Below are 72,089 nucleotides of genomic sequence, written 5' to 3'. Positions count from 1 at the left end.
ATTCAACTAACAGAGTTGAACCTTACTTTTGATTGAGCCGTTCTGAAACACTCTTTCTGTAGAAACTGCAATTGGACATTCTGAGCGCTAAGAGGCCTATATTGGGAAAAAGAATGTCTACAAATAAAAACTACACAGAAGAATTGTGTGAAACTTCTTTCTGTTCTGTTTGTTCAACTAAAAGAGTTGAACCTTAGTTTTGATTGAGCCGTTCTGAAACACACTTTCTGTAGAAAATGCAAGTGGAGATTCGGAGCGCTAAGAGGGTAATAGTGGAAAAAGTAATGTCTCCAAATATAAACTACACAGAATCATTCTGTGAAACTTCTTTCTGATCTGTGCATTCAGCTAACAGAGTTAAACCATACTTTTGATTGAGCAGATCTGAACACTCTTTCTGTAGAAAATGCAACTGGACATTTGGAGCGCTAAGAGAGTAGTAGTGGAAAAAGGAATATATTCAAATATAAACTACACAGAATCATTCTGTGAAACTTCTTTCTGATCTGAGCATTCAGCTAACAGAGTTAAACCATACTTTTGATTGAGCAGATCTGAACACTCTGTCTGTAGAAAATGCAACTGGACATTCGTAGCGCTAAGTGGGTAATAGTGGAAAAAAGAATATGTTCAAATATAAACTACACAGAAGCATTGTATGAAACTTCTTTCTGTTCTGTGCATTCAACTAACAGAGTTGAACCTTACTTTTGATTGAGCCTTTCTGAAACACTCTTTCTGTAGAAACTGCAATTGGACATTCTGAGCGCTAAGAGGCCTCTATTGGGAAAAATAATATCTTCAAATAAAAACTACACAGAAGCATTGTGTGAAACTTATTTCTGATATGTTCATTAAGCTAACAGAGTTAAACCATACTTTTGATTGCGCAGTTCTGAACACTCTTTCTGTAGGAAATGCAAGTGGACATTCAGAGCGCTAAGAGGGTAATAGTGGAAAAAGGAATATATTCAAATATAAACTACACAGTAGCATACTGTGAAAATTCTTTCTGTTCTGTGCATTCAACTAACAGATTTGAACCTTACTTTTGATTGAGCCGTTCTGAAACACTCTTTCTGTAGAAACTGCAATTGGACATGCTAAGCGCTAAGAGGCCTACATTGGGAAAAAGAATATCTTCAACTAAAAACTACACAGATTCACTCTGTGAAACTTATTTCTGATCTGTAAATTCAGTTAACAGAGATAAAACATATTTTTGATTGAGCAGTTATGAAACACTCTTTTTGTAGAAAATGCAAGTGGAGATTCGGAGCGCTAAGAGGGTAATAGTGGAAAAAGGAATGTCTTCAAATATAAACTACACAGAATAATTCGGTGAAACTTCTTTCTGATCTGTGCATTCAGCTAACAGAGTTAAACCATACTTTTGATTGAGCAGATCTGAACACTCTTTCTGTAGAAAATGCAACTGGACATTTGGAGCGCTAAGAGCGTAGTAGTGGAAAAAGGAATATATTCAAATATAAACTAAACAGAAGCATTCTGTGAAACTTTTTTCTGATCTGAGCATTCAGCTAACAGAGTTAAACCATACTTTTGATTGAGCAGTTTTCAAACACTCTGTCTGTAGAAAATGCAACTGGACATTCGTAGCGCTAAGTGGGTAATAGTGGAAAAAAGAATATGTTCAAATATAAACTACACAGAAGCATTGTATGAAACTTCTTTCTGTTCTGTGCATTCAACTAACAGAGTTGAACCTTACTTTTGATTGAGCCTTTCTGAAACACTCTTTCTGTAGAAACTTCAATTGGACATTCTGAGCGCTAAGAGGCCTCTATTGGGAAAAATAATATCTTCAAATAAAAACTACACAGAAGCATTGTGTGAAACTTATTTCTGATATGTTCATTAAGCTAACAGAGTTAAACCATACTTTTTATTGCGCATTTCTGAACACTCTTTCTGTAGAAAATGCAAGTGGACATTCGGAGCGCTAAGAGGGTAATAGTGGAAAAAGGAATATATTCAAATATAAACTACACAGTAGCATTCTGTGAAAATTCTTTCTGTTCTGTGCATTCAACTAACAGAGTTGAACCTTACTTTTGATTGAGCCGTTCTGAAACACTCTTTCTGTAGTAACTGCAATTGGACATGCTAAGCGCTAAGAGGCCTACAATGGGAAAAAGAATATCTTCAAATAAAAACTACACAGATGCATTCTGTGAAACTTATTTCTGATCTGTAAATTCAGTTAACAGATATAAAACATATTTTTGATTGAGCAGTTATGAAACACTCTTTTTGTAGAAAATGCAAGTGGAGATTACGAGCGCTAAGAGGGTAACAGTGGAAAAAGGAATGTCTTCAAATATAAACTACACAGAATCATTCGGTGAAACTTCTTTCTGATCTGTGCATTCAGCTAACAGAGTTAAACCATACTTTTGATTGAGCAGATCTGAACACTCTTTCTGTAGAAAATGCAACTGGACATTTGGAGCGCTAAGAGCGTAGTAGTGGAAAAAGGAATATATTCAAATATAAACTACACAGAAGCATTCTGTGAAACTTCTTTCTGATCTGAGCATTCAGCTAACAGAGTTAAACCATACTTTTGATTGAGCAGTTTTGAAACACTCTGTCTGTAGAAAATGCAACTGGACATTCGTAGCGCTAAGTGGGTAATAGTGGAAAAAAGAATATGTTCAAATATAAACTACACAGAAGCATTGTATGAAACTTCTTTCTGTTCTGTGCATTCAACTAACAGAGTTGAACCTTACTTTTGATTGAGCCGTTCTGAAACACTCTTTCTGTAGAAACTGCAATTGGACATTCTGAGCGCTAAGAGGCCTATATTGGGAAAAAGAATGTCTACAAATAAAAACTACACAGAAGAATTGTGTGAAACTTCTTTCTGTTCTGTTTGTTCAACTAAAAGAGTTGAACCTTAGTTTTGATTGAGCCGTTCTGAAACACTCTTTCTGTAGAAAATGCAAGTGGAGATTCGGAGCGCTAAGAGGGTAATAGTGGAAAAAGGAATGTCTCCAAATATAAACTACACAGAATCATTCTTTGAAACTTCTTTCTGATCTGTGCATTCAGCTAACAGAGTTAAACCATAATTTTGATTGAGCAGATCTGAACACTCTTTCTGTAAAAAATGCAACTGGACATTTGGAGCGCTAAGAGAGTAGTAGTGGAAAAAGGAATATATTCAAATACAAACTACACAGAAGCATTCTGTGAAACTTCTTTCTCATCTGAGCATTCAGCTAACAGAATTAAACCATACATTTGATTGAGCAGTTTTGAAACACTCTGTCTGTAGAAAATGCAACTGGACATTCGTAGCGCTAAGTGGGTAATAGTGGAAAAAAGAATATGTTCAAATATAAACTACACAGAAGCATTGTATGAAACTTCTTTCTGTTCTGTGCATTCAAATAACAGAGTTGAACCTTACTTTTGATTGAGCCTTTCTGAAACACTCTTTCTGTAGAAACTGCAATTGGACATTCTGAGCGCTAAGAGGCCTCTATTGGGAAAAATAATATCTTCAAATAAAAACTACACAGAAGCATTGTGTGAAACTTATTTCTGATATGTTCATTAAGCTAACAGAGTTAAACCATACTTTTGATTGCGCAGTTCTGAACACTCTTTCTGTAGAAAATGCAAGTGGACATTCGGAGCGCTAAGAGGGTAATAGTGGAGAAAGGAATATATTCAAATATAAACTACACAGTAGCATTCTGTGAAAATTCTTTCTGTTCTGTGCATTCAACTAACAGAGTTGAACATTACTTTTGATTGAGCCGTTCTGAAACACTCTTTCTTTAGTAACTGCAATTGGACATGCTAAGCGCTAAGAGGCCTACATTGGGAAAAAGAATATCTTCAAATAAAAACTACACAGATGCATTCTGTGAAACTTATTTCTGATCTGTAAATTCAGTTAACAGATATAAAACATATTTTTGATTGAGCAGTTATGAAACACTCTTTTTGTAGAAAATGCAAGTGGAGATTCGGAGCGCTAAGAGGGTAATAGTGGAAAAAGGAATATATTCAAATATAAACTACACAGTAGCATTCTGTGAAACTTCTTTCTGTTCTGTGCATTCAACTGAGTTGAACCTTACTTTTGATTGAGCCGTTCTGAAACACTCTTTCTGTAGAAACTGCAATTGGACATGCTAAGCGCTAAGAGGCCTACATTGGGAAAAAGAATATCTTCAAATAAAAACTACACAGATGCATTCTGTGAAACTTATTTCTGATCTGTAAATTCAGTTAACAGAGATAAAACATATTTTTGATTGAGCAGTTATGAAACACTCTTTTTGTAGAAAATGCAAGTGGAGATTTGGAGCGCTAAGAGGGTAATAGTGGAAAAAGGAATGTCTTCAAATATAAACTACACAGAATCATTCGGTGAAACTTCTTTCTGATCTGTGCATTCAGCTAACAGAGTTAAACCAACTTTTGATTGAGCAGATCTGAACACTCTTTCTGTTGAAAATGCAACTGGACATTTGGAGCGCTAAGAGCGTAGTAGTGGAAAAAGGAATATATTCAAATATAAACTACACAGAAGCATTCTGTGAAACTTCTTTCTGATCTTAGCATTCAGCTAACAGAGTTAAACCATACTTTTGATTGAGCAGTTTTGAAACACTCTGTCTGTAGAAAATGCAACTGGACATTCGTAGCGCTAAGTGGGTAATAGTGGAAAAAATATATGTTCAAATATAAACTACACAGAAGCATTGTATGAAACTTCTTTCTGTTCTGTGCATTCAACTAACAGAGTTGAACCTTACTTTTGATTGAGCCGTTCTGAAACACTCTTTCTGTAGAAACTGCAATTGGACATTCTGAGCGCTAAGAGGCCTATATTGGGAAAAAGAATGTCTACAAATAAAAACTACACAGAAGAATTGTGTGAAACTTCTTTCTGTTCTGTTTGTTCAACTAAAAGAGTTGAACCTTAGTTTTGATTGAGCCGTTCTGAAACACACTTTCTGTAGAAAATGCAAGTGGAGATTCGGAGCGCTAAGAGGGTAATAGTGGAAAAAGTAATGTCTCCAAATATAAACTACACAGAATCATTCTGTGAAACTTCTTTCTGATCTGTGCATTCAGCTAACAGAGTTAAACCATACTTTTGATTGAGCAGATCTGAACACTCTTTCTGTAGAAAATGCAACTGGACATTTGGAGCGCTAAGAGAGTAGTAGTGGAAAAAGGAATATATTCAAATATAAACTACACAGAATCATTCTGTGAAACTTCTTTCTGATCTGAGCATTCAGCTAACAGAGTTAAACCATACTTTTGATTGAGCAGATCTGAACACTCTGTCTGTAGAAAATGCAACTGGACATTCGTAGCGCTAAGTGGGTAATAGTGGAAAAAAGAATATGTTCAAATATAAACTACACAGAAGCATTGTATGAAACTTCTTTCTGTTCTGTGCATTCAACTAACAGAGTTGAACCTTACTTTTGATTGAGCCTTTCTGAAACACTCTTTCTGTAGAAACTGCAATTGGACATTCTGAGCGCTAAGAGGCCTCTATTGGGAAAAATAATATCTTCAAATAAAAACTACACAGAAGCATTGTGTGAAACTTATTTCTGATATGTTCATTAAGCTAACAGAGTTAAACCATACTTTTGATTGCGCAGTTCTGAACACTCTTTCTGTAGGAAATGCAAGTGGACATTCAGAGCGCTAAGAGGGTAATAGTGGAAAAAGGAATATATTCAAATATAAACTACACAGTAGCATACTGTGAAAATTCTTTCTGTTCTGTGCATTCAACTAACAGATTTGAACCTTACTTTTGATTGAGCCGTTCTGAAACACTCTTTCTGTAGAAACTGCAATTGGACATGCTAAGCGCTAAGAGGCCTACATTGGGAAAAAGAATATCTTCAACTAAAAACTACACAGATTCACTCTGTGAAACTTATTTCTGATCTGTAAATTCAGTTAACAGAGATAAAACATATTTTTGATTGAGCAGTTATGAAACACTCTTTTTGTAGAAAATGCAAGTGGAGATTCGGAGCGCTAAGAGGGTAATAGTGGAAAAAGGAATGTCTTCAAATATAAACTACACAGAATAATTCGGTGAAACTTCTTTCTGATCTGTGCATTCAGCTAACAGAGTTAAACCATACTTTTGATTGAGCAGATCTGAACACTCTTTCTGTAGAAAATGCAACTGGACATTTGGAGCGCTAAGAGCGTAGTAGTGGAAAAAGGAATATATTCAAATATAAACTAAACAGAAGCATTCTGTGAAACTTTTTTCTGATCTGAGCATTCAGCTAACAGAGTTAAACCATACTTTTGATTGAGCAGTTTTCAAACACTCTGTCTGTAGAAAATGCAACTGGACATTCGTAGCGCTAAGTGGGTAATAGTGGAAAAAAGAATATGTTCAAATATAAACTACACAGAAGCATTGTATGAAACTTCTTTCTGTTCTGTGCATTCAACTAACAGAGTTGAACCTTACTTTTGATTGAGCCTTTCTGAAACACTCTTTCTGTAGAAACTTCAATTGGACATTCTGAGCGCTAAGAGGCCTCTATTGGGAAAAATAATATCTTCAAATAAAAACTACACAGAAGCATTGTGTGAAACTTATTTCTGATATGTTCATTAAGCTAACAGAGTTAAACCATACTTTTTATTGCGCATTTCTGAACACTCTTTCTGTAGAAAATGCAAGTGGACATTCGGAGCGCTAAGAGGGTAATAGTGGAAAAAGGAATATATTCAAATATAAACTACACAGTAGCATTCTGTGAAAATTCTTTCTGTTCTGTGCATTCAACTAACAGAGTTGAACCTTACTTTTGATTGAGCCGTTCTGAAACACTCTTTCTGTAGTAACTGCAATTGGACATGCTAAGCGCTAAGAGGCCTACAATGGGAAAAAGAATATCTTCAAATAAAAACTACACAGATGCATTCTGTGAAACTTATTTCTGATCTGTAAATTCAGTTAACAGATATAAAACATATTTTTGATTGAGCAGTTATGAAACACTCTTTTTGTAGAAAATGCAAGTGGAGATTACGAGCGCTAAGAGGGTAACAGTGGAAAAAGGAATGTCTTCAAATATAAACTACACAGAATCATTCGGTGAAACTTCTTTCTGATCTGTGCATTCAGCTAACAGAGTTAAACCATACTTTTGATTGAGCAGATCTGAACACTCTTTCTGTAGAAAATGCAACTGGACATTTGGAGCGCTAAGAGCGTAGTAGTGGAAAAAGGAATATATTCAAATATAAACTACACAGAAGCATTCTGTGAAACTTCTTTCTGATCTGAGCATTCAGCTAACAGAGTTAAACCATACTTTTGATTGAGCAGTTTTGAAACACTCTGTCTGTAGAAAATGCAACTGGACATTCGTAGCGCTAAGTGGGTAATAGTGGAAAAAAGAATATGTTCAAATATAAACTACACAGAAGCATTGTATGAAACTTCTTTCTGTTCTGTGCATTCAACTAACAGAGTTGAACCTTACTTTTGATTGAGCCGTTCTGAAACACTCTTTCTGTAGAAACTGCAATTGGACATTCTGAGCGCTAAGAGGCCTATATTGGGAAAAAGAATGTCTACAAATAAAAACTACACAGAAGAATTGTGTGAAACTTCTTTCTGTTCTGTTTGTTCAACTAAAAGAGTTGAACCTTAGTTTTGATTGAGCCGTTCTGAAACACTCTTTCTGTAGAAAATGCAAGTGGAGATTCGGAGCGCTAAGAGGGTAATAGTGGAAAAAGGAATGTCTCCAAATATAAACTACACAGAATCATTCTTTGAAACTTCTTTCTGATCTGTGCATTCAGCTAACAGAGTTAAACCATAATTTTGATTGAGCAGATCTGAACACTCTTTCTGTAAAAAATGCAACTGGACATTTGGAGCGCTAAGAGAGTAGTAGTGGAAAAAGGAATATATTCAAATACAAACTACACAGAAGCATTCTGTGAAACTTCTTTCTCATCTGAGCATTCAGCTAACAGAATTAAACCATACATTTGATTGAGCAGTTTTGAAACACTCTGTCTGTAGAAAATGCAACTGGACATTCGTAGCGCTAAGTGGGTAATAGTGGAAAAAAGAATATGTTCAAATATAAACTACACAGAAGCATTGTATGAAACTTCTTTCTGTTCTGTGCATTCAAATAACAGAGTTGAACCTTAATTTTGATTGAGCCTTTCTGAAACACTCTTTCTGTAGAAACTGCAATTGGACATTCTGAGCGCTAAGAGGCCTCTATTGGGAAAAATAATATCTTCAAATAAAAACTACACAGAAGCATTGTGTGAAACTTATTTCTGATATGTTCATTAAGCTAACAGAGTTAAACCATACTTTTGATTGCGCAGTTCTGAACACTCTTTCTGTAGAAAATGCAAGTGGACATTCGGAGCGCTAAGAGGGTAATAGTGGAGAAAGGAATATATTCAAATATAAACTACACAGTAGCATTCTGTGAAAATTCTTTCTGTTCTGTGCATTCAACTAACAGAGTTGAACATTACTTTTGATTGAGCCGTTCTGAAACACTCTTTCTTTAGTAACTGCAATTGGACATGCTAAGCGCTAAGAGGCCTACATTGGGAAAAAGAATATCTTCAAATAAAAACTACACAGATGCATTCTGTGAAACTTATTTCTGATCTGTAAATTCAGTTAACAGATATAAAACATATTTTTGATTGAGCAGTTATGAAACACTCTTTTTGTAGAAAATGCAAGTGGAGATTCGGAGCGCTAAGAGGGTAATAGTGGAAAAAGGAATATATTCAAATATAAACTACACAGTAGCATTCTGTGAAACTTCTTTCTGTTCTGTGCATTCAACTGAGTTGAACCTTACTTTTGATTGAGCCGTTCTGAAACACTCTTTCTGTAGAAACTGCAATTGGACATGCTAAGCGCTAAGAGGCCTACATTGGGAAAAAGAATATCTTCAAATAAAAACTACACAGATGCATTCTGTGAAACTTATTTCTGATCTGTAAATTCAGTTAACAGAGATAAAACATATTTTTGATTGAGCAGTTATGAAACACTCTTTTTGTAGAAAATGCAAGTGGAGATTTGGAGCGCTAAGAGGGTAATAGTGGAAAAAGGAATGTCTTCAAATATAAACTACACAGAATCATTCGGTGAAACTTCTTTCTGATCTGTGCATTCAGCTAACAGAGTTAAACCAACTTTTGATTGAGCAGATCTGAACACTCTTTCTGTTGAAAATGCAACTGGACATTTGGAGCGCTAAGAGCGTAGTAGTGGAAAAAGGAATATATTCAAATATAAACTACACAGAAGCATTCTGTGAAACTTCTTTCTGATCTTAGCATTCAGCTAACAGAGTTAAACCATACTTTTGATTGAGCAGTTTTGAAACACTCTGTCTGTAGAAAATGCAACTGGACATTCGTAGCGCTAAGTGGGTAATAGTGGAAAAAATATATGTTCAAATATAAACTACACAGAAGCATTGTATGAAACTTCTTTCTGTTCTGTGCATTCAACTAACAGAGTTGAACCTTACTTTTGATTGAGCCGTTCTGAAACACTCTTTCTGTAGAAACTGCAATTGGACATTCTGAGCGCTAAGAGGCCTATATTGGGAAAAAGAATGTCTACAAATAAAAACTACACAGAAGAATTGTGTGAAACTTCTTTCTGTTCTGTTTGTTCAACTAAAAGAGTTGAACCTTAGTTTTGATTGAGCCGTTCTGAAACACACTTTCTGTAGAAAATGCAAGTGGAGATTCGGAGCGCTAAGAGGGTAATAGTGGAAAAAGTAATGTCTCCAAATATAAACTACACAGAATCATTCTGTGAAACTTCTTTCTGATCTGTGCATTCAGCTAACAGAGTTAAACCATACTTTTGATTGAGCAGATCTGAACACTCTTTCTGTAGAAAATGCAACTGGACATTTGGAGCGCTAAGAGAGTAGTAGTGGAAAAAGGAATATATTCAAATATAAACTACACAGAATCATTCTGTGAAACTTCTTTCTGATCTGAGCATTCAGCTAACAGAGTTAAACCATACTTTTGATTGAGCAGATCTGAACACTCTGTCTGTAGAAAATGCAACTGGACATTCGTAGCGCTAAGTGGGTAATAGTGGAAAAAAGAATATGTTCAAATATAAACTACACAGAAGCATTGTATGAAACTTCTTTCTGTTCTGTGCATTCAACTAACAGAGTTGAACCTTACTTTTGATTGAGCCTTTCTGAAACACTCTTTCTGTAGAAACTGCAATTGGACATTCTGAGCGCTAAGAGGCCTCTATTGGGAAAAATAATATCTTCAAATAAAAACTACACAGAAGCATTGTGTGAAACTTATTTCTGATATGTTCATTAAGCTAACAGAGTTAAACCATACTTTTGATTGCGCAGTTCTGAACACTCTTTCTGTAGGAAATGCAAGTGGACATTCAGAGCGCTAAGAGGGTAATAGTGGAAAAAGGAATATATTCAAATATAAACTACACAGTAGCATACTGTGAAAATTCTTTCTGTTCTGTGCATTCAACTAACAGATTTGAACCTTACTTTTGATTGAGCCGTTCTGAAACACTCTTTCTGTAGAAACTGCAATTGGACATGCTAAGCGCTAAGAGGCCTACATTGGGAAAAAGAATATCTTCAACTAAAAACTACACAGATTCACTCTGTGAAACTTATTTCTGATCTGTAAATTCAGTTAACAGAGATAAAACATATTTTTGATTGAGCAGTTATGAAACACTCTTTTTGTAGAAAATGCAAGTGGAGATTCGGAGCGCTAAGAGGGTAATAGTGGAAAAAGGAATGTCTTCAAATATAAACTACACAGAATCATTCGGTGAAACTTCTTTCTGATCTGTGCATTCAGCTAACAGAGTTAAACCATACTTTTGATTGAGCAGATCTGAACACTCTTTCTGTAGAAAATGCAACTGGACATTTGGAGCGCTAAGAGCGTAGTAGTGGAAAAAGGAATATATTCAAATATAAACTACACAGAAGCATTCTGTGAAACTTCTTTCTGATCTGAGCATTCAGCTAACAGAGTTAAACCATACTTTTGATTGAGCAGTTTTGAAACACTCTGTCTGTAGAAAATGCAACTGGACATTCGTAGCGCTAAGTGGGTAATAGTGGAAAAAAGAATATGTTCAAATATAAACTACACAGAAGCATTGTATGAAACTTCTTTCTGTTCTGTGCATTCAACTAACAGAGTTGAACCTTACTTTTGATTGAGCCGTTCTGAAACACTCTTTCTGTAGAAACTGCAATTGGACATTCTGAGCGCTAAGAGGCCTATATTGGGAAAAAGAATGTCTACAAATAAAAACTACACAGAAGAATTGTGTGAAACTTCTTTCTGTTCTGTTTGTTCAACTAAAAGAGTTGAACCTTAGTTTTGATTGAGCCGTTCTGAAACACTCTTTCTGTAGAAAATGCAAGTGGAGATTCGGAGCGCTAAGAGGGTAATAGTGGAAAAAGGAATGTCTCCAAATATAAACTACACAGAATCATTCTGTGAAACTTCTTTCTGATCTGTGCATTCAGCTAACAGAGTTAAACCATACTATTGATTGAGCAGATCTGAACACTCTTTCTGTAGAAAATGCAACTGGACATTTGGAACGCTAAGAGATTAGTAGTGGAAAAAGGAATATATTTAAATATAAACTACACAGAATCATTCTGTGAAACTTCTTTCTGATCTGAGCATTCAGCTAACAGAGTTAAACCATACTTTTGATTGAGCAGTTTTGAAACACTCTGTCTGTAGAAAATGCAACTGGACATTCGTAGCGCTAAGTGGGTAATAGTGGAAAAAAGAATAGGCTCAAATATAAACTACACAGAAGCATTGTATGAAACTTCTTTCTGTTCTGTGCATTCAACTAACAGAGTTGAACCTTACTTTTGATTGAGCCTTTCTGAAACACTCTTTCTGTAGAAACTGCAATTGGACATTCTGAGCGCTAAGAGGCCTCTATTGGGAAAAATAATATCTTCAAATAAAAACTACACAGAAGCATTGTGTGAAACTTATTTCTGATATGTTCATTAAGCTAACAGAGTTAAACCATACTTTTGATTGCGCAGTTCTGAACACTCTTTCTGTAGAAAATGCAAGTGGACATTCGGAGCCCTAAGAGGGTAATAGTGGAAAAAGGAATATATTCAAATATAAACTACACAGTAGCATTCTGTGAAAATTCTTTCTGTTCTGTGCATTCAACTAACAGAGTTGAACCTTACTTTTGATTGAGCCGTTCTGAAACACTCTTTCTGTAGAAACTGCAATTGGACATGCTAAGCGCTAAGAGGCCTACATTGGGAAAAAGAATATCTTCAAATAAAAACTACACAGATGCACTCTGTGAAACTTATTTCTGATCTGTAAATTCAGTTAACAGAGATAAAACATATTTTTGATTGAGCAGTTATGAAACACTCTTTTTGTAGAAAATGCAAGTGGAGATTCGGAGCGCTAAGAGGGTAATAGTGGAAAAAGGAATGTCTTCAAATATAAACTACACAGAATCATTCGGTGAAACTTCTTTCTGATCTGTGCATTCAGCTAACAGAGTTAAACCATACTTTTGATTGAGCAGATCTGAACACTCTTTCTGTTGAAAATGCAACTGGACATTTGGAGCGGTCAGAGCGTAGTAGTGGAAAAAGGAATATATTCAAATATAAACTACACAGAAGCATTCTGTGAAACTTATTTCTGGTCTGAGCATTCAGCTAACAGAGTTAAACCATACTTTTGATTGAGCAGTTTTGAAACACTCTGTCTGTAGAAAATGCAACTTTACATTCGTAGCGCTAAGTGGGTAATAGTGGAAAAAAGAATATGTTCAAATATAAACTACACAGAAGCATTGTATGAAACTTCTTTCTGTTCTGTGCATTCAACTAACAGAGTTGAATCTTACTTTTGATTGAGCCGTTCTGAAACACTCTTTCTGTAGAAACTGCAATTGGACATTCTGAGCGCTAAGAGGCCTATATTGGGAAAAGGTATGTCTACAAATAAAAACTACACAGAAGAATTGTGTGAAACTTCTTTCTGTTCTGTTTGTTCAACTAAAAGAGTTGAACCTTAGTTTTGATTGAGCCGTTCTGAAACACTCTTTCTGTAGAAAATGCAAGTGGAGATTCGGAGCGCTAAGAGGTTAATAGTGGAAAAAGGAATGTCTCCAAATATAAATACACAGAATCATTCTGTGAAACTTCTTTCTGATCTGTGCATTCAGCTAACAGAGTTATATCATACTTTTGATTGAGCAGATCTGAACACTCTTTCTGTAGAAAATGCAACCGGACATTTGGAGCGCTAAGAGAGTAGTAGTGGAAAAAGGAATATATTCAAATATAAACTACACAGAAGCATTCTGTGAAATTTCTTTCTGATCTGAGCATTCAGCTAACAGAGTTAAACCATACTATTGATTGAGCAGTTTTGAAACACTCTGTCTGTAGAAAATGCAACTGGACATTCGTAGCGCTAAGTGGGTAATAGTGGAAAAAAGAATATATTCAAATATATACTACACAGAAGCATTGTATGAAACTTCTTTCTGTTCTGTGCATTCAACTAACAGAGTTGAACCTTACTTTTGATTGAGCCTTTCTGAAACACTCTTTCTGTAGAAACTGCAATTGGACATTCTGAGCGCTAAGAGGCCTCTATTGGGAAAAATAATATCTTCAAATAAAAACTACACAGAAGCATTGTGTGAAACTTATATCTGATATGTTCATTAAGCTAACAGAGTTAAACCATACTTTTGATTGCGCAGTTCTGAACACTCTTTCTGTAGAAAATGCAAGTGGACATTCGGAGCGCTAAGAGGGTAATAGTGGAAAAAGGAATATATTCAAATATAAACTACACAGTAGCATTCTGTGAAAATTCTTTCTGTTCTGTGCATTCAACTAACAGAGTTGAACCTTACTTTTGATTGAGCCGTTCTGAAACACTCTTTCTGTAGAAACTGCAATTGGACATGCTAAGCGCTAAGAGGCCTACATTGGGAAAAAGAATATCTTCAAATAAAAACTACACAGATGCATTCTGTGAAACTTATTTCTGATCTGTAAATTCAGTTAACAGAGATAAAACATATTTTTGATTGAGCAGTTATGAAACACTCTTTTTGTAGAAAATGCAAGTGGAGATTCGGAGCGCTAAGAGGGTAATAGTGGAAAAAGGAATGTCTTCAAATATAAACTACACAGAATCATTCGGTGAAACTTCTTTCTGATCTGTGCATTCAGCTAACAGAGTTATACCATACTTTTGATTGAGCAGATCTGAACACTCTTTCTGTAGAAAATGCAACTGGACATTTGGAGCGCTAAGAGCATAGTAGTGGAAAAAGGAATATATTCAAATATAAACTACACAGAAGCATTCTGTGAAACTTCTTTCTGATCTGAGCATTCAGCTAACAGAGTTAAACCATACTTTTGATTGAGCAGTTTTGAAACACTCTGTCTGTAGAAAATGCAACTGGACATTCGTAGCGCTAAGTGGGTAATAGTGGAAAAAAAAATATGTTCAAATATAAACTACACAGAAGCATTGTATGAAACTTCTTTCTGTTCTGTGCATTCAACTAACAGAGTTGAACCTTACTTTTGATTGAGCCGTTCTGAAACACTCTTTCTGTAGAAACTGCAATTGGACATTCTGAGCGCTAAGAAGCCTCTATTGGGAAAAATAATATCTTCAAATAAAAACTACACAGAAGCATTGTGTGAAACTTATTTCTGATATGTTCATTAAGCTAACAGAGTTAAACCATACTTTTGATTGCGCAGTTCTGAACACTCTTTCTGTAGAAAATGCAAGTGGACATTCGGAGCGCTAAGAGGGTAATAGTGGAAAAAGGAATATATTCAAATATAAACTACACAGTAGCATTCTGTGAAAATTCTTTCTGTTCTGTGCATTCAACTAACAGAGTTGAACCTTACTTTTGATTGAGCCGTTCTGAAACACTCTTTCTGTAGAAACTGCAATTGGACATGCTAAGCGCTAAGAGGCCTACATTGGGAAAAAGAATATTTTCAAATAAAAACTACACAGATGCATTCTGTGAAACTTATTTCTGATCTGTAAATTCAGTTAACAGAGATAAAACATATTTTTGATTGAGCAGTTATGAAACACTCTTTTTGTAGAAAATGCATGTGGAGATTCGGAGCGCTAAGAGGGTAATAGTGGAAAAAGGAATGTCTTCAAATATAAACTACACAGAATCATTCGGTGAAACTTCTTTCTGATCTGTGCATTCAGCTAACAGAGTTAAACCATACTTTTGATTGAGCAGATCTGAACACTCTTTCTGTAGAAAATGCAACTGGACATTTGGAGCGCTAAGAGCGTAGTAGTGGAAAAAGGAATATATTCAAATATAAACTACACAGAAGCATTCTGTGAAACATCTTTCTGATCTGAGCATACAGCTAACAGAGTTAAACCATACATTTGATTGAGCAGTTTTGAAACACTCTGTCTGTAGAAACTGCAACTGGACATTCGTAGCGCTAAGTGGGTAATAGTGGAAAAGAGAATATGTTCAAATATAAACTACAGAGAAGCATTGTATGAAACTTCTTTCTGTTCTGTGCATTCAACTAACAGAGTTGAACCTTACTTTTGATTGAGCCGTTATGAAACACTCTTTCTGTAGAAACTGCAATTGGACATTCTGAGCGCTAAGAGGCCTATATTGGGAAAAAGAATGTCTACAAATAAAAACTACACAGAATAATTGTGTGAAACTTCTTTCTGTTCTGTTTGTTCAACTAAAAGAGTTGAACCTTAATTTTGATTGAGCCGTTCTGAAACACTCTTTCTGTAGAAAATGCAAGTGGAGATTCGGAGCGCTAAGAGGGTAATAGTGGAAAAAGGAATCTCTCCATATATAAACTACACAGAATCATTCTGTGAAACTTCTTTCTGATCTGTGCATTCAGCTAACAGAGTTAAACCATACTTTTGATTGAGCAGATCTGAACACTCTTTCTGTAGAAAATGCAAATGGACATTTGGAGCGCTAAGAGAGTAGTAGTGGAAAAAGGAATATATTCAAATATAAACTACACAGAATCATTCTGTGAAACTTCTTTCTGATCTGAGCATTCAGCTAACAGAGTTAAACCATACTTTTGATTGCGCAGTTCTGAACACTCTTTCTGTAGAAAATGCAAGTGGTCATTCGGAGCGCTAAGAGGGTAATAGTGGAAAAAGGAATATATTCAAATATAAACTACACAGTAGCATTCTGTGAAAATTCTTTCTGTTCTGTGCATTCAACTAACAGAGTTGAACCTTACTTTTGATTGAGCCGTTCTGAAACACTCTTTCTGTAGAAAATGCAATTGGACAGGCTAAGCGCTAAGAGGCCTACATTGGGAAAAAGAATATCTTCAAATAAAAACTACACAGATGCATTCTGTGAAACATATTTCTGATCTGTAAATTCAGTTAACAGAGATAAAACATATTTTTGATTGAGCAGTTATGAAACACTCTTTTTGTAGAAAATGCAAGTGGAGATTCGGAGCGCTAAGAGGGTAATAGTGGAAAAAGGAATGTCTTCAAATATAAACTACACAGAATCATTCGGTGAAACTTCTTTCTGATCTGTGCATTCAGCTAACAGAGTTAAACCATACTTTTGATTGAGCAGATCTGAACACTCTTTCTGTTGAAAATGCAACTGGACATTTGGAGCGCTAAGAGCGTAGTAGTGGAAAAAGGAATATATTCAAATATAAACTACACAGAAGCATTCTGTGAAACTTCTTTCTGATCTGAGCATACAGCTAACAGAGTTAAACCATACTTTTGATTGAGCAGTTTTGAAACACTCTGTCTGTAGAAAATGCAACTGGACATTCGTAGCGCTAAGTGGGTAATAGTGGAAAAGAGAATATGTTCAAATATAAACTACAGAGAAGCATTGTATGAAACTTCTTTCTGTTCTGTGCATTCAACTAACAGAGTTGAACCTTACTTTTGATTGAGCCGTTCTGAAACACTCTTTCTGTAGAAACTGCAATTGGACATTCTGAGCGCTAAGAGGCCTATATTGGGAAAAAGAATGTCTACAAATAAAAACTACACAGAATAATTGTGTGAAACTTCTTTCTGTTCTTGTTTGTTCAACTAAAAGAGTTGAACCTTAATTTTGATTGAGCCGTTCTGAAACACTCTTTCTGTAGAAAATGCAAGTGGAGATTCGGAGCGCTAAGAGGGTAATAGTGGAAAAAGGAATGTCTCCATATATAAACTACACAGAATCATTCTGTGAAACTTCTTTCTGATCTGTGCATTCAGCTAACAGAGTTAAACCATACTTTTGATTGAGCAGATCTGAACACTCTTTCTGTAGAAAATGCAAATGGACATTTGGAGCGCTAAGAGAGTAGTAGTGGAAAAAGGAATATATTCAAATATAAACTACACAGAATCATTCTGTGAAACTTCTTTCTGATCTGAGCATTCAGCTAACAGAGTTAAACCATACTTTTGATTGCGCAGTTCTGAACACTCTTTCTGTAGAAAATGCAAGTGGTCATTCGGAGCGCTAATAGGGTAATAGTGGAAAAAGGAATATATTCAAATATAAACTACACAGTAGCATTCTGTGAAAATTCTTTCTGTTCTGTGCATTCAACTAACAGAGTTGAACCTTACTTTTGATTGAGCCGTTCTGAAACACTTTTTCTGTAGAAACTGCAATTGGACAGGCTAAGCGCTAAGAGGCCTACATTGGGAAAAAGAATATCTTCAAATAAAAACTACACAGATGCATTCTGTGAAACTTATTTCTGATCTGTAAATTCAGTTAACAGAGATAAAACATATTTTTGATTGAGCAGTTATGAAACACTCTTTTTATAGAAAATGCAAGTGGAGATTCGGAGCGCTAAGAGGGTAATAGTGGAAAAAGGAATGTCTTCAAATATAAACTACACAGAATCATTCGGTGAAACTTCTTTCTGATCTGTGCATTCAGCTAACAGAGTTAAACCATACTTTTGATTGAGCAGATCTGAACACTCTTTCTGTTGAAAATGCAACTGGACATTTGGAGCGCTAAGAGCGTAGTAGTGGAAAAAGGATTATATTCAAATATAAACTACACAGAAGCATTCTGTGAAACTTCTTTCTGATCTGAGCATACAGCTAACAGAGTTAAACCATACTTTTGATTGAGCAGTTTTGAAACACTCTGTCTGTAGAAAATGCAACTGGACATTCGTAGCGCTAAGTGGGTAATAGTGGAAAAGAGAATATGTTCAAATATAAACTACAGAGAAGCATTGTATGAAACTTCTTTCTGTTCTGTGCATTCAACTAACAGAGTTGAACCTTACTTTTGATTGAGCCGTTCTGAAACACTCTTTCTGTAGAAACTGCAATTGGACATTCTGAGCGCTAAGAGGCCTATATTGGGAAAAAGAATGTCTACAAATAAAAACTACACAGAATAATTGTGTGAAACTACTTTCTGTTCTGTTTGTTCAACTAAAAGAGTTGAACCTTAATTTTGATTGAGCCGTTCTGAAACACTCTTTCTGTAGAAAATGCAAGTGGAGATTCGGAGCGCTAAGAGGGTAATAGTGGAAAAAGGAATGTCTCCATATATAAACTACACAGAATCATTCTGTGAAACTTCTTTCTGATCTGTGCATTCAGCTAACACAGTTAAAACATACTTTTGATTGAGCAGATCTGAACACTCTTTCTGTAGAGAATGCAAATGGACATTTGGAGCGCTAAGAGAGTAGTAGTGGAAAAAGGAATATATTCAAATATAAACTACACAGAATCATTCTGTGAAACTTCTTTCTGATCTGAGCATTCAGCTAACAGAGTTAAACCATACTTTTGATTGCGCAGTTCTGAACACTCTTTCTGTAGAAAATGCAAGTGGTCATTCGGAGCGCTAAGAAGGTAATAGTGGAAAAAGGAATATATTCAAATATAAACTACACAGTAGCATTCTGTGAAAATACTTTCTGTTCTGTGCATTCAACTAACAGAGTTGAACCTTACTTTTGATTGAGCCGTTCTGAAACACTCTTTCTGTAGAAACTGCAATTGGACAGGCTAAGCGCTAAGAGGCCTACATTGGGAAAAAGAATATCTTCAAATAAAAACTACACAGATGCATTCTGTGAAACTTATTTCTGATCTGTAAATTCAGTTAACAGAGATAAAACATATTTTTGATTGAGCAGTTATGAAACACTCTTTTTGTAGAAAATGCAAGTGGAGATTCGGAGCGCTAAGTGGGTAATAGTGGAAAAAGGAATGTCTTCAAATATAAACTACACAGAATCATTCGGTGAAACTTCTTTCTGATCTGTGCATTCAGCTAACAGAGTTAAACCATACTTTTGATTGAGCAGATCTGAACACTCTTTCTGTTGAAAATGCAACTGGACATTTGGAGCGCTAAGAGCGTAGTAGTGGAAAAAGGAATATATTCAAATATAAACTACACAGAAGCATTCTGTGAAACTTCTTTCTGATCTGAGCATTCAGCTAACAGAGTTAAACCATACTTTTGATTGAGCAGTTTTGAAACACTCTGTCTGTAGAAAATGCAACTGGACATTCGTAGCGCTAAGTGGGTAATAGTGGAAAAAAGAATATGTTCAAATATAAACTACACAGAAGCATTGTATGAAACTTCTTTCTGTTCTGTGCATTCAACTAACAGAGTTGAACCTTACTTTTGATTGAGCCTTTCTGAAACACTCTTTCTGTAGAAACTGCAATTGGACATTCTGAGCGCTAAGAGGCCTATATTGGGAAAAATAATATCTTCAAATAAAAACTACACAGAAGCATTGTGTGAAACTTATTTCTGATATGTTCATTAAGCTAACAGAGTTAAACCATACTTTTGATTGCGCAGTTCTGAACACTCTTTCTGTAGAAAATGCAAGTGGACATTCGGAGCGCTAAGAGGGTAATAGTGGAAAAAGGAATATATTCAAATATAAACTACACAGTAGCATTCTGTGAAAATTCTTTCTGTTCTGTGCATTCAACTAACAGAGTTGAACCTTACTTTTGATTGAGCCGTTCTGAAACACTCTTTCTGTAGAAACTGCAATTGGACATGCTAAGCGCTAAGAGGCCTACATTGGGAAAAAGAATATCTTCAAATAAAAACTAAACAGATGCATTCTGTGAAACTTATTTCTGATCTGCAAATTCAGTTAACAGAGATAAAACATATTTTTGATTGAGCAGTTATGAAACACTCTTTTTTTTTTTTTTTTTTTTTTTTTTTTTTTTTTTTTTTTTTTTTTTTTTTTTTCATTCTCTTGCCCTTCTCTTTTATTTTTTTTTTTTTTTTTTTTTTTTTTTTTTTTTTTTTTTTTTTTTTTTTTTTTTTTTTTTTTATTATACTTTAGGGTTTTAGGGTACATGTGCACAATGTGCAGGTTTGTTACATATGTATCCATGTGCCATGTTGATTTCCTGCACCCATTAATTCGTCATTTAGCATTAGGTGTATCTCCTAATGCTGTCCCTCCCCCCTCCCCCCACCCCACAACAGTCCCCGGAGCGTGATGTTCCCCTTCCTGTGTCCATGAGTTCTCATTGTTCAATTCCCACCTATGAGTGAGAACATGCGGTGTTTGGTTTTTTGTCCTTGCGATAGTTTACTGAGAATGATGTTTTCCAGTTTCATCCATGTCCCTACAAAGGACACGAACTCATCATTTTTTATGGCTGCATAGTATTCCATGGTGTATATGTGCCACATTTTCTTAATCCAGTCTATCGTTGTTGGACATTTGGGTTGGTTCCAACTCTTTGCTATTGTGAATAGTGCCGCAATAAACATACGTGTGCATGTGTCTTTATAGCAGCATGATTTATAGTCCTTTGGGTATATACCCAGTAATGGGATGGCTGGGTCAAATGGTATTTCTAGTTCGAGATCCCTGAGGAATCGCCACACTGACTTCCACAATGGTTGAACTAGTTTACAGTCCCACCAACAGTGTAAAAGTGTTCCTATTTCTCCACATCCTCTCCAGCACCTGTTGTTTCCTGATTTTTTAATGATGGCCATTCTAACTGGTGTGAGATGGTATCTCACTGTGGTTTTGATTTGCATTTCTCTGATGGCCAGTGATGAGGAGCATTTCTTCATGTGTTTTTTGGCTGTATAAATGTCTTCTTTTGAGAAGTGTCTGTTCATGTCCTCTGCCCACTTTTTGATGGGGTTGTTTGTTTTTTTCTTGTAAATTTGTTTGAGTTCATTGTAGATTCTGGATATTAGCCCTTTGTCAGATGAGTAGGTTGCAAAAATTTTCTCCCATTGTGTAGGTTGCCTGTTCACTCTGATGATAGTTTCTTTTGCTGTGCAGAAGCTCTTTAGTTTAATGAGATCCCATTTGTCGATTTTGGCTTTTGTTGCCATTGCTTTTGGTGTTTTAGACATGAAGTCCTTGCCCACGCCTATGTCCTGAATGGTATTGCCTAGGTTTTCTTGTAGGATTTTAATGGTTTTAGGTCTAACATATAAGTCTTTAATCCATCTTGAATTAATTTTTGTATAAGGTGTAAGGAAGGGATCCAGTTGCAGCTTTCTACATATGGCTAGCCAGTTTTCCCAGCACCATTTATTAAATAGGGAATCCTTTCCCCATTTCTTGTTTTTGTCAGGTTTGTCAAAGATCAGATAGTTGTAGCTATGCGGCATCATTTCTGAGGGCTCTGTTCTGTTCCATTGATCTATGTCTCTGTTGTGGTACCAGTACCATGCTGTTTTGGTTACTGTAGCCTTGTAGTATAGTTTAAAGTCAGGTAGCGTGATGCCTCCAGCTTTGTTCTTTTGGCTTAGGATTGACTTGGCGATGCGGGCTCTTTTTTGGTTCCATATGAACTTTAAAGTAGTTTTTTCCAATTCTGTGAAGAACGTCATTGGTAGCTTGATGGGGATGGCATTGAATCTATAAATTACCTTGGGCAGTATGACCATTTTCACGATATTGATTCTTCCAACCCATGAGCATGGAATGTTCTTCCATTTGTTTGTATCCTCTTTTATTTCATTGAGCAGTGGTTTGTAGTTCTCCTTGAAGAGGTCCTTCACATCCCTTGTAAGTTGGATTCCTAGGTATTTTATTCTCTTTGAAGCAATTGTGAATGGGAGTTCACTCATGATTTGGCTCTCTGTTTGTCTGTGATTGGTGTACAAGAATGCTTGTGATTTTTGTACATTAATTTTGTATCCTGAGACTTTGCTGAAGTTGCTAATCAGCTTAAGGAGATTTTGGGCTGAGACAATGGGGTTTTCTAGATATACAATCATGTCATCTGCAAACAGGGACAATTTGACTTCCTCTTTTCCTAATTGAATACCCTTTATTTCCTTCTCCTGCCTGATTGCTCTCGCCAGAACTTCCAGCACTATGTTGAATAGGAGCGGTGAGAGAGGGCATCCCTGTCTTGTGCCAGTTTTCAGAGGGAATGCTTCCAGTTTTTGCCCATTCAGTACGATATTGGCTGTGGGTTTGTTGTAGATAGCTCTTATTATTTTGAGATACGTCCCATCAATACCTAATTTATTGAGAGTTTTTAGCATGAAGGGTTGTTGAATTTTGTCAAAGGCCTTTTCTGCATCTATTGAGATAATCATGTGGTTTTTGTCTTTGGTTCTGTTTATATGCTGGATTACATTTATTGATTTGCGTATGTTGAACCAGCCTTGCATCCCAGGGATGAAGCCCACTTGATCATGGTGGATAAGCTTTTTGATGTGCTGCTGGATTCGGTTTGCCAGTATTTTATTGAGGATTTTTGCATCAATGTTCATCAAGGATATTGGTCTGAAATTCTCTTTTTTGGTTATGTCTCTGCCAGGTTTTGGTATTAGGATGATGCTGGCTTCGTAAAATGTGTTAGGGAGGATTCCCTCTTTTTCTATCGATTGGAATAGTTTCAGAAGGAATGGTACCAGTTCCTCCTTGTACCTCTGGTAGAATTCAGCTGTGAATCCATCAGGTCCTGGACTCTTTTTGGTTGGTAAGCTATTGATTATTGCCACAATTTCAGAACCTGTTATTGGTCTATTCAGAGATTCAACTTCTTCCTGGTTTAGTCTTGGGAGGGTGTATTTGTCGAGGAATTTATCCATTTCTTCCAGATTTTCTAGTTTATTTGCATAGAGGTGTTTGTAGTATTCTCTGATGGTAGATTGTATTTCTGTGGGATCGGTGGTGATATCCCCTTTTTCGTTTTTTATTGCATCTATTTGATTCTTCTCTCTTTTCTTCTTTATTAGTCTTGCTAGCGGTCCATCAATTTTGTTGATCTTTTCAAAAAACCAGCTCCTGGATTCATTAATTTTTTGAAGGGTTTTTTGTGTCTCTATTTCCTTCAGTTCTGCTCTGATTTTAGTTATTTCTAGCCTTCTGCTAGCTTTTGAATGTGTTTGCTCTTGCTTTTCTAGTTCTTTTAATTGTGATGTTAGGGTGTCAATTTTGGATCTTTCCTGCTTTCTCTTGTGGGCATTTAGTGCTATAAATTTTCCTCTACACACTGCTTTGAATGTGTCCCAGAGATTCTGGTATGTTGTGTCTTTGTTCTCGTTGGTTTCAAAGAACATCTTTATTTCTGCCTTCATTTCATTATGTACCCAATAGTCATTCAGGAGCAGGTTGTTCAGTTTCCATGTAGTTGAGCGGTTTTGACTGAGTTTCTTAATCCTGAGTTCTAGTTTGATTGCACTGTGGTCTGAGAGACAGTTTGTTATAATCTCTGTTCTTTTACATTTGCTGAGAAGAGCTTTACTTCCAACTATGTGGTCAATTTTGGAATAGGTGTGGTGTGGTGCTGAAAAAAATGTATATTCTCTTGATTTGGGGTGGAGAGTTCTGTAGATGTCTATTAGGTCCACTTTGTGTAGAGCTGAGTTCAATTCCTGGATATCCTTGTTAACTTTCTGTCTCGTTGATCTGTCTAATGCTGACAGTGGGGTGTTAAAATCTCCCATTATTATTGTGTGGGAGTTTAAGTCCCTTTGTAGGTCACTGAGGACTTGCTTTATGAATCTGGGTGCTCCTGTGTTGGGTGCATATATATTTAGGATAGTTAGCTCTTCTTGTTGAATTGATCCCTTTACCATTATGTAATGGCCTTCTTTGTCTCTTTTGATCTTTGTTGGTTTAAAGTCTATTTTATCAGAGACTAGGATTGCAACCCCTGCCTTTTTTTGTTTTCCAGTTGCTTGATAGATCTTCCTCCATCCCTTTATTTTGAGTCTATGTGTGTCTCTGCACGTGAGATGGGTTTCCTGAATACAGCACACTGATGGGTCCTGACTCCTTATCCAGTTTGCCAGTCTGTGTCTTTTGATTGGAGCATTTAGCCCATTTACATTTAACGTGAATATTGTTATGTGTGAATCTGATCCTGTCATTATGATGTTAGTTGGTTATTTTGCTCGTTAGTTGCTATAGTTTCTTCCTAGCCTCGATGGTCTTTACAGTTTGGCATGTTTTTGCAGGGGCTGGTACCGGTTGTTCCTTTCCATGTTTAGTGCTTCCTTCAGGAGCTCTTTTAGGGCAGGCCTGGTGGTGACAAAATCACTCAGCGTTTGCTTGTCTGTAAAGTATTTTATTTCTCCTTCACTTATGAAGCTTAGTTTGGCGGGATAGGAAATTCTGGGTTGAAAATTCTTTTCTTTAAGAATGTTGAATATCGGCCCCCACTCTCTTCTGGCTTGTAGAGTTTCTGCTGAGAGATCAGCTGTTAGTCTGATGGGCTTCCCTTTGTGGGTAACCCGACCTTTCTCTCTGGCTGCCCTTAACATTTTTTCCTTCATTTCCACTTTGGTGAATCTGACAATTATGTGTCTTGGAGTTGCCCTTCTCGAGGAGTATCTTTGTGGCGTTCTCTGTATTTCCTGAATCTGAATGCTGGCCTGCCTTGCTAGATTGGGGAAGTTCTCCTGGATAATATCTTGCAGAGTGTTTTCCAACTTGGTTCCATTCTCCCCATCATTTTCAGGTACACCAATCAGACGTAGGTTTGGTCTTTTCACATAGTCCCAAATTTCTTGGAGGCTTTGTTCATTTCTTTTTATTCTTTTTTCTCTAAACTTCCCTTCTCTCTTCATTTCATTCATTTCATCTTCTATCAGCGATACCCTTTCTTCCAGTTGATCGCATCTGCTACTGAGGCTTCTGCATTCTTCGCGTAGTTCTCGAAACTTGGCTTTCAGCTCCATCATCTCCTTTAAGCCCTTCTCTCCATTGGTTATTCTAGTTATCCATTCTTCTAATTTTTTTTCAAAGTTTTTAACTTCTTTGCTATTGTTTTGAATTTCCTCTCGTAGCTCAGAGTAGTTTGATCGTCTGAAGCCTTCTTCTCTCAACTCATCAAAGTCATCCTCCATCCAGCTTTGTTCCGTTGCTGGTGAGGAACTGCGTTCCTTTGGAGGAGGAGAGGTGCTCTGTTTTTTAGAGTTTCCAGTTTTTTTGGTCTGTTTTTTCCCCATCTTTGTGGTTTTGTCTACTTTTTGTCTTCGATGATGGTGATGTACAGATGGGTTTTGGTGTGGATGTCCTTTCTGTTTGTTAATTTTCCTTCTACCAGACAAGACCCTCAGCTGCAGGTCTGTTGGAGTTTACTAGAGGTCCACTCCAGACCCTGTTTGGCTGGGTGTCAGCACCGGTGGCTGCAGAACAGCGGATTTTCGTGAGACCACAAATTCAGCTGTCTGATAGTTCCTCTGAAAGTTTTGTCTCAGAGGAGTACCCGGTTGAATGAGGTGTCAGTCTGTCCCGCTGGGGGGGTGCCTCCCAGTTAGGCGGCTCAGGGGTGAGGGACCCACTTTAGGAGGCAGTCTGTCCGTTCTCAGATCTCCAGCTGCGTGCTGGGAGAACCACTACTCTCTTCAAAGCTGTCAGTCAGACAGGGACATTTAAGGCTGTGGAGGTTCTCGCTGAGTTTTTGGTTGTCTGTGCCCTGCCCCCAGAGGTGGAGCCTACAGAGGCAGGCGGGCCTCCTTGAGCTGTGGTGGGCTCCACCCAGTTCGAGCTTCCTGGCTGCTTTGTTTACCTAAGCAAGCCTGGGCAATGGCGGGCGCCCCTCCCCCAGCCTCGTTGCCGCCTTGCAGCGTGATCTCAGACTGCTGTGCTAGCAATCAGCGAGACTCTGTGGGCATAGGACCCTCCGAGCCAGGTGCGGGACACAATCTCCTAGTGTGCCGTTTTCCAGGCCCGTTGGAAAAGCGCAGTATTAGGACGGGACTGACCCGATATTCCAGGTGCCGTCTGTTTTCCCTTTCTTTGACTAGGAAAGGGAACTCCCTGACCCCTTGCGCTTCCCGAGTGAGGCAATGCCTCGCCCTGCTTCGGCTCGCGCACAGTGCGCTTCACCGACTGTCCTGAACCCACTGTTAGGCACTCCCTAGTGAGATGAAACCGGTACCTCAAGCAGAAATGCAGAAATCACCCGTCTTCTGTGTCGCTGGGGCTGGGAGCTGGAGACCGGAGCTGTTCCTATTCGGCCATCTTGGCTCCACCGCCGAAACACTCTTTTTGTAGAAAATGCAAGTGGAGATTCGGAGCACTAAGAGGGTAATAGTGGAAAAAGGAATGTCTTCAAATATAAACTACACAGAATCATTCGGTGAAACTTCTTTCTGATCTGTGCATTCAGCTAACAGAGTTAAACCATACTTTTGATTGAGCAGATCTGAACACTCTTTCTGTTGAAAATGCAAATGGACATTTGGAGCGCTAAGAGCATAGTAGTGGAAAAAGGAATATATTCAAATATAAACTACACAGAAGCATTCTGTGAAACATCTTTCTGATCTGAGCATACAGCTAACAGAGTTAAACCATACTTTTGATTGAGCAGTTTTGAAACACTCTGTCTGTAGAAAATGCAACTGGACATTCGTAGCGCTAAGTGGGTAATAGTGGAAAACATAATATGTTCAAATATAAACTACACAGAAGCATTGTATGAAACTTCTTTCTGTTCTGTGCATTCAACTAACAGAGTTGAACCTTACTTTTGATTGAGCCGTTCTGAAACACTCTTTCTGTAGAAACTGCAATTGGACATTCTGAGCGCTAAGAGGCCTATATTGGGAAAAAGAATGTCTACAAATAAAAACTACACAGAAGAATTGTGTGAAACTTCTTTCTGTTCTGTTTGTTCAACTAAAAGAGTTGAACCTTAATTTTGATTGAGCCGTTCTGAAACACTCTTTCTGTAGAAAATGCAAGTGGAGATTCGGAGCGCTAAGAGGGTAATAGTGGAAAAAGGAATGTCTCCATATATAAACTACACAGAATTATTCTGTGAAACTTCCTTCTGATCTGTGCATTCAGCTAACAGAGTTAAACCATACTTTTGATTGAGCAGATCTGAACACTCTTTCTGTAGAAAATGCAACTGGACATTTGGAGCGCTAAGAGAGTAGTAGTGGAAAATGGAATATATTCAAATATAAACTACACAGAAACATTCTGTGAAACTTCTTTCTGATCTGAGAATTCAGCTAACAGAGTTAAACCATACTTATGATTGAGCAGTTTTGAAACACTCTGTCTGTAGAAAATGCAACTGGACATTCGTAGCGCTAAGTGGGTAATAGTGGAAAAAAGAATATGTTCAAATATAAACTACACAGAAGCATTGTATGAAACTTCTTGCTGTTCTGTGCATTCAACTAACAGAGTTGAACCTTACATTTGATTGAGCCTTTCTGAAACACTCTTTCTGTAGAAACTGCAATTGGACATTCTGAGCGCTAAGAGGCCTATATTGGGAAAAATAATATCTTCAAATAAAAACTACACAGAAGCATTGTGTGAAACTTATTTCTGATATGTTCATTAAGCTAACAGAGTTAAACCATACTTTTGATTGCGCAGTTCTGAACACTCTTTCTGTAGAAAATTCAAGTGGACATTCGGAGCGCTAAGAGGGTAATAGTGGAAATAGGAATATATTCAAATATAAACTACACAGTAGCATTCTGTGAAAATTCTTTCTGTTCTGTGCATTCAACTAACAGAATTGAACCTTACTTTTGATTGAGCCGTTCTGAAACACTCTTTCTGTAGAAACTGCAATTGGACAGGCTAAGCGCTAAGAGGCCTACATTGGGAAAAAGAATATCTTCAAATAAAAACTACACAGATGCATTCTGTGAAACTTATTTCTGATCTGTAAATTCAGTTAACAGAGATAAAACATATTTTTGATTGAGCAGTTATGAAACACTCTTTTTGTAGAAAATGCAAGTGGAGATTCGGAGCGCTAAGAGGGTAATAGTGGAAAAAGGAATGTCTTCAAATATAAACTACACAGAATCATTCGGTGAAACTTCTTTCTGATCTGTGCATTCAGCTAACAGAGTTAAACCATACTTTTGATTGAGCAGATCTGAACACTCTTTCTGTTGAAAATGCAACTGGACATTTGGAGCGCTAAGAGCGTAGTAGTGGAAAAAGGAATATATTCAAATATAAACTACACAGAAGCATTCTGTGAAACTTCTTTCTGATCTGAGCATTCAGCTAACAGAGTTAAACCATACTTTTGATTGAGCAGTTTTGAAACACTCTGTCTGTAGAAAATGCAACTGGACATTCGTAGCGCTAAGTGGGTAATAGTGGAAAAAAGAATATGTTCAAATATAAACTACACAGAAGCATTGTATGAAACTACTTTCTGTTCTGTGCATTCAACTAACAGAGTTGAACCTTACTTTTGATTGAGCCTTTCTGAAACACTCTTTCTGTAGAAACTGCAATTGGACATTCTGAGCGCTAAGAGGCCTATATTGGGAAAAATAATATCTTCAAATAAAAACTACACAGAAGCATTGTGTGAAACTTATTTCTGATATGTTCATTAAGCTAACAGAGTTAAACCATACTTTTGATTGCGCAGTTCTGAACACTCTTTCTGTAGAAAATGCAAGTGGACATTCGGAGCGCTAAGAGGGTAATAGTGGAAAAAGGAATATATTCAAATATAAACTACACAGTAGCATTCTGTGAAAATTCTTTCTGTTCTGTGCATTCAACTAACAGAGTTGAACCTTACTTTTGATTGAGCCGTTCTGAAACACTCTTTCTGTAGAAACTGCAATTGGACATGCTAAGCGCTAAGAGGCCTACATTGGGAAAAAGAATATCTTCAAATAAAAACAACACAGATGCATTCTGTGAAACTTATTTCTGATCTGTAAATTCAGTTAACAGAGATAAAACATATTTTTGATTGAGCAGTTATGAAACACTCTTTTTGTAGAAAATGCAAGTGGAGATTCGGAGCGCTAAGAGGGTAATAGTGGAAAAAGGAATGTCTTCAAATATAAACTACACAGAATCATTCGGTGAAACTTCTTTCTGATCTGTGCATTCAGCTAACAGAGTTAAACCATACTTTTGATTGAGCAGATCTGAACACTCTTTCTGTTGAAAATGCAACTGGACATTTGGAGCGCTAAGAGCGTAGTAGTGGAAAAAGGAATATATTCAAATATAAACTACACAGAAGCATTCTGTGAAACTTCTTTCTGATCTGAGCATTCAGCTAACAGAGTTAAACCATACTTTTGATTGAGCAGTTTTGAAACACTCTTTCGGTAGAAAATGCAACTGGACATTCGTAGCGCTAAGTGGGTAATAGTGGAAAAAAGAATATGTTCAAATATAAACTACACAGAAGCATTGTATGAAACTTCTTTCTGTTCTGTGCATTCAACTAACAGAGATGAACCTTACTTTTGATTGAGCCTTTCTGAAACACTCTTTCTGTAGAATGTGCAATTGGACATTCTGAGCGCTAAGAGGCCTATATTGGGAAAAATAATATCTTCAAATAAAAACTACACAGAAGCATTGTGTGAAACTTATTTCTGATATGTTCATTAAGCTAACAGAGTTAAACCATACTTTTGATTGCGCAGTTCTGAACACTCTTTCTGTAGAAAATGCAAGTGGACATTCGGAGCGCTAAGAGTGTAATAGTGGAAAAGGGAATATATTCAAATATAAACTACACAGTAGCATTCTGTGAAAATTCTTTCTGTTCTGTGCATTCAACTAACAGAGTTGAACCTTACTTTTGATTGAGCCGTTCTGAAACACTCTTTCTGTAGAAACTGCAATTGGACAGGCTAAGCGCTAAGAGGCCTACACTGGGAAAAAGAATATCTTCAAATAAAAACTACACAGATGCATTCTGTGAAACTTATTTCTGATCTGTAAATTCAGTTAACAGAAATAAAACATATTTTTGATTGAGCAGTTATGAAACACTCTTTTTGTAGAAAATGCAAGTGGAGATTCGGAGCGCTAAGAGGGTAATAGTGGAAAAAGGAATGTCTTCAAATATAAACTACACAGAATCATTCGGTGAAACTTCTTTCTGATCTGTGCATTCAGCTAACAGAGTTAAAACATACTTTTGATTGAGCAGATCTGAATACTCTTTCTGTTGAAAATGCAACTGGACATTTGGAGCGCTAAGAGCGTAGTAGTGGAAAAAGGAATATATTCAAATATAAACTACACAGAAGCATTCTGTGAAACTTCTTTCTGATCTGAGCATTCAGCTAACAGAGTTAAACCATACTTTTGATTGAGCAGTTTTGAAACACTCTGTCTGTAGAAAATGCAACTGGACATTCGTAGCGCTAAGTGGGTATTAGTGGAAAAAAGTATATGTTCAAATATAAACTACACAGAAGCATTGTATGAAACTTCTTTCTGTTCTGTGCATTCAACTAACAGAGTTGAACCTTACTTTTGATTGAGCCTTTCTGAAACACTCTTTCTGTAGAAACTGCAATTGGACATTCTGAGCGCTAAGAGGCCTATATTGGGAAAAATAATATCTTCAAATAAAAACTACACAGAAGCATTGTGTGAAACTTATTTCTGATATGTTCATTATGCTAACAGAGTTAAACCATACTTTTGATTGCGCAGTTCTGAACACTCTTTCTGTAGAAAATGCAAGTGGACATTCGGAGCGCTAAGAGGGTAATAGTGGAAAAAGGAATATATTCAAATATAAACTACACAGTAGCATTCTGTGAAAATTCTTTCTGTTCTGTGCATTCAACTAACAGAGTTGAACCTTACTTTTGATTGAGCCGTTCTGAAACACTCTTTCTGTAGAAACTGCAATTGGACATGCAAAGCGCTAAGAGGCCTTCATTGGGAAAAAGTATATCTTCAAATAAAAACTACACAGATGCATTCTGTGAAACTTATTTCTGATCTGTAAATTCAGTTAACAGAGATAAAACATATTTTTAATTGAGCAGTTATGAAACACACTTTTTGTAGAAAACGCAAGTGGAGATTCGGAGCGCTAAGAGGGTAATAGTGGAAAAAGGAATGTCTTCAAATATAAACTACAAAGAATCATTCGGTGAAACTTCTTTCTGATCTGTGCATTCAGCTAACAGAGTTAAACCATACTTTTGATTGAGCAGATCTGAACACTCTTTCTGTTGAAAATGCAACTGGACATTTGGAGCGCTAAGAGCGTAGTAGTGGAAAAAGGAATATATTCAAATATAAACTACACAGAAGCATTCTGTGAAACTTCTTTCTGATCTGAGCATACAGCTAACAGAGTTAAACCATACTTTTGATTGAGCAGTTTTGAAACACTCTGTCTGTAGAAAATGCAACTGGACATTCGTAGCGCTAAGTGGGTAATAGTGGAAAAGAGAATATGTTCAAATATAAACTACACAGAAGCATTGTATGAAACTTCTTTCTGTTCTCTGCATTCAACTAACAGAGTTGAACCTTACTTTTGATTGAGCCGTTCTGAAACACTCTTTCTGTAGAAACTGCAATTGGACATTCTGAGCGCTAAGAGGCCTATATTGGGAAAAAGAATGTCTACAAATAAAAACTACACAGAAGAATTGTGTGAAACTTCTTTCTGTTCTGTTTGTTCAACTAAAAGAGTTGAACCTTAATGTTGATTGAGCCGTTCTGAAACACTCTTTCTGTAGAAAATGCAAGTGGAGATTCGGAGCGCTAAGAGGGTAATAGTGGAAAAAGGAATGTCTCCATATATAAACTACACAGAATCATTCTGTGAAACTTCTTTCTGATCTGTGCATTCAGCTAACAGAGTTAAACCATACTTTTGATTGAGCAGATCTGAACACTCTTTCTGTAGAAAATGCAACTGGACATTTGGAGCGCTAAGAGAGTAGTAGTGGAAAAAGGAATATATTCAAATATAAACTACAAAGAAGCATTCTGTGAAACTTCTTTCTGATCTGAGCATTCAGCTAACAGAGTTAAACCATACTTATGGTTGAGCAGATTTGAAACACTCTGTCTGTAGAAAATGCAACTGGACATTCGTAGCGCTAAGTGGGTAATAGTGGAAAAAAGAATATGTTCAAATATAAACTACACAGAAGCATTGTATTAATCTTCTTGCTGTTCTGTGCATTCAACTAACAGAGTTGAACCTTACATTTGATTGAGCCTTTCTGAAACACTCTTTCTGTAGAAACTGCAATTGGACATTCTGAGCGCTAAGAGGCCTATATTGGGAAAAATAATATCTTCAAATAAAAACTACACAGAAGCATTGTGTGAAACTTATTTCTGATATGTTCATTAAGCTAACAGAGTTAAACCATACTTTTGATTGCGCAGTTCTGAACACTCTTTCTGTAGAAAATGCAAGTGGACATTCGGAGCGCTAAGAGGGTAATAGTGGAAAAAGGAATATATTCAAATATAAACTACACAGTAGCATTCTGTGAAAATTCTTTCTGTTCTGTTTGTTCAACTAAAAGAGTTGAACCTTAGTTTTGATTGAGCCGTTCTGAAACACTCTTTCTGTAGATAATGCAAGTGGAGATTCGGAGCACTAAGAGGGTAATAGTGGAAAAAGGAATGTCTCCAAATATAAACTACACAGAATCATTCTGTGAAACTTCTTTCTGATCTGAGCATTCAGCTAACAGAGTTAAACCATACTTTTGATTGAGCAGATCTGAACACTCTTTCTGTAGAAAATGCAACTGGACATTTGGAGCGCTAAGAGAGTAGTAGTGGAAAAAGGAATATATTCAAATATAAACTACACAGAAGCATTCTGTGAAACTTCTTTCTGATCTGAGCATTCAGCTAACAGAGTTAAACCATACTTTTGATTGAGCAGTTTTGAAACACTCTGTCTGTAGAAAATGTAACTGGACATTCATAGCGCTAAGTGGGTAATAGTGGAAAAAAGAATATGTTCAAATATAAACTACACAGAAGCATTGTATGAAACTTCTTTCTGTTCTGTGCATTCAACTAACAGAGTTGAACCTTACTTTTGATTGAGCCTTTCTGAAACACTCTTTCTGTAGAAACTGCAATTGGACATTCTGAGCGCTAAGAGGCCTCTATTGGGAAAAATAATATCTTCAAATAAAAACTACACAGAAGCATTGTGTGAAACTTATTTCTGATATGTTCATTAAGCTAACAGAGTTAAACCATACTTTTGATTGCGCAGTTCTGAACACTCTTTCTGTAGAAAATGCAAGTGGACATTCGGAGCGCTAAGAGGGTAATAGTGGAAAAATGAATATATTCAAATATAAACTACACAGTAGCATTCTGTGAAAATTCTTTCTGTTCTGTGCATTCAACTAACAGAGTTGAACCTTACTTTTGATTGAGCCGTTCTGAAACACTCTTTCTGTAGAAACTGCAATTGGACATGCTAAGCGCTAAGAGGCCTACATTGGGAAAAAGAATATCTTCAAATAAAAACAACACAGATGCATTCTGTGAAACTTATTTCTGATCTGTAAATTCAGTTAACAGAGATAAAACATATTTTTGATTGAGCAGTTATGAAACACTCTTTTTGTAGAAAATGCAAGTGGAGATTCGGAGCGCTAAGAGGTTAATAGTGGAAAAAGGAATGTCTTCAAATATAAACTACACAGAATCATTCGGTGAAACTTCTTTCTGATCTGTGCATTCAGCTAACAGAGTTAAACCATACTTTTGATTGAGCAGATCTGAACACTCTTTCTGTTGAAAATGCAACTGGACATTTGGAGCGCTAAGAGCGTAGTAGTGGAAAAAGGAATATATTCAAATATAAACTACACAGAAGCATTCTGTGAAACTTCTTTCTGATCTGAGCATTCAGCTAACAGAGTTAAACCATACTTTTGATTGAGCAGTTTTGAAACACTCTTTCGGTAGAAAATGCAACTGGACATTCGTAGCGCTAAGTGGGTAATAGTGGAAAAAAGAATATGTTCAAATATAAACTACACAGAAGCATTGTATGAAACTTCTTTCTGTTCTGTGCATTCAACTAACAGAGATGAACCTTACTTTTGATTGAGCCTTTCTGAAACACTCTTTCTGTAGAATGTGCAATTGGACATTCTGAGCGCTAAGAGGCCTATATTGGGAAAAATAATATCTTCAAATAAAAACTACACAGAAGCATTGTGTGAAACTTATTTCTGATATGTTCATTAAGCTAACAGAGTTAAACCATACTTTTGATTGCGCAGTTCTGAACACTCTTTCTGTAGAAAATGCAAGTGGACATTCGGAGCGCTAAGAGTGTAATAGTGGAAAAGGGAATATATTCAAATATAAACTACACAGTAGCATTCTGTGAAAATTCTTTCTGTTCTGTGCATTCAACTAACAGAGTTGAACCTTACTTTTGATTGAGCCGTTCTGAAACACTCTTTCTGTAGAAACTGCAATTGGACATGCTAAGCGCTAAGAGGCCTACATTGGGAAAAAGAATATCTTCAAATAAAAACAACACAGATGCATTCTGTGAAACTTATTTCTGATCTGTAAATTCAGTTAACAGAGATAAAACATATTTTTGATTGAGCAGTTATGAAACACTCTTTTTGTAGAAAATGCAAGTGGAGATTCGGAGCGCTAAGAGGTTAATAGTGGAAAAAGGAATGTCTTCAAATATAAACTACACAGAATCATTCGGTGAAACTTCTTTCTGATCTGTGCATTCAGCTAACAGAGTTAAACCATACTTTTGATTGAGCAGATCTGAACACTCTTTCTGTTGAAAATGCAACTGGACATTTGGAGCGCTAAGAGCGTAGTAGTGGAAAAAGGAATATATTCAAATATAAACTACACAGAAGCATTCTGTGAAACTTCTTTCTGATCTGAGCATTCAGCTAACAGAGTTAAACCATACTTTTGATTGAGCAGTTTTGAAACACTCTTTCGGTAGAAAATGCAACTGGACATTCGTAGCGCTAAGTGGGTAATAGTGGAAAAAAGAATATGTTCAAATATAAACTACACAGAAGCATTGTATGAAACTTCTTTCTGTTCTGTGCATTCAACTAACAGAGATGAACCTTACTTTTGATTGAGCCTTTCTGAAACACTCTTTCTGTAGAATGTGCAATTGGACATTCTGAGCGCTAAGAGGCCTATATTGGGAAAAATAATATCTTCAAATAAAAACTACACAGAAGCATTGTGTGAAACTTATTTCTGATATGTTCATTAAGCTAACAGAGTTAAACCATACTTTTGATTGCGCAGTTCTGAACACTCTTTCTGTAGAAAATGCAAGTGGACATTCGGAGCGCTAAGAGGGTAATAGTGGAAAAAGGAATATATTCAAATATAAACTACACAGTAGCATTCTGTGAAAATTCTTTCTGTTCTGTGCATTCAACTAACAGAGTTGAACCTTACTTTTGATTGAGCCGTTCTGAAACACTCTTTCTGTAGAAACTGCAATTGGACATGCTAAGCGCTAAGAGGCCTACATTGGGAAAAAGAATATCTTCAAATAAAAACTACACAGATGCATTCTGTGAAACTTATTTCTGATCTGTAAATTCAGTTAACAGAGATAAAACATATTTTTGATTGAGCAGTTATGAAACACTCTTTTTGTAGAAAATGCAAGTGGAGATTCGGAGCGCTAAGAGGGTAATAGTGGAAAAAGGAATGTCTTCAAATATAAACTACACAGAATCATTCGGTGAAACTTCTTTCTGATCTGTGCATTCAGCTAACAGAGTTAAACCATACTTTTGATTGAGCAGATCTGAACACTCTTTCTGTTGAAAATGCAACTGGACATTTGGAGCGCTAAGAGCGTAGTAGTGGAAAAAGGAATATATTCAAATATAAACTACACAGAAGCATTCTGTGAAACTTCTTTCTGATCTGAGCATTCAGCTAACAGAGTTAAACCATACTTTTGATTGAGCAGTTTTGAAACACTCTTTCGGTAGAAAATGCAACTGGACATTCGTAGCGCTAAGTGGGTAATAGTGGAAAAAAGAATATGTTCAAATATAAACTACACAGAAGCATTGTATGAAACTTCTTTCTGTTCTGTGCATTCAACTAACAGAGATGAACCTTACTTTTGATTGAGCCTTTCTGAAACACTCTTTCTGTAGAATGTGCAATTGGACATTCTGAGCGCTAAGAGGCCTATATTGGGAAAAATAATATCTTCAAATAAAAACTACACAGAAGCATTGTGTGAAACTTATTTCTGATATGTTCATTAAGCTAACAGAGTTAAACCATACTTTTGATTGCGCAGTTCTGAACACTCTTTCTGTAGAAAATGCAAGTGGACATTCGGAGCGCTAAGAGTGTAATAGTGGAAAAGGGAATATATTCAAATATAAACTACACAGTAGCATTCTGTGAAAATTCTTTCTGTTCTGTGCATTCAACTAACAGAGTTGAACCTTACTTTTGATTGAGCCGTTCTGAAACACTCTTTCTGTAGACACTGCAATTGGACATGCTAAGCGCTAAGAGGCCTACATTGGGAAAAAGAATATCTTCAAATAAAAACAACACAGATGCATTCTGTGAAACTTATTTCTGATCTGTAAATTCAGTTAACAGAGATAAAACATATTTTTGATTGAGCAGTTATGAAACACTCTTTTTGTAGAAAATGCAAGTGGAGATTCGGAGCGCTAAGAGGTTAATAGTGGAAAAAGGAATGTCTTCAAATATAAACTACACAGAATCATTCGGTGAAACTTCTTTCTGATCTGTGCATTCAGCTAACAGAGTTAAACCATACTTTTGATTGAGCAGATCTGAACACTCTTTCTGTTGAAAGTGCAACTGGACATTTGGAGCGCTAAGAGCGTAGTAGTGGAAAAAGGAATATATTCAAATATAAACTACACAGAAGCATTCTGTGAAACTTCTTTCTGATCTGAGCATTCAGCTAACAGAGTTAAACCATACTTTGGATTGAGCAGTTTTGAAACACTCTGTCTGTAGAAAATGCAACTGGACATTCGTAGCGCTAAGTGGGTAATAGTGGAAAAAAGAATATGTTCAAATATAAACTACACAGAAGCATTGTATGAAACTTCTTTCTGTTCTGTGCATTCAACTAACAGAGTTGAACCTTACTTTTGATTGAGCCGTTCTGAAACACTCTTTCTGTAGAAACTGCAATTAGACATTCTGAGCGCTAAGAGGCCTATATTGGGAAAAAGAATGTCTACAAATAAAAACTACACAGAAGAATTGTGTGAAACTACTTTCTGTTCTGATTGTTCAACTAAAAGAGTTCAACCTTAGTTTTGATTGAGCCGTTCTGAAACAGTCTTTCTGTAGAAAATGCAAGTGGAGATTCGGAGCGCTAAGAAGGTAATAGTGGAAAAAGGAATGTCTCCAAATATAAACTACACAGAATCATTCTGTGAAACTTCTTTCTGATCTGTGCATTCAGCTAACAGAGTTAAACCATACTTTTGATTGAGCAGATCTGAACACTCTTTCTGTAGAAAATGCAACTGGACATTTGGAGCGCTAAGAGAGTAGCAGTGGAAAAAGGAATATATTCAAATATAAACTACACAGAAGCATTCTGTGAAACTTCTTTCTGATCTGAGCATTCAGCTAACAGAGTTAAACCATACTTTTGATTGAGCAGTTTTGAAACACTCTGTCTGTAGAAAATGCAACTGGACATTCGTAGCGCTAAGTGGGTAATAGGGGAAAAAAGAATATGTTCAAATATAAACTACACAGAAGCATTGTATGAAACTTCTTTCTGTTCTGTGCATTCAACTAACAGAGTTGAACCTTACTTTTGACTGAGCCTTTCTGAAACACTCTTTCTGTAGAAACTGCAATTGGACATTCTGAGCGCTAAGAGGCCTATATTGGGAAAAATGATATCTTCAAATAAAAACTACACAGAAGCATTGTGTGAAACTTATTTCTGATATGTTCATTAAGCTAACAGAGTTAAACCATACTTTGATTGCGCAGTTCTGAACACTCTTTCTGTAGAAAATGCAAGTGGACATTCGGAGCGCTAAGAGGGTAATAGTGGAAAAAGGAATATATTCAAATATAAACTACACAGTAGCATTCTGTGAAAATTCTTTCTGTTCTGTGCATTCAACTAACAGAGTTGAACCTTACTTTTGATTGAGCCGTTCTGAAACACTCTTTCTGTAGAAACTGCAATTGGACATGCTAAGCGCTAAGAGGCCTACATTGGGAAAAAGAATATCTTCAAATAAAAATTACACAGATGCATTCTGTGAAACTTATTTCTGATCTGTAAATTCAGTTAACAGAGATAAAACATATTTTTGATTGAGCAGTTATGAAACTCTCTTTTGGTTGAAAATGCAAGTGGAGATTCGGAGCGCTAAGAGGGTAATAGTGGAAAAAGGATTGTCTTCAAATATAAACTACACAGAATCATTCGGTGAAACTTCTTTCTGATCTGTGCATTCTGCTAACAGAGTTAAACCATACTTTTGATTGAGCAGATCTGAACACTCTTTCTGTAGAAAATGCAACTGGACATTTTGAGCGCTAAGAGCGTAGTAGTGGAAAAAGGAATATATTCAGATATAAACGACACAGAAGCATTCTGTGAAACTTCTTTCTGATCTGAGCATTCAGCTAACAGATTTAAACCATACTTTTGATTGAGCAGTTTTGAAACACTCTGTCTGTAGAAAATGCAACTGGACATTCGTAGCGCTAAGTGGGTAATAGTGGAAAAAAGAATATGTTCAAATATAAACTACACAGAAGCATTGTATGAAACTTCTTTCTGTTCTGTGCATTCAACTAACAGAGTTGAACCTTACTTTTCATTGAGCCGTTCTGAAACACTCTTTCTGTAGAAACTGCAATTGGACATTCTGAGCGCTAAGACGCATATATTGGGAAAAAGAATGTCTACAAATAAAAACTACACAGAAGAAATGTGTGAAACTTCTTTCTGTTCTGTTTGTTCAACTAAAAGAGTTGAACCTTAGTTTTGATTGAGCCGTTCTGAAACACCCTTTCTGTAGAAAATGCAAGTGGAGATTCCGAGCGCTAAGAGGGTAATAGTGGAAAAAGGAATGTCTCCAAATATAAACTACACAGAATCATTCTGTGAAACTTCTTTCTGATCTGTGCATTCAGCTAACAGAGTTAAACCATACTTTTGATTGAGCAGATCTGAACACTCTTTCTGTAGAAAATGCAACTGGACATTTGGAGCGCTAAGAGAGTAGTAGTGGAAAAAGGAATATATTCAAATATAAACTACACAGAAGCATTCTGTGAAACTTCTTTCTGATCTGAGCATTCAGCTAACAGAGTTAAACCATACTTTTGATTGAGCAGTTTTGAAACACTCTGTCTGTAGAAAATGCAACTGGACATTCGTAGCGCTAAGTGGGTAATAGTGGAAAAAAGAATATGTTCAAATATAAACTACACAGAAGCATTGTATGAAACTTCTTTCTGTTCTGTGCATTCAACTAACAGAGTTGAACCTTACTTTTGATTGAGCCGTTCTGAAACACTCTTTCTGTAGAAACTGCAATTGGACATTCTGAGCGCTAAGAGGCCTATATTGGGAAAAAGAATGTCTACAAATAAAAACTACACAGAAGAATTGTCTGAAACTTCTTTCTGTTCTGTTTGTTCAACTAAAAGAGTTGAACCTTAGTTTTGATTGAGCCGTTCTGAAACACCCTTTCTGTAGAAAATGCAAGTGGAGATTCCGAGCGCTAAGAGGGTAATAGTGGAAAAAGGAATGTCTCCAAATATAAACTACACAGAATCATTCTGTGAAACTTCTTTCTGATCTGTGCATTCAGCTAACAGAGTTAAACCATACTTTTGATTGAGCAGATCTGAACACTCTTTCTGTAGAAAATGCAACTGGACATTTGGAGCACTAAGAGAGTAGTAGTGGAAAAAGGAATATATTCAAATATAAACTACACAGATGCATTCTGTGAAACTTCTTTCTGATCTGAGCATTCAGCTAACAGAGTTAAACCATACTTTTGATTGAGCAGTTTTGAAACACTCTGTCTGTAGAAAATGCAACTGGACATTCGTAGCGCTAAGTGGCTAATAGTGGAAAAAAGAATATGTTCAAATATAAGCTACACAGAAGCATTGTATGAAACTTCTTTCTGTTCTGTGCATTCAACTAACAGAGTTGAACCTTACTTTTGATTGAGCCTTTCTGAAACACTCTTTCTGTAGAAACTGCAATTGGACATTCTGAGCGCTAAGAGGCCTATATTGGGAAAAATAATATCTTCAAATAAAAACTACACAGAAGCTTTGTGTGAAACTTATTTCTGATATGTTCATTAAGCTAACAGAGTTAAACAATACTTTTGATTGCGCAGTTCTGAACACTCTTTCTGTAGAAAATGCAAGTGGACATTCGGAGCGCTAAGAGGGTAATAGTGGAAAAAGGAATATATTCAAATATAAACTACACAGTAGCATTCTGTGAAACTTCTTTCTGTTCTGTGCATTCAACTAACAGAGTTGAACCTTACTTTTGATTGAGCCGTTCTGAAACACTCTTTCTGTAGAAACTGCAATTGGACATGCTAAGCGCTAAGAGGCCTACATTGGGAAAAAGTATATCTTCAAATAAAAACTACACAGATGCATTCTGTGAAACTTATTTCTGATCTGTAAATTCAGTTAACAGAGATAAAACATATTTTTGATTGAGCAGTTATGAAACACTCTTTTTGTAGAAAATGCAAGTGGAGATTCGGAGCGCTAAGTGGGTAATAGTGGAAAAAGGAATGTCTTCAAATATAAACTACACAGAATCATTCGGTGAAACTTATTTCTGATCTGTGCATTCAGCTAACAGAGTTAAAACATACTTTTGATTGAGCAGATCTGAACACTCTTTCTGTAGAAAATGCAACTGGACATTTGGAGCGCTAAGAGCGTAGTAGTGGAAAAAGGAATATATTCAGATATAAACGACACAGAAGCATTCTGTGAAACTTCTTTCTGATCTGAGCATTCAGCTAAAAGATTTATACCATACTTTTGATTGAGCAGTTTTGAAACACTCTGTCTGTAGAAAATGCAACTGGACATTCGTAGCGCTAAGTGGGTAATAGTGGAAAAAAGAATATGTTCAAATATAAACTACACAGAAGCATTGTATGAAACTTCTTTCTGTTCTGTGCATTCAACTAACAGAGTTGAACCTTACTTTTGATTGAGCCGTTCTGAAACACTCTTTCTGTAAAAACTGCAATTGGACATTCTGAGCGCTAAGAGGCATATATTGGGAAAAAGAATGTCTACAAATAAAAACTACACAGAAGAAATGTGTGAAACTTCTTTCTGTTCTGTTTGTTCAACTAAAAGAGTTGAACCTTAGTTTTGATTGATCCGATCTGAAACACTCTTTCTGCAGAAAATGCAAGTGGAGATTCGGAGCGCTAAGAGGGTAATAGTGGAAAAAGGAATGTCTCCAAATATAAACTACACAGAATCATTCTGTGAAACTTCTTTCTGATCTGTGCATTCAGCTAACAGAGTTAAACCATACTTTTGATTGAGCAGATCTGAACACTCTTTCTGTAGAAAATGCAACTGGACATTTGGAGCGCTAAGAGAGTAGTAGTGGAAAAAGGAATATATTCAAATATAAACTACACAGAAGCATTCTGTGAAACTTCTTTCTGATCTGAGCATTCAGCTAACAGAGTTAAACCATACTTTTGATTGAGCAGTTTTGAAACACTCTGCCTGTAGAAAATGCAACTGGACATTCGTAGCGCTAAGTGGGTAATAGTGGAAAAAAGAATATGTTCAAATATAAACTACACAGAAGCATTGTATGAAACTTCTTTCTGTTCTGTGCATTCAACTAACAGAGTTGAACCTTACTTTTGATTGAGCCTTTCTGAAACACTCTTTCTGTAGAAACTGCAATTGGACATTCTGAGCGCTAAGAGGCCTCTATTGGGAAAAATAATAACTTCAAATAAAAACTACACAGAAGCATTGTGTGAAACTTATTTCTGATATGTTCATTAAGCTTACAGAGTTAAACCATACTTTTGATTGCGCAGTTCTGAACACTCTTTCTGTAGAAAATGCAAGTGGACATTCGGAGCGCTAAGAGGGTAATAGTGGAAAAAGGAATATATTCAAATATAAACTACACAGTAGCATTCTGTGAAAATTCTTTCTGTTCTGTGCATTCAACTAACAGAGTTGAACCTTACTTTTGATTGAGCCGTTCTGAAACACTCTTTCTGTAGAAACTGCAATTGGACATGCTAAGCGCTAAGAGGCCTACATTGGGAAAAAGAATATCTTCAAATAAAAACTACACAGATGCATTCTGTGAAACTTATTTCTGATCTGTAAATTCAGTTAACAGAGATAAAACATATTTTTGATTGAGCAGTTATGAAACACTCTTTTTGTGGAAAATGCAAGTGGAGATTCGGAGCGCTAAGAGGGTAATAGTGGAAAAAGGAATGTCTACAAATATAAACTACACAGAATCATTCGGTGAAACTTCTTTCTGATCTGTGCATTCAGCTAACAGAGTTAAACCATACTTTTGATTGAGCAGATCTGAACCCTCTTTCTGTAGAAAATGCAACTGGACATTTGGAGCGCTAAGAGCGTAGTAGTGGAAAAAGGAATAAATTCAGATATAAACGACACAGAAGCATTCTGTGAAACTTCTTTCTGATCTGAGCATTCAGCTAACAGAGTTAAACCATACTTTTGATTGAGCAGTTTTGAAACACTCTGTCTGTAGAAAATGCAACTGGACATTCGTAGCGCTAAGTGGGTAATAGTGGAAAAAAGAATATGTTCAAATATAAACTACACAGAAGCATTGTATGAAACTTCTTTCTGTTCTGTGCATTCAACTAACAGAGTTGAACCTTACTTTTGATTGAGCCGTTCTGAAACACTCTTTCTGTAGAAACGGCAATTGGACATTCTGAGCGCTAAGAGGCCTATATTGGGAAAAGGAATGTCTACAAATAAAAACTACACAGAAGAATTGTGTGAAACTTCTTTCTGTTCTGTTTGTTCAACTAAAAGAGTTGAACCTTAGTTTTGATTGAGCCGTTCTGAAACACTCTTTCTGTAGAAAATGCAAGTGGAGATTCGGAGCGCTAAGAGGGTAATAGTGGAAAAAGGAAAGTCTCCAATATAAACTACACAGAATCATTCTGTGAAACTTCTTTCTGATCTGTGCATTCAGCTAACAGAGTTAAACCATACTTTTGATTGAGCAGATCTGAACACTCTTTCTGTAGAAAATGCAACTGGACATTTGGAGCGCTAAGAGAGTAGTAGTGGAAAAAGGAATATATTCAAATATAAACTACACAGAAGCATTCTGTGAAACTTCTTTCTGATCTGAGCATTCAGCTAACAGAGTTAAACCATACTTTTGATTGAGCAGTTTTGAAACACTCTGTCTGTAGAAAATGCAACTGGACATTCGTAGCGCTAAGTGGGTAATAGTGGAAAAAAGAATATGTTCAAATATAAACTACACAGAAGCATTGTATGAAACTTCTTTCTGTTCTGTGCATTCAACTAACAGAGTTGAACCTTACTTTTGATTGAGCCTTTCTGAAACACTCTTTCTGTAGAAACTGCAATTGGACATTCTGAGCGCTAAGAGGCCTCTATTGGGAAAAATAATATCTTCAAATAAAAACTACACAGAAGCATTGTGTGAAACTTATTTCTGATATGTTCATTAAGCTAACAGAGTTAAACCATACTTTTGATTGCGCAGTTCTGAACACTCTTTCTTTAGAAAATGCAAGTGGACATTCGGAGCGCTAAGATGGTAATAGTGGAAAAAGGAATATATTCAAATATAAACTACACAGTAGCATTCTGTGAAAATTCTTTCTGTTCTGTGCATTCAACTAACAGAGTTGAACCTTACTTTTGATTGAGCCGTTCTGAAACACTCTTTCTGTAGAAACTGCAATTGGACATGCTAAGCGCTAAGAGGCCTACATTGGGAAAAAGAATATCTTCAAATAAAAACTACACAGATGCATTCTGTGAAACTTATTTCTGATCTGTAAATTCAGTTAACAGAGATAAAACATATTTTTGATTGAGCAGTTATGAAACACTCTTTTTGTAGAAAATGCAAGTGGAGATTCGGAGCGCTAAGAGGGTAATAGTGGAAAAAGGAATGTCTTCAAATATAAACTACACAGAATCATTCGGTGAAACTTCTTTCTGATCTGTGCATTCAGCTAACAGAGTTAAACCATACTTTTGATTGAGCAGATCTGAACACTCTTTCTGTTGAAAATGCAACTGGACATTTGGAGCGCTAAGAGCGTAGTAGTGGAAAAAGGAATATATTCAAATATAAACTACACAGAAGCATTCTGTGAAACTTCTTTCTGATCTGAGCATTCAGCTAACAGATTTAAACCATACTTTTGATTGAGCAGTTTTGAAACACTCTTTCGGTAGAAAATGCAACTGGACATTCGTAGCGCTAAGTGGGTAATAGTGGAAAAAAGAATATGTTCAAATATAAACTACACAGAAGCATTGTATGAAACTTCTTTCTGTTCTGTGCATTCAACTAACAGAGATGAACCTTACTTTTGATTGAGCCTTTCTGAAACTCTCTTTCTGTAGAATGTGCAATTGGACATTCTGAGCGCTAAGAGGCCTATATTGGGAAAAATAATATCTTCAAATAAAAACTACACAGAAGCATTGTGTGAAACTTATTTCTGATATGTTCATTAAGCTAACAGAGTTAAACCATACTTTTGATTGCGCAGTTCTGAACACTCTTTCTGTAGAAAATGCAAGTGGACATTCGGAGCGCTAAGAGTGTAATAGTGGAAAAGGGAATATATTCAAATATAAACTACACAGTAGCATTCTGTGAAAATTCTTTCTGTTCTGTGCATTCAACTAACAGAGTTGAACCTTACTTTTGATTGAGCCGTTCTGAAACACTCTTTCTGTAGAAACTGCAATTGGACATGCTAAGCGCTAAGAGGCCTACATTGGGAAAAAGAATATCTTCAAATAAAAACAACACAGATGCATTCTGTGAAACTTATTTCTGATCTGTAAATTCAGTTAACAGAGATAAAACATATTTTTGATTGAGCAGTTATGAAACACTCTTTTTGTAGAAAATGCAAGTGGAGATTCGGAGCGCTAAGAGGTTAATAGTGGAAAAAGGAATGTCTTCAAATATAAACTACACAGAATCATTCGGTGAAACTTCTTTCTGATCTGTGCATTCAGCTAACAGAGTTAAACCATACTTTTGATTGAGCAGATCTGAACACTCTTTCTGTTGAAAGTGCAACTGGACATTTGGAGCGCTAAGAGAGTAGTAGTGGAAAAAGGAATATATTCAAATATAAACTACACAGAAGCATTCTGTGAAACTTCTTTCTGATCTGAGCATTCAGCTAACAGAGTTAAACCATACTTTTGATTGAGCAGTTTTGAAACACTCTGTCTGTAGAAAATGTAACTGGACATTCATAGCGCTAAGTGGGTAATAGTGGAAAAAAGAATATGTTCAAATATAAACTACACAGAAGCATTGTATGAAACTTCTTTCTGTTCTGTGCATTCAACTAACAGAGTTGAACCTTACTTTTGATTGAGCCTTTCTGAAACACTCTTTCTGTAGAAACTGCAATTGGACATTCTGAGCGCTAAGAGGCCTCTATTGGGAAAAATAATATCTTCAAATAAAAACTACACAGAAGCATTGTGTGAAACTTATTTCTGATATGTTCATTAAGCTAACAGAGTTAAACCATACTTTTGATTGCGCAGTTCTGAACACTCTTTCTGTAGAAAATGCAAGTGGACATTCGGAGCGCTAAGAGGGTAATAGTGGAAAAAGGAATATATTCAAATATAAACTACACAGTAGCATTCTGTGAAAATTCTTTCTGTTCTGTGCATTCAACTAACAGAGTTGAACCTTACTTTTGATTGAGCCGTTCTGAAACACTCTTTCTGTAGAAACTGCAATTGGACATGCTAAGCGCTAAGAGGCCTACATTGGGAAAAAGAATATCTTCAAATAAAAACTACACAGATGCATTCTGTGAAACTTATTTCTGATCTGTAAATTCAGTTAACAGAGATAAAACATATTTTTGATTGAGCAGTTATGAAACACTCTTTTTGTAGAAAATGCAAGTGGAGATTCGGAGCGCTAAGAGGGTAATAGTGGAAAAAGGAATGTCTTCAAATATAAACTACACAGAATCATTCGGTGAAACTTCTTTCTGATCTGTGCATTCAGCTAACAGAGTTAAACCATACTTTTGATTGAGCAGATCTGAACACTCTTTCTGTTGAAAACGCAACTGGACATTTGGAGCGCTAAGAGCGTAGTAGTGGAAAAAGGAATATATTCAAATATAAACTACACAGAAGCATTCTGTGAAACTTCTTTCTGATCTGAGCATTCAGCTAACAGAGTTAAACCATACTTTTGATTGAGCAGTTTTGAAACACTCTTTCGGTAGAAAATGCAACTGGACATTCGTAGCGCTAAGTGGGTAATAGTGGAAAAAAGAATATGTTCAAATATAAACTACACAGAAGCATTGTATGAAACTTCTTTCTGTTCTGTGCATTCAACTAACAGAGATGAACCTTACTTTTGATTGAGCCTTTCTGAAACACTCTTTCTGTAGAATGTGCAATTGGACATTCTGAGCGCTAAGAGGCCTATATTGGGAAAAATAATATCTTCAAATAAAAACTACACAGAAGCATTGTGTGAAACTTATTTCTGATATGTTCATTAAGCTAACAGAGTTAAACCATACTTTTGATTGCGCAGTTCTGAACACTCTTTCTGTAGAAAATGCAAGTGGACATTCGGAGCGCTAAGAGTGTAATAGTGGAAAAGGGAATATATTCAAATATAAACTACACAGTAGCATTCTGTGAAAATTCTTTCTGTTCTGTGCATTCAACTAACAGAGTTGAACCTTACTTTTGATTGAGCCGTTCTGAAACACTCTTTCTGTAGAAACTGCAATTGGACATGCTAAGCGCTAAGAGGCCTACATTGGGAAAAAGAATATCTTCAAATAAAAACAACACAGATGCATTCTGTGAAACTTATTTCTGATCTGTAAATTCAGTTAACAGAGATAAAACATATTTTTGATTGAGCAGTTATGAAACACTCTTTTTGTAGAAAATGCAAGTGGAGATTCGGAGCGCTAAGAGGTTAATAGTGGAAAAAGGAATGTCTTCAAATATAAACTACACAGAATCATTCGGTGAAACTTCTTTCTGATCTGTGCATTCAGCTAACAGAGTTAAACCATACTTTTGATTGAGCAGATCTGAACACTCTTTCTGTTGAAAGTGCAACTGGACATTTGGAGCGCTAAGAGCGTAGTAGTGGAAAAAGGAATATATTCAAATATAAACTACACAGAAGCATTCTGTGAAACTTCTTTCTGATCTGAGCATTCAGCTAACAGAGTTAAACCATACTTTTGATTGAGCAGTTTTGAAACACTCTGTCTGTAGAAAATGCAACTGGACATTCGTAGCGCTAAGTGGGTAATAGTGGAAAAAAGAATATGTTCAAATATAAACTACACAGAAGCATTGTATGAAACTTCTTTCTGTTCTGTGCATTCAACTAACAGAGTTGAACCTTACTTTTGATTGAGCCGTTCTGAAACACTCTTTCTGTAGAAACTGCAATTAGACATTCTGAGCGCTAAGAGGCCTATATTGCAAAAAAGAATGTCTACAAATAAAAACTACACAGAAGAATTGTGTGAAACTACTTTCTGTTCTGATTGTTCAACTAAAAGAGTTCAACCTTAGTTTTGATTGAGCCGTTCTGAAACAGTCTTTCTGTAGAAAATGCAAGTGGAGATTCGGAGCGCTAAGAAGGTAATAGTGGAAAAAGGAATGTCTCCAAATATAAACTACACAGAATCATTCTGTGAAACTTCTTTCTGATCTGTGCATTCAGCTAACAGAGTTAAACCATACTTTTGATTGAGCAGATCTGAACACTCTTTCTGTAGAAAATGCAACTGGACATTTGGAGCGCTAAGAGAGTAGCAGTGGAAAAAGGAATATATTCAAATATAAACTACACAGAAGCATTCTGTGAAACTTCTTTCTGATCTGAGCATTCAGCTAACAGAGTTAAACCATACTTTTGATTGAGCAGTTTTGAAACACTCTGTCTGTAGAAAATGCAACTGGACATTCGTAGCGCTAAGTGGGTAATAGGGGAAAAAAGAATATGTTCAAATATAAACTACACAGAAGCATTGTATGAAACTTCTTTCTGTTCTGTGCATTCAACTAACAGAGTTGAACCTTACTTTTGACTGAGCCTTTCTGAAACACTCTTTCTGTAGAAACTGCAATTGGACATTCTGAGCGCTAAGAGGCCTATATTGGGAAAAATGATATCTTCAAATAAAAACTACACAGAAGCATTGTGTGAAACTTATTTCTGATATGTTCATTAAGCTAACAGAGTTAAACCATACTTTGATTGCGCAGTTCTGAACACTCTTTCTGTAGAAAATGCAAGTGGACATTCGGAGCGCTAAGAGGGTAATAGTGGAAAAAGGAATATATTCAAATATAAACTACACAGTAGCATTCTGTGAAAATTCTTTCTGTTCTGTGCATTCAACTAACAGAGTTGAACCTTACTTTTGATTGAGCCGTTCTGAAACACTCTTTCTGTAGAAACTGCAATTGGACATGCTAAGCGCTAAGAGGCCTACATTGGGAAAAAGAATATCTTCAAATAAAAATTACACAGATGCATTCTGTGAAACTTATTTCTGATCTGTAAATTCAGTTAACAGAGATAAAACATATTTTTGATTGAGCAGTTATGAAACACTCTTTTTGTAGAAAATGCAAGTGGAGATTCGGAGCGCTAAGTGGGTAATAGTGGAAAAAGGAATGTCTTCAAATATAAACTACACAGAATCATTCGGTGAAACTTCTTTCTGATCTGTGCATTCAGCTAACAGAGTTAAAACATACTTTTGATTGAGCAGATCTGAACACTCTTTCTGTAGAAAATGCAACTGGACATTTGGAGCGCTAAGAGCGTAGTAGTGGAAAAAGGAATATATTCAGATATAAACGACACAGAAGCATTCTGTGAAACTTCTTTCTGATCTGAGCATTCAGCTAAAAGATTTATACCATACTTTTGATTGAGCAGTTTTGAAACACTCTGTCTGTAGAAAATGCAACTGGACATTCGTAGCGCTAAGTGGGTAATAGTGGAAAAAAGAATATGTTCAAATATAAACTACACAGAAGCATTGTATGAAACTTCTTTCTGTTCTGTGCATTCAACTAACAGAGTTGAACCTTACTTTTGATTGAGCCGTTCTGAAACACTCTTTCTGTAAAAACTGCAATTGGACATTCTGAGCGCTAAGAGGCATATATTGGGAAAAAGAATGTCTACAAATAAAAACTACACAGAAGAAATGTGTGAAACTTCTTTCTGTTCTGTTTGTTCAACTAAAAGAGTTGAACCTTAGTTTTGATTGATCCGATCTGAAACACTCTTTCTGCAGAAAATGCAAGTGGAGATTCGGAGCGCTAAGAGGGTAATAGTGGAAAAAGGAATGTCTCCAAATATAAACTACACAGAATCATTCTGTGAAACTTCTTTCTGATCTGTGCATTCAGCTAACAGAGTTAAACCATACTTTTGATTGAGCAGATCTGAACACTCTTTCTGTAGAAAATGCAACTGGACATTTGGAGCGCTAAGAGAGTAGTAGTGGAAAAAGGAATATATTCAAATATAAACTACACAGAAGCATTCTGTGAAACTTCTTTCTGATCTGAGCATTCAGCTAACAGAGTTAAACCATACTTTTGATTGAGCAGTTTTGAAACACTCTGTCTGTAGAAAATGCAACTGGACATTCGTAGCGCTAAGTGGGTAATAGTGGAAAAAAGAATATGTTCAAATATAAACTACACAGAAGCATTGTATGAAACTTCTTTCTGTTCTGTGCATTCAACTAACAGAGTTGAACCTTACTTTTGATTGAGCCTTTCTGAAACACTCTTTCTGTAGAAACTGCAATTGGACATTCTGAGCGCTAAGAGGCCTCTATTGGGAAAAATAATAACTTCAAATAAAAACTACACAGAAGCATTGTGTGAAACTTATTTCTGATATGTTCATTAAGCTTACAGAGTTAAACCATACTTTTGATTGCGCAGTTCTGAACACTCTTTCTGTAGAAAATGCAAGTGGACATTCGGAGCGCTAAGAGGGTAATAGTGGAAAAAGGAATATATTCAAATATAAACTACACAGTAGCATTCTGTGAAAATTCTTTCTGTTCTGTGCATTCAACTAACAGAGTTGAACCTTACTTTTGATTGAGCCGTTCTGAAACACTCTTTCTGTAGAAACTGCAATTGGACATGCTAAGCGCTAAGAGGCCTACATTGGGAAAAAGAATATCTTCAAATAAAAACTACACAGATGCATTCTGTGAAACTTATTTCTGATCTGTAAATTCAGTTAACAGAGATAAAACATATTTTTGATTGAGCAGTTATGAAACACACTTTTTGTGGAAAATGCAAGTGGAGATTCGGAGCGCTAAGAGGGTAATAGTGGAAAAAGGAATGTCTACAAATATAAACTACACAGAATCATTCGGTGAAACTTCTTTCTGATCTGTGCATTCAGCTAACAGAGTTAAACCATACTTTTGATTGAGCAGATCTGAACCCTCTTTCTGTAGAAAATGCAACTGGACATTTGGAGCGCTAAGAGCGTAGTAGTGGAAAAAGGAATATATTCAGATATAAACGACACAGAAGCATTCTGTGAAACTTCTTTCTGATCTGAGCATTCAGCTAACAGAGTTAAACCATACTTTTGATTGAGCAGTTTTGAAACACTCTGTCTGTAGAAAATGCAACTGGACATTCGTAGCGCTAAGTGGGTAATAGTGGAAAAAAGAATATGTTCAAATATAAACTACACAGAAGCATTGTATGAAACTTCTTTCTGTTCTGTGCATTCAACTAACAGAGTTGAACCTTACTTTTGATTGAGCCGTTCTGAAACACTCTTTCTGTAGAAACGGCAATTGGACATTCTGAGCGCTAAGAGGCCTATATTGGGAAAAGGAATGTCTACAAATAAAAACTACACAGAAGAATTGTGTGAAACTTCTTTCTGTTCTGTTTGTTCAACTAAAAGAGTTGAACCTTAGTTTTGATTGAGCCGTTCTGAAACACTCTTTCTGTAGAAAATGCAAGTGGAGATTCGGAGCGCTAAGAGGGTAATAGTGGAAAAAGGAATGTCTCCAATATAAACTACACAGAATCATTCTGTGAAACTTCTTTCTGATCTGTGCATTCAGCTAACAGAGTTAAACCATACTTTTGATTGAGCAGATCTGAACACTCTTTCTGTAGAAAATGCAACTGGACATTTGGAGCGCTAAGAGAGTAGTAGTGGAAAAAGGAATATATTCAAATATAAACTACACAGAAGCATTCTGTGAAACTTCTTTCTGATCTGAGCATTCAGCTAACAGAGTTAAACCATACTTTTGATTGAGCAGTTTTGAAACACTCTGTCTGTAGAAAATGCAACTGGACATTCGTAGCGCTAAGTGGGTAATAGTGGAAAAAAGAATATGTTCAAATATAAACTACACAGAAGCATTGTATGAAACTTCTTTCTGTTCTGTGCATTCAACTAACAGAGTTGAACCTTACTTTTGATTGAGCCTTTCTGAAACACTCTTTCTGTAGAAACTGCAATTGGACATTCTGAGCGCTAAGAGGCCTCTATTGGGAAAAATAATATCTTCAAATAAAAACTACACAGAAGCATTGTGTGAAACTTATTTCTGATATGTTCATTAAGCTAACAGAGTTAAACCATACTTTTGATTGCGCAGTTCTGAACACTCTTTCTTTAGAAAATGCAAGTGGACATTCGGAGCGCTAAGATGGTAATAGTGGAAAAAGGAATATATTCAAATATAAACTACACAGTAGCATTCTGTGAAAATTCTTTCTGTTCTGTGCATTCAACTAACAGAGTTGAACCTTACTTTTGATTGAGCCGTTCTGAAACACTCTTTCTGTAGAAACTGCAATTGGACATGCTAAGCGCTAAGAGGCCTACATTGGGAAAAAGAATATCTTCAAATAAAAACTACACAGATGCATTCTGTGAAACTTATTTCTGATCTGTAAATTCAGTTAACAGAGATAAAACATATTTTTGATTGAGCAGTTATGAAACACTCTTTTTGTAGAAAATGCAAGTGGAGATTCGGAGCGCTAAGAGGGTAATAGTGGAAAACGGAATGTCTTCAAATATAAACTACACAGAATCATTCGGTGAAACTTCTTTCTGATCTGTGCATTCAGCTAACAGAGTTAAACCATACTTTTGATTGAGCAGATCTGAACCCTCTTTCTGTAGAAAATGCAACTGGACATTTGGAGCGCTAAGAGCGTATTAGTGGAAAATGGAATATATTCAAATATAAACTACACAGAAGCATTCTGTGAAACTTCTTTCTGATCTGAGCATTCAGCTAACAGAGTTAAACCATACTTTTGATTGAGCAGATTTGAAACACTCTGTCTGTAGAAAATGCAACTGGACATTCGTAGCACTAAGTGGGTAATAGTGGAAAAAAGAATATGTTCAAATATAAACTACACAGAAGCATTGTATGAAACTACTTTCTGTTCTGTGCATTCAACTAACAGAGTTGAACCTTTCTTTTGATTGAGCCGTTCTGAAACACTCTTTCTGTAGAAACGGCAATTGGACATTCTGAGCGCTAAGAGGCCTATATTGGGAAAAGGAATGTCTACAAATAAAAACTACACAGAAGAATTGTGTGAAACTTCTTTCTGTTCTGTTTGTTCAACTAAAAGAGTTGAACCTTAGATTTGATTGAGCCGTTCTGAAACACTCTTTCTGTAGAAAATGCAAGTGGAGATTCGGAGCGCTAAGAGGGTAATAGTGGAAAAAGGAATGTCTCCAAATATAAACTACACAGAATCATTCTGTGAAACTTCTTTCTGATCTGTGCATTCAGCTAACAGAGTTAAACCATACTTTTGATTGAGCAGATCTGAACAATCTTTCTGTAGAAAATGCAACTGGACATTTGGTGCGCTAAGAGCGTAGTAGTGGAAAAAGGAATATATTCAAATATAAACTACACAGAAGCATTCTGTGAAACTTCTTTCTGATCTGAGCATTCAGCTAACAGAGTTAAACCATACTTTTGATTGAGCAGTTTTGAAACACTCTGTCTGTAGAAAATGCAACTGGACATTCGTAGCGCTAAGTGGGTAATAGTGGAAAAAAGAATATGTTCAAATATAAACTACACAGAAGCATTGTATGAAACTTCTTTCTGTTCTGTGCATTCAACTAACAGAGTTGAACCTTACTTTTGATTGAGCCGTTCTGAAACACTCTTTCTGTAGAAACTGCAATTGGACATTCTGAGCGCTAAGAGGCCTATATTGGGAAAAGGAATGTCTACAAATAAAAACTACACAGAAGAATTGTGTGAAACTTCTTTCTGTTCTGTTTGTTCAACTAAAAGAGTTGAACCTTAGTTTTGATTGAGCCGTTCTGAAACACTCTTTCTGTAGAAAATGCAAGTGGAGATTCGGAGCGCTAAGAGGGTAATAGTGGAAAAAGGAATGTCTCCAATATAAACTACACAGAATCATTCTGTGAAACTTCTTTCTGATCTGTGCATTCAGCTAACAGAGTTAAACCATACTTTTGATTGAGCAGATCTGAACACTCTTTCTGTAGAAAATGCAACTGGACATTTGGAGCGCTAAGAGAGTAGTAGTGGAAAAAGGAATATATTCAAATATAAACTACACAGAAGCATTCTGTGAAACTTCTTTCTGATCTGAGCATTCAGCTAACAGAGTTAAACCATACTTTTGATTGAGCAGTTTTGAAACACTCTGTCTGTAGAAAATGCAACTGGACATTCGTAGCGCTAAGTGGGTAATAGTGGAAAAAAGAATATGTTCAAATATAAACTACACAGAAGCATTGTATGAAACTTCTTTCTGTTCTGTGCATTCAACTAACAGAGTTGAACCTTACTTTTGATTGAGCCTTTCTGAAACACTCTTTCTGTAGAAACTGCAATTGGACATTCTGAGCGCTAAGAGGCCTCTATTGGGAAAAATAATATCTTCAAATAAAAACTACACAGAAGCATTGTGTGAAACTTATTTCTGATATGTTCATTAAGCTAACAGAGTTAAACCATACTTTTGATTGCGCAGTTCTGAACACTCTTTCTTTAGAAAATGCAAGTGGACATTCGGAGCGCTAAGATGGTAATAGTGGAAAAAGGAATATATTCAAATATAAACTACACAGTAGCATTCTGTGAAAATTCTTTCTGTTCTGTGCATTCAACTAACAGAGTTGAACCTTACTTTTGATTGAGCCGTTCTGAAACACTCTTTCTGTAGAAACTGCAATTGGACATCCTAAGCGCTAAGAGGCCTACATTGGGAAAAAGAATATCTTCAAATAAAAACTACACAGATGCATTCTGTGAAACTTATTTCTGATCTGTAAATTCAGTTAACAGAGATAAAACATATTTTTGATTGAGCAGTTATGAAACACTCTTTTTGTAGAAAATGCAAGTGGAGATTCGGAGCGCTAAGAGGGTAATAGTGGAAAACGGAATGTCTTCAAATATAAACTACACAGAATCATTCGGTGAAACTTCTTTCTGATCTGTGCATTCAGCTAACAGAGTTAAACCATACTTTTGATTGAGCAGATCTGAACCCTCTTTCTGTAGAAAATGCAACTGGACATTTGGAGCGCTAAGAGCGTATTAGTGGAAAAAGGAATATATTCAAATATAAACTACACAGAAGCATTCTGTGAAACTTCTTTCTGATCTGAGCATTCAGCTAACAGAGTTAAACCATACTTTTGATTGAGCAGATTTGAAACACTCTGTCTGTAGAAAATGCAACTGGACATTCGTAGCACTAAGTGGGTAATAGTGGAAAAAAGAATATGTTCAAATATAAACTACACAGAAGCATTGTATGAAACTACTTTCTGTTCTGTGCAATCAACTAACAGAGTTGAACCTTTCTTTTGATTGAGCCGTTCTGAAACACTCTTTCTGTAGAAACGGCAATTGGACATTCTGAGCGCTAAGAGGCCTATATTGGGAAAAGGAATGTCTACAAATAAAAACTACACAGAAGAATTGTGTGAAACTTCTTTCTGTTCTGTTTGTTCAACTAAAAGAGTTGAACCTTAGTTTTGATTGAGCCGTTCTGAAACACTCTTTCTGTAGAAAATGCAAGTGGAGATTCGGAGCGCTAAGAGGGTAATAGTGGAAAAAGGAATGTCTCCAAATATAAACTACACAGAATCATTCTGTGAAACTTCTTTCTGATCTGTGCATTCAGCTAACAGAGTTAAACCATACTTTTGATTGAGCAGATCTGAACAATCTTTCTGTAGAAAATGCAACTGGACATTTGGTGCGCTAAGAGCGTAGTAGTGGAAAAAGGAATATATTCAAATATAAACTACACAGAAGCATTCTGTGAAACTTCTTTCTGATCTGAGCATTCAGCTAACAGAGTTAAACCATACTTTTGATTGAGCAGTTTTGAAACACTCTGTCTGTAGAAAATGCAACTGGACATTCGTAGCGCTAAGTGGGTAATAGTGGAAAAAAGAATATGTTCAAATATAAACTACACAGAAGCATTGTATGAAACTTCTTTCTGTTCTGTGCATTCAACTAACAGAGTTGAACCTTACTTTTGATTGAGCCGTTCTGAAACACTCTTTCTGTAGAAACTGCAATTGGACATTCTGAGCGCTAAGAGGCCTATATTGGGAAAAGGAATGTCTACAAATAAAAACTACACAGAAGAATTGTGTGAAACTTCTTTCTGTTCTGTTTGTTCAACTAAAAGAGTTGAACCTTAGTTTTGATTGAGCCGTTCTGAAACACTCTTTCTGTAGAAAATGCAAGTGGAGATTCGGAGCGCTAAGAGGGTAATAGTGGAAAAAGGAATGTCTCCAATATAAACTACACAGAATCATTCTGTGAAACTTCTTTCTGATCTGTGCATTCAGCTAACAGAGTTAAACCATACTTTTGATTGAGCAGATCTGAACACTCTTTCTGTAGAAAATGCAACTGGAAATTTGGAGCGCTAAGAGAGTAGTAGTGGAAAAAGGAATATATTCAAATATAAACTACACAGAAGCATTCTGTGAAACTTCTTTCTGATCTGAGCATTCAGCTAACAGAGTTAAACCATACTTTTGATTGAGCAGTTTTGAAACACTCTGTCTGTAGAAAATGCAACTGGACATTCGTAGCGCTAAGTGGGTAATAGTGGAAAAAAGAATATGTTCAAATATAAACTACACAGAAGCATTGTATGAAACTTCTTTCTGTTCTGTGCATTCAACTAACAGAGTTGAACCTTACTTTTGATTGAGCCGTTCTGAAACACTCTTTCTGTAGAAACTGCAATTGGACATTCTGAGCGCTAAGAGGCATATATTGGGAAAAAGAATGTCTACAAATAAAAACTACACAGAAGAAATGTGTGAAACTTCTTTCTGTTCTGTTTGTTCAACTAAAAGAGTTGAACCTTAGTTTTGATTGATCCGTTCTGAAACACTCTTTCTGCAGAAAATGCAAGTGGAGATTCGGAGCGCTAAGAGGGTAATAGTGGAAAAAGGAATGTCTCCAAATATAAACTACACAGAATCATTCTGTGAAACTTCTTTCTGATCTGTGCATTCAGCTAACAGAGTTAAACCGTACTTTTGATTGAGCAGATCTGAACACTCTTTCTGTAGAAAATGCAACTGGACATTTGGAGCGCTAAGAGAGTAGTAGTGGAAAAAGGAATATATTCAAATATAAACTACACAGAAGCATTCTGTGAAACTTCTTTCTGATCTGAGCATTCAGCTAACAGAGTTAAACCATACTTTTGATTGAGCAGTTTTGAAACACTCTGTCTGTAGAAAATGCAACTGGACATTCGTAGCGCTAAGTGGGTAATAGTGGAAAAAAGAATATGTTCAAATATAAACTACACAGAAGCATTGTATGAAACTTCTTTCTGTTCTGTGCATTCAACTAACAGAGTTGAACCTTACTTTTGATTGAGCCTTTCTGAAACACTCTTTCTGTAGAAACTGCAATTGGTCATTCTGAGCGCTAAGAGGCCTCTATTGGGAAAAATAATATCTTCAAATAAAAACTACACAGAAGCATTGTGTGAAACTTATTTCTGATATGTTCATTAAGCTAACAGAGTTAAACCATACTTTTGATTGCGCAGTTCTGAACACTCTTTCTGTAGAAAATGCAAGTGGACATTCGGAGCGCTAAGAGGGTAATAGTGGAAAAAGGAATATATTCAAATATAAACTACACAGTAGCATTCTGTGAAAATTCTTTCTGTTCTGTGCATTCAACTAACAGAGTTGAACCTTACTTTTGATTGAGCCGTTCTGAAACACTCTTTCTGTAGAAACTGCAATTGGACATGCTAAGCGCTAAGAGGCCTACATTGGGAAAAAGAATATCTTCAAATAAAAACTACACAGATGCATTCTGTGAAACTTATTTCTGATCTGTAAATTCAGTTAACAGAGATAAAACATATTTTTGATTGAGCAGTTATGAAACACTCTTTTTGTGGAAAATGCAAGTGGAGATTCGGAGCGCTAAGAGGGTAATAGTTGAAAAAGGAATGTCTTCAAATATAAACTACACAGAATCATTCGGTGAAACTTCTTTCTGATCTGTGCATTCAGCTAACAGAGTTAAACCATACTTTTGATTGAGCAGATCTGAACTCTCTTTCTGTAGAAAATGCAACTGGACATTTGGAGCGCTAAGAGCGTAGTAGTGGAAAAAGGAATATATTCAAATATAAACTACACAGAAGCATTCTGTGAAACTTCTTTCTGATCTGAGCATTCAGCTAACAGAGTTAAACCATACTTTTGATTGAGCAGTTTTGAAACACTCTCTCTGTAGAAAATGCAACTGGACATTCGTAGCGCTAAGTGGGTAATAGTGGAAAAAAGAATATGTTCAAATATAAACTACACAGAAGCATTGTATGAAACTTCTTTCTGTTCTGTGCATTCAACTAACAGAGTTGAACCTTACTTTTGATTGAGCCGTTCTGAAACACTCTTTCTGTAGAAACGGCAATTGGATATTCTGAGCGCTAAGAGGCCTATATTGGGAAAAGGAATGTCTACAAATAAAAACTACACAGAAGAATTGTGTGAAACTTCTTTATGTTCTGTTTGTTCAACTAAAAGAGTTGAACCTTTGTTTTGATTGAGCCGTTCTGAAACACTCTTTCTGTAGAAAATGCAAGTGGAGATTCGGAGCGCTAAGAGGGTAATAGTGGAAAAAGGAATGTCCCCAAATATAAACTACACAGAATCATTCTGTGAAACTTCTTTCTGATCTGTGCATTCAGCTAACAGAGTTAAACCATACTTTTGATTGAGCAGATCTGAACACTCTTTCTGTAGAAAATGCAACTGGACCTTTGGTGCGCTAAGAGCGTAGTAGTGGAAAAAGGAATATATTCAAATATAAACTACACAGAAGCATTCTGTGAAACTTCTTTCTGATCTGAGCATTCAGCTAACAGAGTTAAACCATACTTTTGATTGAGCAGTTTTGAAACACTCTGTCTGTAGAAAATGCAACTGGACATTCGTAGCGCTAAGTGGGTAATAGTGGAAAAAAGAATATGTTCAAATATAAACTACACAGAAGCATTGTATGAAACTTCTTTCTGTTCTGTGCATTCAACTAACAGAGTTGAACCTTACTTTTGATTGAGCCGTTCTGAAACACTCTTTCTGTAGAAACTGCAATTGGACATTCTGAGCGCTAAGAGGCCTATATTGGGAAAAGGAATGTCTACAAATAAAAACTACACAGAAGAATTGTGTGAAACTTCTTTCTGTTCTGTTTGTTCAACTAAAAGAGTTGAACCTTAGTTTTGATTGAGCCGTTCTGAAACACTCTTTCTGTAGAAAATGCAAGTGGAGATTCGGAGCGCTAAGAGGGTAATAGTGGAAAAAGGAATGTCTCCAATATAAACTACACAGAATCATTCTGTGAAACTTCTTTCTGATCTGTGCATTCAGCTAACAGTGTTAAACCATACTTTTGATTGAGCAGATCTGAACACTCTTTCTGTAGAAAATGCAACTGGAAATTTGGAGCGCTAAGAGAGTAGTAGTGGAAAAAGGAATATATTCAAATATAAACTACACAGAAGCATTCTGTGAAACTTCTTTCTGATCTGAGCATTCAGCTAACAGAGTTAAACCATACTTTTGATTGAGCAGTTTTGAAACACTCTGTCTGTAGAAAATGCAACTGGACATTCGTAGCGCTAAGTGGGTAATAGTGGAAAAAAGAATATGTTCAAATATAAACTACACAGAAGCATTGTATGAAACTTCTTTCTGTTCTGTGCATTCAACTAACAGAGTTGAACCTTACTTTTGATTGAGCCGTTCTGAAACACTCTTTCTGTAGAAACGGCAATTGGATATTCTGAGCGCTAAGAGGCCTATATTGGGAAAAGGAATGTCTACAAATAAAAACTACACAGAAGAATTGTGTGAAACTTCTTTATGTTCTGTTTGTTCAACTAAAAGAGTTGAACCTTTGTTTTGATTGAGCCGTTCTGAAACACTCTTTCTGTAGAAAATGCAAGTGGAGATTCGGAGCGCTAAGAGGGTAATAGTGGAAAAAGGAATGTCTTCAAATATAAACTACACAGAATCATTCTGTGAAACTTCTTTCTGATCTGTGCATTCAGCTAACAGAGTTAAACCATACTTTTGATTGAGCAGATCTGAACACTCTTTCTGTAGAAAATGCAACTGGACATTTGGTGCGCTAAGAGCGTAGTAGTGGAAAAAGGAATATATTCAAATATAAACTACACAGAAGCATTCTGTGAAACTTCTTTCTGATCTGAGCATTCAGCTAACAGAGTTAAACCATACTTTTGATTGAGCAGTTTTGAAACACTCTGTCTGTAGAAAATGCAACTGGACATTCGTAGCGCTAAGTGGGTAATAGTGGAAAAAAGAATATGTTCAAATATAAACTACACAGAAGCATTGTATGAAACTTCTTTCTGTTCTGTGCATTCAACTAACAGAGTTGAACCTTACTTTTGATTGAGCCGTTCTGAAACACTCTTTCTGTAGAAACTGCAATTGGACATTCTGAGCGCTAAGAGGCCTATATTGGGAAAAGGAATGTCTACAAATAAAAACTACACAGAAGAATTGTGTGAAACTTCTTTCTGTTCTGTTTGTTCAACTAAAAGAGTTGAACCTTAGTTTTGATTGAGCCGTTCTGAAACACTCTTTCTGTAGAAAATGCAAGTGGAGATTCGGAGCGCTAAGAGGGTAATAGTGGAAAAAGGAATGTCTCCAATATAAACTACACAGAATCATTCTGTGAAACTTCTTTCTGATCTGTGCATTCAGCTAACAGTGTTAAACCATACTTTTGATTGAGCAGATCTGAACACTCTTTCTGTAGAAAATGCAACTGGAAATTTGGAGCGCTAAGAGAGTAGTAGTGGAAAAAGGAATATATTCAAATATAAACTACACAGAAGCATTCTGTGAAACTTCTTTCTGATCTGAGCATTCAGCTAACAGAGTTAAACCATACTTTTGATTGAGCAGTTTTGAAACACTCTGTCTGTAGAAAATGCAACTGGACATTCGTAGCGCTAAGTGGGTAATAGTGGAAAAAAGAATATGTTCAAATATAAACTACACAGAAGCATTGTATGAAACTTCTTTCTGTTCTGTGCATTCAACTAACAGAGTTGAACCTTACTTTTGATTGAGCCGTTCTGAAACACTCTTTCTGTAGAAACTGCAATTGGACATTCTGAGCGCTAAGAGGCATATATTGGGAAAAAGAATGTCTACAAATAAAAACTACACAGAAGAAATGTGTGAAACTTCTTTCTGTTCTGTTTGTTCAACTAAAAGAGTTGAACCTTAGTTTTGATTGATCCGTTCTGAAACACTCTTTCTGCAGAAAATGCAAGTGGAGATTCGGAGCGCTAAGAGGGTAATAGTGGAAAAAGGAATGTCTCCAAATATAAACTACACAGAATCATTCTGTGAAACTTCTTTCTGATCTGTGCATTCAGCTAACAGAGTTAAACCGTACTTTTGATTGAGCAGATCTGAACACTCTTTCTGTAGAAAATGCAACTGGACATTTGGAGCGCTAAGAGAGTAGTAGTGGAAAAAGGAATATATTCAAATATAAACTACACAGAAGCATTCTGTGAAACTTCTTTCTGATCTGAGCATTCAGCTAACAGAGTTAAACCATACTTTTGATTGAGCAGTTTTGAAACACTCTGTCTGTAGAAAATGCAACTGGACATTCGTAGCGCTAAGTGGGTAATAGTGGAAAAAAGAATATGTTCAAATATAAACTACACAGAAGCATTGTATGAAACTTCTTTCTGTTCTGTGCATTCAACTAACAGAGTTGAACCTTACTTTTGATTGAGCCTTTCTGAAACACTCTTTCTGTAGAAACTGCAATTGGACATTCTGAGCGCTAAGAGGCCTCTATTGGGAAAAATAATATCTTCAAATAAAAACTACACAGAAGCATTGTGTGAAACTTATTTCTGATATGTTCATTAAGCTAACAGAGTTAAACCATACTTTTGATTGCGCAGTTCTGAACACTCTTTCTGTAGAAAATGCAAGTGGACATTCGGAGCGCTAAGAGGGTAATAGTGGAAAAAGGAATATATTCAAATATAAACTACACAGTAGCATTCTGTGAAAATTCTTTCTGTTCTGTGCATTCAACTAACAGAGTTGAACCTTACTTTTGATTGAGCCGTTCTGAAACACTCTTTCTGTAGAAACTGCAATTGGACATGCTAAGCGCTAAGAGGCCTACATTGGGAAAAAGAATATCTTCAAATAAAAACTACACAGATGCATTCTGTGAAACTTATTTCTGATCTGTAAATTCAGTTAACAGAGATAAAACATATTTTTGATTGAGCAGTTATGAAACACTCTTTTTGTGGAAAATGCAAGTGGAGATTCGGAGCGCTAAGATGGTAATAGTGGAAAAAGGAATGTCTTCAATTATAAACTACACAGAATCATTCGGTGAAACTTCTTTCTGATCTGTGCATTCAGCTAACAGAGTTAAACCATACTTTTGATTGAGCAGATCTGAACCCTCTTTCTGTAGAAAATGCAACTGGACATTTGGAGCGCTAAGAGCGTAGTAGTGGAAAAAGGAATATATTCAAATATAAACTACACAGAAGCATTCTGTGAAACTTCTTTCTGATCTGAGCATTCAGCTAACAGAGTTAAACCATACTTTTGATTGAGCAGTTTTGAAACAGTCTGTCTGTAGGAAATGCAACTGGACATTCGTAGCGCTAAGTGGGTAATAGTGGAAAAAAGAATATGTTCAAATATAAACTACACAGAAGCATTGTATGAAACTTCTTTCTGTTCTGTGCATTCAACTAACAGAGTTGAACCTTACTTTTGATTGAGCCGTTCTGAAACACTCTTTCTGTAGAAACGGCAATTGGACATTCTGAGTGCTAAGAGGCCTATATTGGGAAAAGGAATGTCTACAAATAAAAACTACACAGAAGAATTGTGTGAAACTTCTTTCTGTTCTGTTTGTTCAACTAAAAGAGTTGAACCTTAGTTTTGATTGAGCCGTTCTGAAACACTCTTTCTGTAGAAAATGCAAGTGGAGATTCGGAGCGCTAAGAGGGTAATAGTGGAAAAAGGAATGTCTCCAAATATAAACTACACAGAATCATTCTGTGAAACTTCTTTCTGATCTGTGCATTCAGCTAACAGAGTTAAACCATACTTTTGATTGAGCAGATCTGAACACTCTTTCTGTAGAAAATGCAACTGGACATTTGGAGCGCTAAGAGAGTAGTAGTGGAAAAAGGAATATATTCAAATATAAACTACACAGAAGCATTCTGTGAAACTTCTTTCTGATCTGAGCATTCAGCTAACAGAGTTAAACCATACTTTTGATTGAGCAGTTTTGAAACACTCTGTCTGTAGAAAATGCAACTGGACATTCGTAGCGCTAAGTGGGTAATAGTGGAAAAAAGAATATGTTCAAATATAAACTACACAGAAGCATTGTATGAAACTTCTTTCTGTTCTGTGCATTCAACTAACAGAGTTGAACCTTACTTTTGATTGAGCCTTTCTGAAACACTCTTTCTGTAGAAACTGCAATTGGACATTCTGAGCGCTAAGAGGCCTCTATTGGGAAAAATAATATCTTCAAATAAAAACTACACAGAAGCATTGTGTGAAACTTATTTCTGATATGTTCATTAAGCTAACAGAGTTAAACCATACTTTTGATTGCGCAGTTCTGAACACTCTTTCTGTAGAAAATGCAAGTGGACATTCGGAGCGCTAAGAGGGTAATTGTGGAAAAAGGAATATATTCAAATATAAACTACACAGTAGCATTCTGTGAAAATTCTTTCTGTTCTGTGCATTCAACTAACAGAGTTGAACCTTACTTTTGATTGAGCCGTTCTGAAACACTCTTTCTGTAGAAACTGCAATTGGACATGCTAAGCGCTAAGAGGCCTACATTGGGAAAAAGAATATCTTCAAATAAAAACTACACAGATGCATTCTGTGAAACTTATTTCTGATCTGTAAATTCAGTTAACAGAGATAAAACATATTTTTGATTGAGCAGTTATGAAACACTCTTTTTGTGGAAAATGCAAGTGGAGATTCGGAGCGCTAAGGGGGTAATAGTGGAAAAAGGAATGTCTTCAAATATAAACTACACAGAATCATTCGGTGAAACTTCTTTCTGATCTGTGCATTCAGCTAACAGAGTTAAACCATACTTTTGATTGAGCAGATCTGAACACTCTTTCTGTAGAAAATGCAACTGGACATTTGGAGCGCTAAGAGCGTAGTAGTGGAAAAAGGAATATATTCAAATATAAACTACACAGAAGCATTCTGTGAAACTTCTTTCTGATCTGAGCATTCAGCTAACAGAGTTAAACCATACTTTTGATTGAGCAGTTTTGAAACACTCTGTCTGTAGAAAATGCAACTGGACATTCGTAGCGCTAAGTGGGTAATAGTGGAAAAAAGAATATGTTCAAATATAAACTACACAGAAGCATTGTATGAAACTACTTTCTGTTCTGTGCATTCAACTAACAGAGTTGAACCTTACTTTTGATTGAGCCGTTCTGAAACACTCTTTCTGTAGAAACTGCAATTGGACATTCTGAGCGCTAAGAGGCCTATATTGGGAAAAGGAATGTCTACAAATAAAAACTACACAGAAGAATTGTGTGAAACTTCTTTCTGTTCTGTTTGTTCAACTAAAAGAGTTGAACCTTAGTTTTGATTGAGCCGTTCTGAAACACTCTTTCTGTAGAAAATGCAAGTGGAGATTCGGAGCGCTAAGAGGGTAATAGTGGAAAAAGGAATGTCTCCAAATATAAACTACACAGAATCATTCTGTGAAACTTCTTTCTGATCTGTGCATTCAGCTAACAGAGTTAAACCATACTTTTGATTGAGCAGATCTGAACACTCTTTCTGTAGAAAATGCAACTGGACATTTGGTGCGCTAAGAGCGTAGTAGTGGAAAAAGGAATATATTCAAATATAAACTACACAGAAGCATTCTGTGAAACTTCTTTCTGATCTGAGCATTCAGCTAACAGAGTTAAACCATACTTTTGATTGAGCAGTTTTGAAACACTCTGTCTGTAGAAAATGCAACTGGACATTCGTAGCGCTAAGTGGGTAATAGTGGAAAAAAGAATATGTTCAAATATAAACTACACAGAAGCATTGTATGAAACTTCTTTCTGTTCTGTGCATTCAACTAACAGAGTTGAACCTTACTTTTGATTGAGCCGTTCTGAAACACTCTTTCTGTAGAAACTGCAATTGGACATTCTGAGCGCTAAGAGGCCTATATTGGGAAAAGGAATGTCTACAAATAAAAACTACACAGAAGAATTGTGTGAAACTTCTTTCTGTTCTGTTTGTTCAACTAAAAGAGTTGAACCTTAGTTTTGATTGAGCCGTTCTGAAACACTCTTTCTGTAGAAAATGCAAGTGGAGATTCGGAGCGCTAAGAGGGTAATAGTGGAAAAAGGAATGTCTCCAATATAAACTACACAGAATCATTCTGTGAAACTTCTTTCTGATCTGTGCATTCAGCTAACAGAGTTAAACCATACTTTTGATTGAGCAGATCTGAACACTCTTTCTGTAGAAAATGCAACTGGAAATTTGGAGCGCTAAGAGAGTAGTAGTGGAAAAAGGAATATATTCAAATATAAACTACACAGAAGCATTCTGTGAAACTTCTTTCTGATCTGAGCATTCAGCTAACAGAGTTAAACCATACTTTTGATTGAGCAGTTTTGAAACACTCTGTCTGTAGAAAATGCAACTGGACATTCGTAGCGCTAAGTGGGTAATAGTGGAAAAAAGAATATGTTCAAATATAAACTACACAGAAGCATTGTATGAAACTTCTTTCTGTTCTGTGCATTCAACTAACAGAGTTGAACCTTACTTTTGATTGAGCCGTTCTGAAACACTCTTTCTGTAGAAACTGCAATTGGACATTCTGAGCGCTAAGAGGCATATATTGGGAAAAAGAATGTCTACAAATAAAAACTACACAGAAGAAATGTGTGAAACTTCTTTCTGTTCTGTTTGTTCAACTAAAAGAGTTGAACCTTAGTTTTGATTGATCCGTTCTGAAACACTCTTTCTGCAGAAAATGCAAGTGGAGATTCGGAGCGCTAAGAGGGTAATAGTGGAAAAAGGAATGTCTCCAAATATAAACTACACAGAATCATTCTGTGAAACTTCTTTCTGATCTGTGCATTCAGCTAACAGAGTTAAACCATACTATTGATTGAGCAGATCTGAACACTCTTTCTGTAGAAAATGCAACTGGACATTTGGAGCGCTAAGAGAGTAGTAGTGGAAAAAGGAATATATTCAAATATAAACTACACAGAAGCATTCTGTGAAACTTCTTTCTGATCTGAGCATTCAGCTAACAGAGTTAAACCATACTTTTGATTGAGCAGTTTTGAAACACTCTGTCTGTAGAAAATGCAACTGGACATTCGTAGCGCTAAGTGGGTAATAGTGGAAAAAAGAATATGTTCAAATATAAACTACACAGAAGCATTGTATGAAACTTCTTTCTGTTCTGTGCATTCAACTAACATAGTTGAACCTTACTTTTGATTGAGCCTTTCTGAAACACTCTTTCTGTAGAAACTGCAATTGGACATTCTGAGCGCTAAGAGGCCTCTATTGGGAAAAATAATATCTTCAAATAAAAACTACACAGAAGCATTGTGTGAAACTTATTTCTGATATATTCATTAAGCTAACAGAGTTAACCATACTTTTGATTGCGCAGTTCTGAACACTCTTTCTGTAGAAAATGCAAGTGGACATTCGGAGCGCTAAGAGGGTAATAGTGGAAAAAGGAATATAATCAAATATAAACTACACAGTAGCATTCTGTGAAAATTCTTTCTGTTCTGTGCATTCAACTAACAGAGTTGAACCTTACTTTTGATTGAGCCGTTCTGAAACACTCTTTCTGTAGAAACTGCAATTGGACATGCTAAGCGCTAAGAGGCCTACATTGGGAAAAAGAATATCTTCAAATAAAAACTACACAGATGCATTCTGTGAAACTTATTTCTGATCTGTAAATTCAGTTAACAGAGATAAAACATATTTTTGATTGAGCAGTTATGAAACACTCTTTTTGTGGAAAATGCAAGTGGAGATTCGGAGCGCTAAGAGGGTAATAGTGGAAAAAGGAATGTCTTCAAATATAAACTACACAGAATCATTCGGTGAAACTTCTTTCTGATCTGTGCATTCAGCTAACAGAGTTAAACCATACTTTTGATTGAGCAAATCTGAACTCTCTTTCTGTAGAAAATGCAACTGGACATTTGGAGCGCTAAGAGCGTAGTAGTGGAAAAAGGAATATATTCAAATATAAACTACACAGAAGCATTCTGTGAAACTTCTTTCTGATCTGAGCATTCAGCTAACAGAGTTAAACCATACTTTTGATTGAGCAGTTTTGAAACACTCTGTCTGTAGAAAATGCAACTGGACATTCGTAGCGCTAAGTGGGTAATAGTGGAAAAAAGAATATGTTCAAATATAAACTACACAGAAGCATTGTATGAAACTTCTTTCTGTTCTGTGCATTCAACTAACAGAGTTGAACCTTACTTTTGATTGAGCCGTTCTGAAACACTCTTTCTGTAGAAACTGCAATTGGACATTCTGAGCGCTAAGAGGCCTATATTGGGAAAAGGAATGTCTACAAATAAAAACTACACAGAAGAATTGTGTGAAAATTCTTTCTGTTCTGTTTGTTCAAGTAAAAGAGTTGAACCTTAGTTTTGATTGAGCCGTTCTGAAACACTCTTTCTGTAGAAAATGCAAGTGGAGATTCGGAGCGCTAAGAGGGTAATAGTGGAAAAAGGAATGTCTCCAATATAAACTACACAGAATCATTCTGTGAAACTTCTTTCTGATCTGTGCATTCAGCTAACAGAGTTAAACCATACTTTTGATTGAGCAGATCTGAACACTCTTTCTGTAGAAAATGCAACTGGAAATTTGGAGCACTAAGAGAGTAGTAGTGGAAAAAGGAATATATTCAAATATAAACTACACAGAAGCATTCTGTGAAACTTCTTTCTGATCTGAGCATTCAGCTAACAGAGTTAAACCATACTTTTGATTGAGCAGTTTTGAAACACTCTGTCTGTAGAAAATGCAACTGGACATTCGTAGCGCTAAGTGGGTAATAGTGGAAAAAAGAATATGTTCAAATATAAACTACACAGAAGCATTGTATGAAACTTCTTTCTGTTCTGTGCATTCAACTAACAGAGTTGAACCTTACTTTTGATTGAGCCGTTCTGAAACACTCTTTCTGTAGAAACTGCAATTGGACATTCTGAGCGCTAAGAGGCATATATTGGGAAAAAGAATGTCTACAAGTAAAAACTACACAGAAGAAATGTGTGAAACTTCTTTCTGTTCTGTTTGTTCAACTAAAAGAGTTGAACCTTAGTTTTGATTGATCCGTTCTGAAACACTCTTTCTGCAGAAAATGCAAGTGGAGATTCGGAGCGCTAAGAGGGTAATAGTGGAAAAAGGAATGTCTCCAAATATAAACTACACAGAATCATTCTGTGAAACTTCTTTCTGATCTGTGCATTCAGCTAACAGAGTTAAACCATACTTTTGATTGAGCAGATCTGAACACTCTTTCTGTAGAAAATGCAACTGGACATTTGGAGCGCTAAGAGAGTAGTAGTGGAAAAAGGAATATATTCAAATATAAACTACACAGAAGCATTCTGTGAAACTTCTTTCTGATCTGAGCATTCAGCTAACAGAGTTAAACCATACTTTTGATTGAGCAGTTTTGAAACACTCTGTCTGTAGAGAATGCAACTGGACATTCGTAGCGCTAAGTGGGTAATAGTGGAAAAAAGAATATGTTGAAATATAAACTACACAGAAGCATTGTATGAAACTTCTTTCTGTTCTGTGCATTCAACTAACAGAGTTGAACCTTACTTTTGATTGAGCCTTTCTGAAACACTCTTTCTGTAGAAACTGCAATTGGACATTCTGAGCGCTAAGAGGCCTCTATTGGGAAAAATAATATCTTCAAATAAAAACTACACAGAAGCATTGTGTGAAATTTATTTCTGATATGTTCATTAAGCTAACAGAGTTAAACCATACTTTTGATTGCGCAGTTCTGAACACTCTTTCTGTAGAAAATGCAAGTGGACATTCGGAGCGCTAAGAGGGTAATAGTGGAAAAAGGAATATATTCAAATATAAACTACACAGTAGCATTCTGTGAAACTTCTTTCTGTTCTGTGCATTCAACTAACAGAGTTGAACCTTACTTTTGATTGAGCCGTTCTGAAACACTCTTTCTGTAGAAACTGCAATTGGACATGCTAAGCGCTAAGAGGCCTACATTGGGAAAAGGAATATCTTCAAATAAAAACTACACAGATGCATTCTGTGAAACTTATTTCTGATCTGTAAATTCAGTTAACAGAGATAAAACATATTTTTGATTGAGCAGTTATGAAACACTCTTTTTGTAGAAAATGCAAGTGGAGATTCGGAGCGCTAAGAGGGTAATAGTGGAAAAAGGAATGTCTTCAAATATAAACTACACAGAATCATTCGGTGAAACTTCATTCTGATCTGTGCATTCAGCTAACAGAGTTAAACCATACTTTTGATTGAGCAGATCCGAACATTCTTTCTGTAGAAAATGCAACTGGACATTTGGAGCGCTAAGAGCGTAGTAGTGGAAAAAGGAATATATTCAAATATAAACTACACAGAAGCATTCTGTGAAACTTCTTTCTGATCTGAGCATTCAGCTAACAGAGTTAAACCATACTTTTGATTGAGCAGTTTTGAAACACTCTGTCTGTAGAAAATGCAACTGGACATTCGTAGCGCTCAGTGGGTAATAGTGGAAAAAAGAATATGTTCAAATATAAACTACACAGAAGCATTGTATGAAACTTCTTTCTGTTCTGTGCATTTAACTAACAGAGTTGAACCTTACTTTTGATTGAGCCGTTCTGAAACACTCTTTCTGTAGAAACTGCAATTGGATATTCTGAGCGCTAGGAGGCCTATATTGGGAAAAAGAATGTCTACAAATAAAAACTACACAGAAGAATTGTGTGAAACTTCTTTCTGTTCTGTTTGTTCAACTAAAAGAGTTCAACCTTAGTTTTGATTGAGCCGTTCTGAAACACTCTTTCTGTAGAAAATGCAAGTGGAGATTCGGAGCGCTAAGAGGGTAATAGTGGAAAAAGAAATGTCTCCAAATATAAACTACACAGAATCATTCTGTGAAACTTCTTTCTGATCTGTGCATTCAGCTAACAGAGTTAAACCATACTTTTGATTGAGCAGATCTGAACACTCTTTCTGTAGAAAATGCAACTGGACATTTGGAGCGCTAAGAGAGTAGTAGTGGAAAAAGGAATATATTCAAATATAAACTACACAGAAGCATTCTGTGAAACTTCTTTCTGATCTGAGCATTCAGCTAACAGAGTTAAACCATACTTTTGATTGAGCAGTTTTGAAACACTCTGTCTGTAGAAAATGCAACTGGACATTCGTAGCGCTAAGTGGGTAATAGTGGAAAAAAGAATATGTTCAAATATAAACTACACAGAAGCATTGTATGAAACTTCTTTCTGTTCTGTGCATTCAACTAACAGAGTTGAACCTTAATTTTGATTGAGCCTTTCTGAAACACTCTTTCTGTAGAAACTGCAATTGGACATTCTGAGCGCTAAGAGGCCTCTATTGGGAAAAATAATATCTTCAAATAAAAACTACACAGAAGCATTGTGTGAAACTTATTTCTGATATGTTCATTAAGCTAAGAGAGTTAAACCATACTTTTGATTGCGCAGTTCTGAACACTCTTTCTGTAGAAAATGCAAGTGGACATTCGGAGCGCTAAGAGGGTAATAGTGGAAAAAGGAATATATTCAAATATAAACTACACAGTAGCATTCTGTGAAACTTCATTCTGTTCTGTGCATTCAACTAACAGAGTTGAACCTTACTTTTGATTGAGCCGTTCTGAAACACTCTTTCTGTAGAAACTGCAATTGGACATGCTAAGCGCTAAGAGGCCTACATTGGGAAAAAGAATATCTTCAAATAAAAACTACACAGATGCATTCTGTGAAACTTAATTCTGATCTGTAAATTCAGTTAACAGAGATAAAACATATTTTTGATTGAGCAGTTATGAAACACTCTTTTTGTAGAAAATGCAAGTGGAGATTCGGAGCGCTAAGAGGGTAATAGTGGAAAAAGGAATGTCTTCAAATATAAACTACACAGAATCATTCGGTGAAACTTCTTTCTGATCTGTGCATTCAGCTAACAGAGTTAAACCATACTTTTGATTGAGCAGATCTGAACATCCTTTCTGTAGAAAATGCAACTGGACATTTGGAGCGCTAAGAGCGTAGTAGTGGACAAAGGAATATATTCAAATATAAACTACACAGAAGCATTCTGTGAAACTTCTTTCTGATCTGAGCATTCAGCTAACAGAGTTAAACCATACTTTTGATTGAGCAGTTTTGAAACACTCTGTCTGTAGAAAATGCAACTGGACATTCGTAGCGCTAAGTGGGTAATAGTGGAAAAAAGAATATGTTCAAATATAAACTACACAGAAGCATTGTATGAAACTTCTTTCTGTTCTGTGCATTCAACTAACAGAGTTGAACCTTACTTTTGATTGAGCCGTTCTGAAACACTCTTTCTGTAGAAACTGCAATTGGACATTCTGAGCGCTAGGAGGCCTATAT

The sequence above is a fragment of the Symphalangus syndactylus genome, chromosome 3, assembly GCF_028878055.3.
Source record: "Symphalangus syndactylus isolate Jambi chromosome 3, NHGRI_mSymSyn1-v2.1_pri, whole genome shotgun sequence".
In the NCBI taxonomy this organism is placed as follows: domain Eukaryota; kingdom Metazoa; phylum Chordata; class Mammalia; order Primates; family Hylobatidae; genus Symphalangus; species Symphalangus syndactylus.
Note: the sequence above shows the minus strand (reverse complement) of the source record.